General features: G+C 44.8%; 1 protein-coding gene across 5 annotated transcripts; it reads left to right on the top strand.

The window, feature by feature from the left end:
* Positions 1–9388: 9388 nt before the first annotated feature.
* Positions 9389–55971, top strand: KCNC4 (potassium voltage-gated channel subfamily C member 4). Of its 5 annotated transcripts, none has more exons than XM_033152452.1 (4): positions 9389–10142; positions 18410–19349; positions 23317–23502; positions 55843–55971. In XM_033152452.1, the coding sequence occupies exons 1-4, from the start codon at positions 9501–9503 to the stop codon at positions 55872–55874; spliced, it is 1800 nt and encodes a 599-aa protein (XP_033008343.1). In that variant the 5' UTR covers positions 9389–9500; the 3' UTR covers positions 55875–55971. The 5 variants fall into 5 exon arrangements, with proteins under 5 accessions (XP_033008343.1, XP_033008344.1, XP_033008345.1 ...); XM_033152453.1 differs by lacking the exon at positions 55843–55971 and adding an exon at positions 38924–39298; XM_033152454.1 differs by lacking the exon at positions 55843–55971 and adding an exon at positions 38542–39298.
* The last annotated feature ends 9369 nt before the right edge of the window (positions 55972–65340 follow it).

The raw sequence follows: 65340 nt of genomic DNA, 5'->3' as shown, positions 1-65340 counted from the left end.
CAAAATACATAATAAAAACAACAACAACCCAATAGCCTCCCCCCCAAAAAAACACATTTTAAAAGGCCATAGGATGTAAATCAAATAAACCAAAGGCCTGGTTAAAAAGAAATGTTTTTGCCTGGTGCCTCAAGGTGTTTAATGATGACTGCAGGCAAACTTCCCTGGGGAGGGCATTCCACAGATGGGGAGCCACTGCAGAGAAGGCCCGTTCTCGTGTTGCCACCCTCTGGACCTCTTGAGGACGAGGCACGTGAAGGAGGGCCTCTGAGGATGATCTCGGGGTCCAGGTAGGTTCATATGGAAAGAGGCGGTCCTTGAGGTATTGCAGTCCTGAGCCATTTAAAGCTTTATAGGTCAAAACCAGCACTTTGAATTGGGCCTGGAAACTAATTGGTAGCCAGTGCAGTTGGACCAGTATCGGTGTAATATGCTCAAATTTGTATTATTAATTTTCTATCCCTCTCTTCACCCCAAAGGAGCCCAGGGTGGCAAGCATCAAGAGGTAAAAACAGTATAATTTAAAACAGAACACATTTAAAACACTTAAAAACATTTTTTTAAAAAGCACTTTTAAAACATTTAGAACTTCTAAAAACATTTAAAACCAATACACTCGGTTATTAATGTTATAGTTGCCATGGCCAGTATCTATTACCCATCCTGGGTAAACAGGTATGTTTTTAGATTTCTCCTGCAAGTCAATAATAAGGGAGACAGGAAGACCTCTCCAGGGTGGGCATTCCACAAATGGGTCACCACCACCAAAAAGGACCTGTACACACCAACTGGAAAGCAGCCGCTGGACTCACATGCTGCCAATGAACTCATGACAATGGGGACACGGGCCCAGCACACAACCTACATTGCAACACACAGCAGCATAGCACTGACAGGTCTTCTGTCCCAGCAGCATATGCAGGTAAGAGCCCATTTCTGCCTGTCCTACAGGTAAAGGACATCCTCTTGCTCTGGCAAAGACAACTGCTTCAAGAGGATGTATCAAGTGGTGTCAAATGCTAATTGATAAAAATCCACTGTTCGATGCCCAATGTTGGGAAGTAGGGTTGCCACTGATTCCAGAATGTAAAATTTCCTAACTGCCCCACTGCTCCAGGGAAACGTGCCTAGGCTCGTGGTGTGCAGGCGGACTTACAGTGTCAAGCCACAGGAAAATACTTTCCTGCCAATTTGTTTCTAATGTGGAACATATTGTGGTCATGTTATTAGGCTTAAAATGTCGAGAACAGGGATCTATTTCATTTCTGATTGATTCTACAGAAATTGTCGGAAGAGTTCTGCGCTAACAGCAGCCTCGTCCCTGGGAGAACCAGACTGGTGAAAGCCTGGAAGAAGTGACACCACTGTGTAGGTATAAGCACAAGATGTCTCCCTGCTCCATGGGAACTGGGCAAAGCTCCTCTAATCTTGTTGATTTCCTCCCTTTCCAATACATTGGCATTTTGTGTAACTTTGGCACAAAAAGCATAGACACCCTACATTGTGTACCAGAAGAGAGCCAAATGTTTTTTACTGTGACAATCGGATGTGGTTTCTGAAGGATTTCAGGATAATATTAACCCGTTACTTTAGGAACTGATAGCCATAGCCTCAACAGCTGTTAACCAGCATAGCTCAATTGACTTTCACAATTCCAAAATCCAACTTCTTTGAGGGTGGAATACGGTGAGAACTGTTTGCTAGTATTCACTGCCTGCTTACTGGCAAACAGAACATGCCAAGAGGGGTAAGGGAAGGTGCTAAAGTGCTTCACTCCAGGCCCAGGGCTGTCTCTTTAAGGACTTCCACTTCTCAGCCAGTGGAGTGGGGTATGGAACTGGACCTAAAAAGATACAGAAGGCATAAATCAGAGCTAGGACTCCATCACGCAGAGTGATCTGTCCGTTGTCCTGCAAAGCTTTGTGCTACTATTCCTGGGCAAAAGGGTGAGCCCTAAACCATTGCTCTCTCAATTCATCACTCCATCTGCAGGTGATGAATGGGGGGGGGGTGTTTTCATTTGAAGGGGGTTTCAAATTGGGTCCTAAAATAACTCCCAAATAGTTGGGGGGGGGCTTGCAATTGTAGTGGGGGCAGCTCTTATCCTTCCTGCTCTTTTCTTTCCAGTTCCTTCCTGCTTTTCTTTAACTTTGTCTAAAGTTACCTCCTCTGTTGGCTGCTGCCATAGCACATGGGTGGTCATCAGAACATTGCTGCTACACTATCAAAGCTGCTAGCTTTTAAAATCTTACCGAAAAGAAGAAAACAGTTCAAAAGAGGCAGGAGGAACATCCCAATGCAATTGTAAGCTCCTCCCCATAATCATTAACTCCCTTCGTTTTTGTCTATCTTAAGAGTTTTGGTCACAATTACACCCCAAATTTGGATGAACCCCTCAACCTCACCCCACACATATACATACAAAACCAATCCTACTCTGGACCTGTATTGGTTCTTGCTATCAACCTGATGTTGGGGTGGATCCCTCATCCCGCCCCCCACTTCCCTGACTGTCCATAATCTCTGCTGCCTTGGTACAGGGTAATTATCAAGGCATTATCCTTGCTTTATGTTGATAGCGGAGTACAATGCTTTAGCAGCCCAAATAAAGCCGAGCAGCACCACTAATAATTAGTCAGAAATGAGAGATAATTTGATAAAGACTTGCTTTGGAATCTTCCCAATTACACCGGCTCCCTTTTAATGTTTCATGTTTTTTTTGTTGCTGCTTCTTGAGATTAGCCAATTAGTTAACCATGGTATTTGGGTTAGAAAATCTATGCCTAATCCATTCATCATACCAATGATTTCTGCCTTAATTATAACAGTGTTACAGGCTGGCACTTTCTTTAGTTTGGGGGCTGAGCTCTGCACCCTTAACAGCAGACAGCATTGGCTGATGGAGCATCATTCCAAATGTGCAAACAGTGAGCATAACTGCAGTTCTAAATGCAGAGACTGTGCCTGGCTGGATTGCTAGTCCTTGCTCTGCTAATTTAATTCCTTCCATTTACCAGGCTCCTTTGGCTCAGGCAGAACTAAGCGGAACCTTTCCCCCCATAATACAGTTCTGAGCTGCTCTTTATGACTTAATTACAATCTTTTTAAAAAGGGAAAAAAAAAACCTACTTTCTTTTGGTGATGGAAATAAGCCCAAAGTATGAGGCAATCTGGGCTAGGGAATTGCACTTAAGTAGGCAGGTACTCAGTGGGGAGAAGCAAAAAGGGCTCTATTGTTGTTATGAAATATTAGATATTAAAACTAATATTAGATATTGTTGATTGTGGGAAATTAACTGACGCGATGAACAGGATGATGTGAAGGGAAGGCCACCCCGAGGCATTCTCGGGGGCTCCTTTTATTGAAAACTCACAGCTAGGTTAAACATTAACATACAGAGAGAACTCCAAAGACCAAATAAGGAATGGTGTGCTTTCTAATACCAAATATGGAAGTTGCTCCTTTGGCTACACCCATATGACATCTTCATTGTGTACGTGCTCTCCTCTCACTTACTCACCCCCGCCCGCTGAACACCCCATGATCCCCCAGTACTTTTCCAGCTATTCCTTTGTTCCCCTGCTCTGCCTAAACATGTGTTTCCCAACTTGGTGCCCACAGAGCCATATGATGTGCCAATTGAGGTTCTGTAGGTTGATTAATTAAGTGTGGTATGCCAACACTTTATATATTAATTATTCTATCTTGATAAAAGGGCGTGGCATGCCAGCGCCTGGCTAAACTATAATTCCCACACTCTATGGAAAATGCAAATATAATCTTATAGATGATAAACCCCACCTCCCATCATCTTTGACCATTGGCCATGCTTGTTGGAGCTGATGGGAGCTGGAGTTTCACAACATCTGGAGGACCACAGGTCCTCTACAATGGTCAACTTTATACCCGACTGAGCATTAATTCAGTGGGGCAAAGTATTACTGCATAGATGTCACAGAAATAAGCCCATTTGCTTTAAAACAACAAGGTGATAGATCTGTGTTGATAACATTGCTACAATTTTCAGAAACACACACAATTCCCAAGTATACAGTTTTTGGGTGCAGTATAATATTGAATACATCCAACAGCAAGCTACTAGCCATAATGCCTATGCTCTGCTTCCACAATTGGAGGAAGTATACTTCTGAATACCAGTTGCTGAAAACTGCAAGAGGGGAGAGGCCTCTTATGCTCAAATCCTGCTTGTGAGTTTCACACAGGCATCTGGTTGGTCACTGTGAATACAGGATGCTGGACTGGATGAGCCATTGGCCTGCTCTAGCAGGCTCCTCTTATGTTCTTGTGTTTCACTCTAGAAAATTTACCCCGTCTCTGAAACTCGTTATCTCCAAAATATGAAACTTCAAATTTCCAGCAAGACTCCCAAGAGAAGTCTGAGTTGTGTGGGTGGGAGGGATATTTACCTGGCTCAGTTTTATACGTGAAGCAGAATTTTCACTATGCACCATTAGGAGCAAGTAGGCAGAGAGTTTTTCTCCCTCTCTCATAATACTCAGAGGTGTCCATTGAAGCTGAACGTTGGAAGATTCAGGATAGAGAAAAGAAAGTCCTTATTCATGCAGAGCACAGTTAAACAATGGAATTTGCTCCCACAAGGAGGAGTGGTGGCCACCAGCGTAGATGTATTTAACATAGAATCTGAGAAAATCATAGAGGATAAGACTAGCAGTGGCTACTAGCCATGATGGTTATGTTCTGCCTCCACTGTCAGATGCAGTATGCATCAGAATAACAATTGCAGGGGGTGGTAAGTAGGGAGAGTGCTGTTCCATTTGTGCCCTGCTTGCAGGTTTCCTAAAGGCATCTGGTTTGCCAGTGGAACAACAGAATGCTAGACTAGATGGGGCTCTGGTCTGACCCAGCAGAACTTAGGTTCTTATGAGGGCTGTGTGTGCTCAGCATCCTGCCCAGGTAGCTGTGTGGATACTGTGTCATGTGGTCTCTCCCTTCCCTTTTTGTGTGCTGCCCTTCAAACCTATGCCAGGGAGGAGCATAAGGGGATTTGAACCCATTCCTGTATCCCTGTCTGGAGACTGGCAGTTGAGGGTCATTGCTGCCTGCAGAGGCAGAGCTAGGTGCTCTGGCACCGGGAGCAGCGTGCACCCGGGGGGGGGCAGGGCTAGCCACCTGTGGGGGTGGGGTGAGTGTCCCATGGGTGGGGTGAATGTCACAGGGGACGGGGCGAGCATCCTGGGGGGTGTGGGGATATGCGGCCACCCACCACAAGCCTCCCGGGGGGGTGTGCTGCCTGCCACGAGGGCATCAATGTCACCCCCTCAGGGATGGCACCTGGGGCAGGCTGCACCCGCCTTGCTGCACCTCTGGCTGCCTAAGGTGCTGGACTGGTGAATTGGGGGGTGCTCTGGCATCATTGTGCATGTTGTGATGTACCCCATCATTGTGAGTTTATTGGTCCTCTCTTTGTGTGGGTTGTATGCAGGCATCATCACTAGCAAAGTTCCTAATTGGTGGGTTTTGGCAGTATTTGCAGGGATGGGGGGCACCTGTGTTTTCACACCATTTTTAGATGGTGTGTGTGTGTGTTGCATGTTTTCTCCAGCTGAGCTCTGCAGCTGTTCTGCCAATGTAGCAGCAATGCGTCTCTCCCCACCCAGCATAATTGGTGTATAGAATTCTTCCGTTTAAGTGATTTTTCTTTTCTCTATGTCTGCAGTTTGCACATAATTATAAATCTTACATCAACTCAAGTGCCCATTAGATTTAAATAGAGGAAACGCTTTTCTAGTCCACATTAACAACACACACGGTGGTACACAAATCATATGCGAGAAGACACACACTTATTCTTGCCAGCAGGGGAACAGTCGGTGGTAATAACAGCTACAGTTGGATCAGAGTCTAGGCACATTGGCCTAGGGAGCTTCCAGACTGTTACTATTTTTGAGTGGGATTCAAACACATACTGGCAAATTCAGGTTGCATGATCACAGCTAACTAACTGGGAGTTGGTTTGCACAACAAACCCACTTCACTTTCCCAAAGATTGGACTATATGCAAATAATGAAGTGACAGGGAAATATACTGGAAAGTGTATTTAACCTCCCTGAAAACAAATCAGAACAAATGCTCGTTAGATAGCCAACCACTGTCTAACCTTCCTGTCAACAAATCAGAATGAATGCTCAACAAACATGTCACCTTAGAAACAAATGTTGCTGAGTCCAATGGGGCTTCCCTTGAGTAATTTTGCACAATAGGGTTAAGCTGCACAAGGCCTTTTTAGCATCAAAGTTTTGCTTCGCTAGGTAGATAATACATGCCCACTTAAATACTATATCATAGGTGGGCAGATCAGGATCTACTGATAGATTTCTGGGTGGTTTGCAGTAGATTGGCAAGAGGTTCTGACCTTCAAGTGTTTAACAACAGCCAGAACAAAAAATATTCATTCCACCTAAATTTGGCTGCTGAATCAGGTGTGGGGTGGAATGGGGTTGTGTGAAAGCCAGAGAGCTCAGTTCTTTTCTGTTTCTGGAAACTAATTCTTCGGTTCAGAATGTGCTCAGATGCACCCTGTTCTTTTAATGCTAACTGTCTGTCTTTTGCATCTGACTTCTGCCCACCCTTTCCCTATATCCAACTCTCAGGCTTGAAAACAACAGAGACTGGTGAATTGGCCAAGGGTGCTCTGCACACAAAATTGATACTGCCTCCAAACTGTCATTATTGTGGGGGGAGGGATTCAAGTGCACATTGCTACTTTAAGTTTGCACAGTTGAAGTGGATTAAAGGGGTTTCGTGGCCCTAGTGCAACAAATCTTCTTTAAAAACGAATCGGTTATTATTATTTTGTAGTTTATGAAATGCATTGAAAAGCATAGGATGAATGAATGACTGGCAACTAACAGGAAGACGTGGGAACACCCTGCAAGCAAATCGGGGGGGGGGGGGGAGGGGGGTGCTCATTGTCCTATAACTGCTCCACAAACAAATCAGAACAAACTCCCAAGAAAGACCAGAAAGAATCGAACGTCCCTATGATTTTTGTACAAGCAAATGACCGTTCAATAAACAGCTCATCCAGAGGGACCCCGTGTCATAGATACAGAGGAAGCAGCCTTATAACCGAGTCAGACTATTGATCCATCTAGTACAGCCTTGTCTACAGGCTTGGTTAACGGATCTCTAGGATTTCGGGCTGAAGACCTTTCCAACTCCCCACCCAGATAGACCAGGGATTGAAACTGGGACCTCTAGGCATGCAAGCGTGTGTTCTCCTACTTAGACCTTGCTTTCACGTGCCATCCTGGGAGCTGTGGGTGGAAAGCTGGGAATCTGGGATGCCCCATCCTCAGAACCTCCAGCTGGGGGCTGGCAAAGCAGGATGTTCGCCACGTTGAAGGTGCTTCCTCTGAGACGCCGAAAGGTGCCGTTGTGCGACCCACAATCTGTGGATGATGATGGGGAGGGGAGGAGGACGACCCTCCTTCCCCCTCTTTCTCACGACCTCAACTTCCTCCTCTGAATCTGAAAGCCGGAAAATTTACACTGGTGGGGTTTTGGGATGACCTCGCTCGCCCCCACTCTCATGCCTGCTCCTGTATACTCCGACCCCAAAGAGGACTCTCGGCATCAGCTCGCCCTTCCCTTCCGAGGGCAGCTTGTTCCCCGTCTCGAGTTGCCCCCCTCCGGAGGAGGAAACCGCGCCGAAGAGCTCAGGCAGCCCCGCCCCGTCCACACCCCCTCCGGCGCCGGAGCTGCCAAACCGCGCCGGCACCGACGGGGTTAATCTCTCCCCGCGCAGCTCCTGCGAGGCGAGGGAGACGAGCCCAGCCGAGCCGGGAATTGAAGAGCCCAGTATCCGGGCAACAGGCGGCGGGAAGCCACTGGCTGCGGAGCCGCCGGAGCCGTCCTGCTCGCGCTGCCCTCCGCAGAGCGCCCCCTCTGGACAAAAAGGCGAAATGCTCCCGCCTCCGTCGGCTGCCTTGTTCCGAAGGCCAGGAGGAGGCTGTGCGCTGCTCTGGCTCTTCCGTGGAGCCTCGACGCCGCGGGGCATCGCGCAACAGAGCGCCTGGCGTGGGGAGCACAACTCGGGCTGCAGCTGTCCATGGCCCCTCTCCGCCCGCCCCCAACTTCTGGGCGGCCCCCCAGTTGCCCCTGGTGACCAGCCCCCCCTCTCCCTGCAGGCTGCCCCTCCCAGCCCTGTCGGAGGGGAGGGGTTGCAAGAAAGAGGCCAAGTCGCCCAGGCGGTGCGCGGTGCTTCCTCCCTCCCTCCCTCTCGCCCTCCCACCATCCGACCATGAGGCAGCTCGGAGCGGGCTCGGCTTCCTCCAGTTCTTTCGCAGACGCACCTGAAGGCCGGCAAGACCCTTCGCCGTCTCTCTCCGCAGGAGCTGTGAGGAAAGCGCAGTCCCACCTGGACCCAACGACGGCCACCTCCGACGGAAAGCGCGTCTTGCCGGGAGCTTGAAGCTCCTTCTCCTCATCAGGCGGAGGAAAGGCGAGAGGAAAGTCAGCCTTGCTTGGACATCCCCGACGCCGCACCCCTCTCTCTCCTTCCCTGGGGGTTGCTGGAGGGGAACCAGCTCAGCCAAGCAGAAGCAGCGGCGGATGGTGCGCCTGGTTCGCTCGGCTTTTCTTCACGTCTAGGAAATAAGCGGCAGCGGCGGCTCCTTCCTCGAGCGCGGGAGACGTCCATGATTTGCTTGTTTGTTTCTTGATTGCGAGTCTGACCTGCCTGGGAGCCAAGGCGAAGCTCGGCAATCCAAGACGGCAGGAAAGGCGAGACCCCGGGAGAGAGTTGTTTGAGGATCTGTGTCCGAGAGAGAGAGAGAGAGAGAGAGAGAGAGAGAGAGAGAGAGAGAGAGAGAGAGAGAGAGAGATAACCAGCGTGGGAATCCAACACTGGAGCTCTTTCAAAGTTTAAAGTCAAGTCAAGCCCTGTCTCCTCTCCACTTTGGGAAGACTCAGCAACCTGCTGAAGACCAGAAGAGAGAAAAGAGGAGAGGAGATGATTTCCTCCTCCTCCTGTTCCTGCTGCTGCAATATCCGTCTGATTTGTTCCTAACACGGTGTTTTTCTTTACCAGACTCCTGTGCCCTCGATAAACACGCGCGCACCAGTTCCGTTGCCATCTGCTTCCAGTTCTGCCTCAAGGCAGGGGGGCCGAATCCTGTAGCTCTCCGGCTCGCCAGGCAGGCCCCTTTCCTTCCGTGTCTGGTCTTCGGCTCCCCCTCCGTCGAGGCACTTGTTGCTGCTGGGTGGCTGAGGAGCAGAACACTTCCCGTTGGCCTCCTCCACTCGCGCACACAAAGACGCTCTCCCTCTCTCGAGGAGGAGGACTGTGCCTGCTCCAGCTGAATGCCAGTCCCGGCCCACCTCTGAGACCCACCGCTCCTGCCTGCCTGCCTGGGAGAGAGCGAGAGAGCGCGCCCTCGCCCAGCCGCCCAGCGCAGCTCCTTGCCAGACGGAAAGGGTCATCCGAGGGTACCTGCGGGCCACCTAACCTGATCTATGATCAGCTCGGTGTGTGTCTCCTCTTACCGTGGGCGCAAATCCGGAAACAAGCCACCGTCCAAAACATGCCTGAAGGAAGAGATGGCCAAAGGCGAAGAGTCGGACAAGATCACTATCAACGTGGGGGGCACCCGGCATGAGACGTACAAGAGCACCTTGCGCACCCTGCCAGGCACCCGCCTGGCCTGGCTGGCCGACCCGGACGCCCAGAGTAACTTCGACTTCGACGGACAGAGCAAAGAGTTCTTCTTCGACCGCCACCCAGGCATCTTCTCCTACGTGCTGAACTACTACCGGACAGGCAAGCTGCACTGCCCCGCCGACATCTGCGGGCCCCTCTTCGAAGAAGAGCTCACCTACTGGGGCATCGACGAGACCGACGTGGAGCCCTGCTGCTGGATGACCTATCGGCAGCACCGCGATGCCGAGGAAGCCTTGGATATCTTCGAGAGCCCGGAGCCCGGGGCTGGCGGGGCTGGCGAGGAGAACGAGGAGGAAGGAGCCCGGGAAATGTCTCTGCAGCGCCTGGGCATGGACGACAGGCCACCGGGGGCCACGGGAGCAGGAGGCTGTTGCCGCAGCTGGCAGCCCCGGATGTGGGCACTCTTCGAGGATCCCTATTCATCCCGGGCAGCCAGGGTGAGTTGATGGGCAATTGGTGGGGGCACCTATGGGAGCGGTGGGGGGGCTCCCCACACACTGGCCAGATCCACAGAGGCTTGGCTGGGTCCTCATGGGCCCCCACCACTCAGTTACCCTTCCTGTGCCACTCCATTGTTAAGCCTTCTGTTTCTCTCCAGAGACAAGTTGCTTCGCATTTCATTTTTAAAATTTGTTTCAAAATGTTGTTATTAAATGATTTCCATGAGTTACATTCAATTTGAGACATTTTTGTTATGGGCAGTAAGTATGGGATTTCATCCACTCTTGAAGGCTTTTGAGTCGAGTTTCTTTCTTTTCTTTGTGAAGACCCTCTTGTTCATTCGCTGCTATTTTCTCTTCCTCTTTCCCTTCATGTGACCTTCTTCCTTGCTCTCCCTTGCTGACACAAACGTGAGAGGGAAGCGCTTCAGTTCTTATTTTCTCTCTCTGTGTGTGTTTCTTTACTTTTTATACACACACCTAGAGGAGTAAAACAGCACCTCTGAATTTGCATGGAGAGACCTTGGATGTGGCTTGCCCCCACCCCAGACAATGATCATCCCAGCACAACTCTCAGTAGGCAAACACAAGGCCTTCAGATTCCCAAGGCATCTGCCCCAGCATTACGCATGCTGTCCCCCCTTCCACTCATGGAATTCAAGATCTAAAATATTTTTAGGAAATCCCAGTAATAATTACCTATATCAGTGGGGATCACATAACAATAACTACCATAGAGAGATCAGAATTTTCGTAAGTAGTGGGTCCATGACTTTTGAAAAGCAGGGGTCTGTAGTACAGTACTTAGCTAATTAGGAACCACTGATCTATATATTCCCCTCCTATGCTTCTCCAAGGTTCACCACTGGCATACATGTGTTCTTTCACACCTCTCTCTTGAGTCTGTGCTTACATGGGTGTGCACAGAAATTAATGTGTTAAGCAGCCAAAGAAAGAAGCTGGGGGTGGGAGTATGCCCTTGACGAGGAGGGTACATTGCCCCCAGCTTTTCTTTCTATTTATTGCCCTTTTTGATCCGCTGTTCAAAAACAAGCCTTCCTTTTGTTTAAGGAAGCTGTGATGCGACCCCCTTGTTTCACCCATGTTAGCAGTAAATTTACTTTTCATCTCTTAGAATTCTGACTTGCAAGCAGATTAGTGGTACCTGCCATTCCTACCTGTTTGCAAGTTCTGGAACAAGAAATACAGCCTGATGGGAAGCCACCTGCTACTTGCCTGCTTTTTCACTCTGAAAGATACTTTTTCATGCGTACCAATGGAGACACACCCACTTCATTCCCATTCAAACCCACACAAATTAATAGAGGCAATCTCCACATGCTTTTGCTTTTTAATGTACGCATAAATCAAATGCATTATTCACATCCAGCCATACGCTCTTGCTTTTATGCTCAAGAAGTAGTGGTTCATATCTCTGGTTCCTTAGTCACACCTATCACGTAAATGCTGGCACATATACTCTTAGCTCTCTCTGTCTCACATGCAGAAGCATTGCTGGCATTTAGAGGTGTAAAAAATGCAAGGGAACACTCTGAGCTCAGCCTAGATCCTGGCAGAGTTCACATTAAAATGTGTGCGTTGGTGGGGGATTGGAATCTCTATAACCATCATAAGCAGCAAATACTCTTTTGGCACCTTAAAGACTAACAGGTTTGGGTGGGCATAAACATTCATGGATTGGGGTCCACTTCATCAGCTGCATGAAACATTATCCTCCATTGCAGTTATGGTATAGGTGTATGCACATACATCCAACATGTTTTCTTCCAGCCAAACAGCCAAATCCCGAAACAACACATTCCAAAGATGGCATTACAGGTCCCTTCCGTAGTCTCAAAGGTCTTAGATTTCCAAAGCTGCTCTCAATTTATGAGAGGGTCCAAAATAGACTTGCTGAAAACAGCCTCCAGGGATTTTCCCACACTGCATTTGCCTGTCTCTCGTCTTCTCCTGGAAAATGCTTTCCCCAGCCGTTGACCTCGGTGATGCCTGATGATACGATTATCAGAGATAGAAACTAAAAAAATCTGTCCCAATGTAGTGATAAGTACAGTACATCTGTCCCTATTTTCTCCCTGCAAACCATTTAAGAATATGACCAGCACCCCACCAAAAAATCAGTTTCAGTTTCTTGGAGAAAGCAAAGCTAAGGGGCTCTCACTGTCAATGCCATATGGAGAATCTGGCAGGAAATGTGACTGTCCTCTCCCAGGGACCAAGGCACAGGGCCATAGAAGAATGGCTTTGAAAAGCATTTAAATTAAAAGGGAGAGGATATGTATTAAGATTTGGTGGGCCTTAGCTAGATGGCATGACTTGGCGGACTCTTCTGTACTCTGGGGAAGCTGAGAGCAGTTGACCCAGGAAACTTTATTTACCTCCATCTCCAAACTTCCTTATAACTGTGATAAGGATCCTCATATGGTATAAACAGATGCTGTTCAACTCATTTCAAGCTCTCGATACTTCCAGCAAGATTATCTCAATTTGTATCAGCTAAGTATCCAGTACTGCTAATGTTACATACCAGTGTTGAGAAGGGTGTTTTAAATGGTTCATGAAATATGAATGGTTTGTCTTAGAACGTGCCCTTGCGCTTCATTTAGGTGGTGTAGAAATAACTCCCCCTCCCATTAATGGAATCCTGCTTTGAAAGAAACAAGTGTCAATGCATTATTTGTCACAGAAACAATATCTCTGATCTTTGTTGTCCACTAAGGCTTGACTTTCCAAAGACTGCCATAGATTCCATCTTTTTCATCACTGGAATAAATTCTAGCTGGCCTTAACTGGCCTTATTAACCCTTGTTCTTCATTGGGTAAATAATGTTTTGATTTGCTTTCTCAGGCCATAATTTTTTTAAATAATAATAATAATAATTCTGTATTTTTCTTGACTAAGACAACATAGGGAGAAAGGTACAAAAGTGATGTCACTCAGTCTCACTACTTCAGTGTTCCTGCTCAAAAGATGTTGCCCTTTGCATGTAGTTGTATGAAAACGTGGGGAGCAAAGGACAGTCCTTTGTGGCCAAGTTGTTCATTGTAATCAATATTATTCATGCTTCCCTGGCAAGCAAGAATGTCTGAGTTTTTCAAGCAGATGGCATTGGGATCAGCTTGTTGAATCTCAGCCTTTTAGCCCAGACAGGCCCCATTTCTGGCTGGACCCCATTACTCTTAGCCTGCCCCCAATCTCTCCCTCCTGCCACAAACCAACATCATAATACATCTTGGTTTATAAGGTTGTGCTGCGAAGGGGAGGAGCCTGTGGCATCATCACGCAAAGTGACAGTTGTATTGGTGCTTTGGCTGGAGCTAAGAGTCCCTGCTGTGGCATTGACTTCTGAAGGGTGGGTTTTGAGAGCTGTTTTTTCACACACTTATGGAAGATATTTATCAGAACACAAAGTGGGCAATGAGGCACAGGGCAACGACAGAGTTCATCCTTCTTTCGGAATTACACTAACTCTAGTTAGGAAGTCCCTCAGCACAACAGAAATTGATTCCTCCATACAAAATGCAGAGAAAGCGGCTTTGGCTGCAGGAAGCAGCTGACTTTGGAGTAACAGTAGGAATTGGTGCTTTGTGCTAGGAAGGAGCCCTGTGCCCCTGCCGTGATGAACAAAGGCATGGCATGCTAGAGACTCACACAAACAGCTGTAATCATGGACATGAAACATTGCAGCAGTCTGCTCAGCAGGAGTGAGCAGAGTTTAAAAGCCCCAAATGAAAGCAGATTTCCCACCTTAATTTCTGCTGCTCACAGCCAGACATAATTTTGCATCCTGACTCACTTGCGGACTGTGAAGAACAGTAAAGGCAGAACTGTGTAGTGGGCATAGCTCACCAGGAATTGATGCAGAGGTTCTTTGCTCACACTTTGCCTGCCACTAGAAGGCAAATGTTTCAGTAGTAGCAGAGATACTAGGATCTGACAGCGTTGGCCAGTGTGATATTGTGGTGGTAATTGTGTCAGACTAGGCACAGACGATGGGAGATCTAGGGTCAGTTCCCCACTCAGCCATGAAGTTCACTAGGTGGCCTTGGTCTAGTCATGCTCTGTCAGCCTAAACTATATTGCAGGCTTGTTGTGAGGAGAAACATTGGGGTGTGTGGGTGTATGTCCCTTAAATTCCTCAGAGTAACAGAAGGGTGGGAATGAGATAACAAATAAACTGCTGGACTGCTTTTTTTTTTGCATTGCATTGCATACTGCATAGAAACAGAGGAGGAGGAACAATACCTGAAAAGGCCTGGCTCCACCAAAATGACACTTCCAAACCTGGAATATACCCCACGCCAAAGGGAGACAATTGCAACAATGTGGTGGTGGGGTTTTTTTTCTTCCTCTTCCTCTTCTTCTTTTCTCTGCACAGAGAAATGTAACAGAGAGCCCATCACAATGATACTACTTGTGGCAATCATGTTAGCTACTGTTGCTGTTCAAGTAGATGGGGGCAGCCCTAGAAACTACAATGAGAACTCAGCTATACAGTGGTAAATAAAACTTTTAAGTGTGTTGTGAAGTGTAATATAGAAATGTGACACTAGATTGCGATGGTGAGCTATGGAAAATTCAATATGTTTTTCAAAATGTTTTTTTAGAAAGCATTTTCACAGCTTTTTTAAATATGTGTGTAGATTCCACCTGAGCGCATAAAACCACCAAAAGAGGAAATGAGCATGCCAGCAATGCATATACAGGCCACAGGAAGAGGCTTCAATGACTCTATGTGTAATCAAGAAAGCACATGATCTAGAAAACAGGAACAAACACACTATATATGTGAAATTAAGGCGTTTCTCCACTCCTGTAATGTGCATCACTTTACACTTGCCTACATTGAATTGTATTTCCAATTTTACTATTCATTCACCCAGTTTGGAGAGATCCTACTGGAGCTCTTCACAATCTCTGTTTGCTTTGTTTTAACTACCCTAAACAATTTGATATTGTCAGCAGGTTTCCTCACTGCTCATGAACATTAGATCATCTATTGTTGTTGTTGTTGTTGTTCAGTCGTGTCCGACTCTTCGTGACCCCATGGACCAGAGCACGCCAGGCACACCTATCCTTCACTGCCTCCCGCAGTTTGGCCAAACTCACGTTAGTAGCTTCGAGAACACTGTCCAACCATCTCATCCTCTGTCGTCCCCTTCTCCTTGTGCCCTCCATCTTTCCCAACACCAGGGTCTTTTCCAGGGAGTCTTCTCTTCTCATGAGGTGGCCAAAGTACTGGAGCCTCAACTTCAGGATCTGTCCTTCTAGTGCGCACTCAGGGCCAATTTCCTTGAGAATGGATAGGTTTGATCTTCTTGCAGTCCATGGGACTCTCAAGAGTCTCCTCCAGCACCATAATTCAAAAGCATCATGGACAAGTTTAAAAGCACAGGTTCCAGTGGTGGTGTTTGGGAGCCTCTGCTTTCTACATCCCTCCATTCAGAGAACGATCTGTTTATCCATACTCTCTGCTTCATGTTTCTTAACCAGTTACTGACCCTCTCTTATTCCACGACAGCTAAGCTCAGGATTCTGTGGTGAGATGAGGTGCTTTGTCAAAAGCTTTCTGAGAGTCTAAGTACACAGTGTCCGCTGGATCACTTCTATCTATATGCCTGTTGACATTATTGAATAACTATGGTAGGTTATTAAGGCAGGACTTTCTCTTGTGGAAGCCAGGCTGGTTCTGCTTCAGCAAGGGTATATCTTCTGTATGGTTGGTAATTTTGTATAACAATGTTTTCTACCAGTTTCCCCAGATGTTGAGCTAACCACTCTGAACACCTTATGAAAAATGGATGTTACATTGGTCACTTTCCAGTTCACAGGTGTGGAGACTGATCTTAGGGGCAAGTTACTTGTTTTTATTATAAAGTCAGCAGTTTCACATTTGAGTTCTTTAAGAACTCTTAAGTGATGGCTACCTGGATGCAGTGATTTGTCAGCTTTTATTTTGTCAAAAAGGACATCGAACGTCATCTCTTGACATCACTATTTGCCTCGGTTTCTTAGACTCCCTGTGAAAGTTAGGCACAGGGATGTGCCTTATAAGTGAAGACAAATGCAAAGAATTAATTCAGCTTACTCCATAAAGTTCACTTAGGATAGTGGTTGATCCATCATTCAGAACAGATGGGAATCAACTTTACCCCAGGTATCTAAGTGGAGATGGCTAATTTAATGGGGTTGTGCTTAGAGACTGGGACAATTGTTCCACGACCCCATGAAGTATTATGAAATCAATATTTGCCTTCATATCACAGGGCTGATGAGTCTCCTCTTGAGCTAAAATCAATGATCCAATGCAATGACTAGATGTTAACTGAGGCCAAGCAGTAAAAATGAAAAACTCTGTAAGGCTCATCACCAGCTTGGTAAAATTGTTAGGTGCACTGATTTGTTAAATAAAGCATCAAATTATTCTTAGAGAAATGGTGTACACGTGTGCGTGTGCATGTGTGCATGTATATTCAGTAGCAAGTCCCACTGAAACCTCTCAAGTAACTCTGTAATTCTATACATACTTAGCTGAGAGGATGAGGAATATTTGTTGATAGATATACATAGGACCGCTCTATTACATTTCAGTGGAAATTACTCTCAGGTACGTATGGCTGCAGCCTTAATGCCAGCCACACACACACACACACACACACACCCTAGCCTGCTTTAAAATGAAATCTGAGTTTAATGCAAATAAGTACCGGTATGTTAAATATTTACACTAATAATCTCAAAAAATTCAATTGATAACTTTCTGTGAAACACATTGAATTAAAGGTTGAATAAGCAGGACAGGAGCGCAACAGAACTTTCTGATGTGGGATTCTCAGCAACTGGCATTAAGGGGCATATTGTCTCCGACACTGGAGCTAATACTCAGCCCTCATGACTAATAGGCATGATAGCCTTTTCATTGATTTGTCTAATTCCCCTTTAAAGCCAACTGAGTAGATGGCCAACTCATCTGGCATTTATTCCTATTCCATGGAGGAAAACTGATTTGCCCAATAACCGCCAGCTCTTGCTTCTGGAAAGTTATCAATTTCAAAGGCAGTTTACCAAGTGACGGGGAGAGTTGCGTTGTTTGGGGGAAAGAAACTTGAAACTCCTCTGTGGTCTCTGAATGAGTTTTACTCAGGATCCTAGCCTTAGCCTTTAAGCAAATCATCTGGCTTAGTATGCTCTCATGTGGACAGGAAAAGCCAAACGAAAATCTGTGAATTTCACAACAGATCCCCTTGTCTCTAAATGGTAGGTACTGTATATATTCTGTAGTACATGTAGCCTCACAGTTTAGGGTTTTGGATTACAGTATACTCCTAGGTAGTATGAATCATTTATTTAATTGTAAACCAGTGCTTTCATTAATACCACATCAAAATGATATATGAACCATCAAGCTTTCTTCTTCATCATCAAAGCTTCCAGACCTTTGCTCCAAGTCATCATCAACCAAAGCACAGAAATAGCCTTCTTATGTTCATGTGGGTTTTAATCCATGCATTGGTTGGCAAACTAATGTGCAGGGGGGAAACAAACAAGAATGAGGCTGGAGCACAAACAAACACAAGTAGTCCCAACTGGGTAATTGAGCTCTTCCTGTTTATTGTTAGTATCAGTGGCGTGTGAGACAGGGAAACAGGAGAAACCAAAACTGCTGACAAGTTTCATTGCCACCAGATGCATGGAAACTTGCCCAACAATTTGGTCCAAAAAGGACATCATAAAGCAATGAGGAAGTTCAGTATGGCATGCTCAGTCCTCGCCTAATCTTGGCACATACTTATTAGTATTATTCCTTTAAGGTTAGCATAGTGTTGAAGGTAAAAGAAATGAGATAGCCTGCCTGCAAGCTCATAATTTTGAGGTATGAACACTCACTGTTTCCAGTCTCCTACCTCCAACTTCTTTGACTGATCAATCTCACTGAGTTGGGGGTGCGGCTGGAACTGAAAAGATTCATTCATGAAGGAGAGGATCCATTCAAAAAAGTTTCCTCCTCTCCCCAGAGAGCACAGCCACATCAAGTGGTTAGATAAATCTCCAAGCTTGTCATTTGATCATGGCTATGCCTCTTCCTAGGTTCAAATCAAGCATACATCTTCATTCTGTATCTTCTTTGTAGCAATAAGTGCACCGGAGAAAGAGAGAGATGTTGTTTTCTACATATATTGTTTTTCTTCTCCCATGGCCTGTTCATTTTAATCACTGAGCTTATTTTCTCCTCCTGCTGCAGATAATTGCTTTTGCCTCGCTTTTTTTCATTCTGGCGTCCATAACAACCTTTTGCCTGGAGACGCACGAAGCCTTCATCATAGATGTTAACGTGACTGAAACGCTGGTGACGGGGAACACAACCGAGACCTTTGTGATGCGAAAGCTGGAGACGGAACCCATCCTCACCTACGTTGAGGGAGTCTGTGTCTTGTGGTTCACTCTGGAGTTCCTAGTGCGCATCGTTTGCTGCCCAGATAAATTGGTCTTCATCAAGAACCTTCTTAACATCATAGACTTTGTAGCCATCTTGCCCTTCTATTTGGAGGTGGGACTCAGCGGCCTATCATCTAAAGCTGCACGGGATGTGCTGGGCTTCCTGAGGGTAGTACGTTTTGTCCGGATCCTGAGGATCTTCAAATTGACACGCCATTTTGTGGGGCTTCGGGTACTGGGCCATACACTTCGGGCCAGTACCAATGAGTTCCTCCTCCTTATCATCTTCCTGGCTCTGGGGGTTTTGATCTTTGCCACCATGATTTACTACGCTGAAAGGATTGGAGCCAAGCCATCTGATCCGAGTGGAAGTGAGCACACCCACTTTAAGAATATTCCCATTGGATTCTGGTGGGCAGTGGTGACCATGACCACATTGGGCTATGGCGACATGTACCCCAAAACCTGGTCGGGCATGCTGGTGGGGGCTCTTTGTGCACTGGCAGGGGTGCTTACCATTGCCATGCCTGTCCCAGTTATTGTCAACAATTTTGGAATGTATTATTCATTGGCGATGGCCAAGCAGAAGCTGCCAAAGAAGAAAAAGAAGCACATACCTCGCCCAGCGCCGCTTGACTCACCAACGTACTGCAAGTCAGAAGGCAACTCACCCCGCAACAGCATTCAGAGTTATAACAGCCCTCCAGCAGCTGCAACAGCAGGGATGATGGAGAGAAAAAGATCAGGTGAGGTGAAAGATCTTGGGCTGAACCAAAGCCAGAGAGAGAGAGAATTTGGTGGTAGGAGACTAGAAGCAGCTAAACACCTTGCAAGAGACTAAACAGGTAGATTCTGCATCATGTATGTTCCTCCGTTAGGCCACTCATATAATGATGCTGAAATCATAGTTAAAACAGAGGTTGGCTTTGAGCAATTCTCTCGGCACATCCCTCTATTAAATGTTCCCCTTTGTGTTTATGGATCAGGGTAACTGGATATGTTTAGCCAAAGCTTCTGACTTGGTCAACATGTCAGCATGGTCTCATTCTGTCAGCTAGATCTTGAGCCAAATTCTCTACTTTGATGTAAATGAGAAGTAGTTTTATTCAATGAATGACTTTGTTCTCAATATCCAGTGGCTCCATGTAGCGTCAAAATGTCAAAGTGTTTGCTGTGGGGGGGGGGAAGATGCCTTATGATCAATGATTTGATCAATGATCAAAGACATTATGATATGTTTTCACCAATGGCCTGCTTGCACTATTTATTTAATAAATTAATTTTATTTATTTATTACATTTCTATACTGCCCTTCATCTAAGGATCCGAGGGTGGTTTACAATATAAAAAACCAAAAATATGCAACACAGTAACAAACAACAACAATAACACCCCACAGTTTAAAAGGCCATAGATTATTTAATTAGCTGAAGGCCTGAGAGAAGAGAAATGTTTTTGCCTGACACCTAAAGATAGGCAACAAAGGCACCAGGTAAGCCTCCAGGGGGGGGGGGCATTCCACAAACAGGGAGCCACCGCAGAAAAGGCCCATTCTCAATTGGAGGGGGACACACGAAGAAGGGCTAATCTTCCAAGTGCCAAATCACCAACAGAGATCCCTGAACTGCTGAAAAGAGTGAATCCTCAGCATAACTGCTCTCATATCTCAGTTTCCCAAGCCAGTCTGTATCATGTGAAACACAAGGAAAAAGTACCTTACATGGATCACTGCAAGGGGCAGTGTTTGCCTGCCTCTCTCAGGGGAGTTGTGCAAGCTTCTCCTTTGGACATTACACCAAGGGTGTTCTCTTTTTTGAACCTGGGGGGACCCTAATATGGATCGTGCCCTGGTGGCAGGGGCAGGGGCAGAAGGGAGAGCTAAGCTGTTCCCTTTATGCTGTTTTCCAATAGAAATTCACCCCCTCCCAGCTGCTTTCTGTCCCCCAAAGCTGCTATTTGCTGCTGTTAATAGTGCAGAAAGATTCCACAGGGAAACGGTGGGGGGTGGGGGTGGGAGGCATAACAATCCCCTGTTCATGGTACTTCCCACGACTGCTTTAAACCCTGGGATTCAAAGAGGTTAAGCAGTTTGACCATGTAAAAGCAAAAGAAGATGCACGGTCTCTTGCCCATCAACTTCCAATACCGTGAACCATTTGACCTTTTCTTCAGCAAGAAGTATTGATAAAAGGTGGTCTTCAGCACCCCAGAGTCAGCCAAGTAGCCCTTGATATGTGTCATGTGTGCGGAAAGCTTGTGAACATGACAGGCAGGTGATTTGTTTCTGATTCTGTAGTGCTTTCCCCTTTCAGCAGCTGGCACTTGTTGTTAAGCGAGGAATAGTTGCTGCCCAGGGCTGTGGCTCTCTAAGGGATTCCTCTTGCAGGCTCCTGTCTAGCAGTCAGAAGTGCTCTGGGACCTCTGTGATGATCCTAAGTGTACAGCATCACTTAAAGGGGACGAGAGAGAGAGAGAGAGAGAGAGAGAGAGAGAGAGAGCTTGAGAGAGAGAGAGCTTTCTTGTCCTTTGCCAGAACAGAGGCAAGAATTTGCATGCAAGAGCCTTCCAGTAAATGAGTCCTAAAGAAACTGAGGTGGACATGTGCCCATGCACATGTCCACAGGCATGAATGGAACTCAGAGGAGCATTGATAACAGAAGAACTGGAGCATCTTACACCCGCTGAAGATCTGCCTTGAATGGATTCTCTCTAGATTTAGATAATAACAAAGGAGTTTCAGACACAGGTCTCAGGAGGAAGTCCTTGGCTCACCCTCCACATCATTGCTAGCAGGAAGCCAGCCTTTCAGTTTTGTTCTTAAGATTTCCCACCTTGTTAGTGGCTGGATAATGCTTTTAGGCTGGCCTGTCAAAGAGGCTCAATGGCAGGCTGATTGTAGCCATTCTCAAGTGCCAATCTTGCTACCCAGATGAAGGAAGCTGGCCGGATATGCAAGCTCTGTTATTGGCAGGAAGTTGGACCAGGTATGACACAACTAGCATAACTGGCACTAACTGGCCTTCTTGAGGAATCCAAGAATGTCAGAGCATGGTGGTTGAGTAGCTTGCTTGGTTTCTTCAGACTGTGGCATTGGTATGAGGTAACGAGTAGCACACCTGTCTATGAACTGGAACAAGACTTTTAGGGACGGAATGTCATCAGAGGCATCTCATACGAGGCTTATCAAGTACCTGATACAGAAAGCTGTTGGCAGGAGACTCCAGTTTCTGTAGAAACCATAGAGCCATTGCCATAGCAGTAACATTTGCTATACTGGCAGGAAGTTTCTGCAAGTGCTCTCTCTTTCCACAGACTTATGGGGAGGAGTTCAATGTAGCACTCAGCAGATTGCTCCATCAGTGCAAGCATTCATATTTGCCTAATGGAACCACCTGCCCTCTCCTCTCCTTGTGCCCTATTCTGGGGGTTCTAAACCCACAAACCAGTTGGGGATGTGGGGCATGTGAGGGCAGAGGAGAGTGGTGGGGGAGATGCCCCATTGTGCTAGTGGAAGCCATTGCATTATAGAGTCAAATTTTCCATACGCATTACATTTTCTATAGCATACAGTATTTGATACAGTATTGGGGAGTATTTGGTATACAGTAGTATGTTTTGCAATGGCGAGAGAGCTGAATGCAGACCACCACCACTCCCAAATCTGGAAGACAAGAATTTGATCCTAGATTGTATTGTAAGCATCCCAGGATCATGGCCAGACCATCTGATGGTATAAACTTGAAGGGAGGTGGTGGGAAAAGAATGACTGCCTTGTCTCCCACAGCACTGAGGGACTTAAAGTACATGACTGAGTTGCAACTTGGTAGGTCTAACCTGTGTAGTCTCCATACTATGGCTGCTGCTTTAGCATCAAGAGAGCACTACCCTTCCCCACTCCCCTCCATACTGTGCAGCTGCCATGTCTGCCTCATCTTCTCCAAGGATCTTTGCGGTTGTGCTAATGTCCAGTTTGCATCTTCTCAGAGGCATCCTGTCAACCACTGTGAGAACAGGATGCTGAACTAGATGGACCACTGGCCTGATCTAGCAGTCTCACCTTACGTTCTTATGTCTGCCTGCTTGCACAACAAAAACCTGCTTTTGTAATGGGACTTGTGGCTTCTCTTCTTCCCCTCCAACCCCTTGCACATATCCCCAAATCTGCACCAGAGCCCCCCAACTTGAGCAGATTTTGTGGGAACCTGGGAGAGAAGTACAGGGGAGAAAAGGAAGGAGAAGCCCTGCTGCAAGCATGGATGCGCTGATTATGCTATGTTGGCTCTCTCAGTAGCACATGCCTAACATTTTCCAGCAAAGTGAATAATTTCTTCATATTCACTGCCTCTCTTTTTCTCTACAGAACTCCTCAGCTTGCAAGGCAGGCAGTGAAAGAAGAGCTGAAGGACAAAAGCCTCCCCGCCCCAACACTTTTGTTATTTATTTATTTATTGCATTTATATCCCACAGTTTTCTCCAAAGAGCTTGAGGTGGTGTACATAGTTCTCCCTCAGTTAAATCCCACTCGACACTCTAACCACTAGGCAAGCCAGCCCATTGCTTCACACACTGTGGGGATCAAACTCTCACTGAGACTGCCAGAAGGTTTTCCAGAACCTTCTTTTTTGCTTCTTTGCCTAGTTGCCAAGCAGGTACAGATCCAGTCTCCTCCCCCCGAAACACTTACCTCTTTGCCTATTCTTTCTCCTTTCCAAGATACCAAGCAGAACGGCGATGCCAACGTGGTGCTGTCAGACGAGGAGCAGCCTCTTTCGCCGCCTCACGAGGAGAACCAGCCCATGAGGCGCTCCAGCACCAGGGACAAAAACAAGAAAGCAGCTACCTGCTTTCTTCTGAGTGCTGGAGATTTCTCTTCCGCTGCTGATGGTGGCATCCGGAAAGGTATGAAGGAGACCTAGAGGCAAGCGCCGGTGGATGGAGGGGAGGTTGTGGACAGAAGAAACAAGGCACATTCATGAGGCAGGTGTCCCAGCTGGGCTGCTTTGCAGTCTTTCTCACAGCTGAAAAGGGAAGGAAACACTGCTTTTTAAAGCCCACAGCCCTTCACGCTCTTTTCCTGCCTGTGATAGAGTTGCCAGGTTGGGACCTAGAGGACGTTTATATAAGTCTCCCAGCGAAGCAGTAAACAAAGGCCGCATCCACCCCATATATTTAACCACTTTAGCAGTCTCAGCTTCCCTCCAAAAGCACCCTGGGAACTGTAATTTGTTAAGTGTGCTGGGAATTGTAGCTTTGCGAGGGGTCTCCAGTCAGCACCCTTCATGAACTGCAGTTCCCAGGATGCCTTTGGGGGGGGGAGGCACATCTGTTAAAGTATCCTAAGAGTGCTTCAGAAAATGGTATGGATGTGACTAGGGCAGCCGTGACATCTCCCTCCCTCTACCTTCTTGGTCCTGTCAACAACCCTCCTCTGACACCTGGTGTGGCAAGCAAGACTCCAGGTATGGTTGGGAAGAGGATGGAGGGCAAGATCAGGGAGGCAATGCATGAGAGAAGCTGTAGCTGCCTTGCCCCTCACGGCAACAAGAGATTTCAAGGCATATGAACACTTGGGCTGCGGCTCCATTTGCTCATAAGAAGCAATACTCTCCTCTTACATTCAGGTAGCTCATCAGAACTGACTATCTTTAACCAAAGCCATGCCTGGTTTGTGTTTCTGTTCAATCTCCAAATATTTAGGCTATGTAACTCATGCCCTTGGAGCAGATTTGCCAAGATATTCAGGTTGGGTTTCATAAACTCCCACCCCACCTCCTACTTTCTTTCAATTTTCATCAGACTTTGAAAGTGGCTGTATTTGATTTTACTCTTCTTCATTTCTTCACCCATCTGCCCCACCATATGTCCACACCACAGCCCATCTTGAGATGGTCCTTCACAGTTTCTTTCCTCATGGTTTGTTGCCCCTTGTTCTTCCTTGATGTCACTTTAACTACTCTTTGTGCAATGCTTGCCTCTGTGTGCTTCCTCCTCTTTGACCATAGACTGTTATTTTGGTTAATAGCTATTTTACATGCTGAAGATGCCCAAATAAGGCCTATGTACTCTTACATTTGCATTGAAGTGTGAAAAAATATCAGGTCGCACACAGCTCCCATCTCTGAGGGAATATAGAAACTGTTGGGGCTGTATAATGTCATGAAAAACAAACAAATAAAATGAGGTGTCTACTTGTAGGGCAGTGTGTGTGGATGCATAGGTAGAAATGTGCATTGTTCTAAAGTAAAGAAAGAAGAGAAACAGTGAAAATGGAGGAGAAATGAGTCAATAGGGTGAGGACATTGAGAGAGATAGGCGATAGTTCTGGAAAGTGATTAGCTGCTTAACTGTGGTATCAAATTTCACATGGGGGGGGGGAAATCCTTAGAATTGTTACATTAATCAGAACATTTCCAGACCCACCAAGAGTCTCCATTTTCCAGGGACCGTCCAGGATTTACAGAAGCCATCCTGGTTTCTGATTTGATACCAAAATATCAAAGCTTCTCCTTAGAACGTCCCTATTTTCATGGGAGAAATGTTGGAGGGTATGGAATTATCTAACCATCTGCCATCAGAAGGGCAGTTATCTGCCAGAAGGACAGTTTCTTGCATCTGTCCCTTACATCTTTCCTTTTAGATTTGCCTTTGCATGGAGACTCAGGTTAAATGCATTTATCTGATTCCCTTCCACTTTATCTATTAAGCCCATCTACCTGTTTAGTTAACTTCCTTCAGTCTCTGCTCTATTTATGCCTGCCAGCCTTTATTCCAAATGGTTTTTTAATATCCCTTCTCAGCAATAAAGGCATATTTTTCCTCTGATTTACAACTCTTGTCCTTGTTAATATCCTATGAGTTCAGAGCATTTGAGCTCTGATTTAGCAAGCATAGGAGGAGAACAGTGAGTAGATTTTAAAAAAAGAGAAGCTGTTCACAGTAACTAGCCTGGATAAGTTTATTGATTTCAATAACACCAGCAGTCAGCAGCTATTGGCAGACAGACACAGTTGAGAAAACATAATCAAATAAGGCTGAGTCATTAGTATGAGCAGTTCTGCTGGCTCTCTGCCTCTTTGTTGAGAGCTGAAAAGTAAGCCTTAGCTCAGGAACAGGGAGCCTGTGGCCCTGTTCTTGTTGCTAGACTGCAGCTCCCATCTTCCCTGATCATTGGCCAAGTCTAACAACCACTGCCCCCCACAACTTTCCCCTCCCTTCCCCAGCTGCTTAGATTTGAAGCCTTGTCAACATGCAGCAGCAGTCACACACTCTGGGGAATGGCTTCAACCGGCCAGCTAAGCCAGATGTGGGTAGCCAATGGGTCCAGAGCTGTCTCAAGGGGATCTGCCGCCCTGGCGCGGCTATCCCTCCGGCGCCCCCGCCATGCCGCCTCTCCGCCGCCTCCCTCCCACGCTTGCCGCCCCTTGGGAGGGGGGTGGGCGAGCGGGGGATGAGGGGCGTGGCGCTGGAGCGGCGCGGGGCTCTGCGCGCCCTTCCAGCGCTTCCGGGATGGGAGGCGAGGGCGGCCGGCTCGCGCTCCTGCGCGCAGCCGGGCAATTCGCGCTCTGCGCGCAGCCGGACGGCGCGGCGCGGCTGGGCAGCTCGCGCTGCATCGGGCGGGCGGCCGGCTGCGCGCGGGGCGCGAGCTGGCCGGCTGCGCCGCGCCATCCGGCTGCGCGCGGGAGCGCGAGCCGGCTGCCCTCGCCTCCCGTCCCGTAAGCGCTGGAAGGGCGCGCAGAGCTCCTGTGCTCTGCTGGGCAGCCAGAGGGTGTGGCGTGACCGGCCAGCTCCCTTGCCGGGAGTCAGAGGGCGCTGCCGGCAGGCGCTGCCAGCGGGGCTGGAGGGCGGAGGCGCCCTCCAGGCCATTGCGCCCTGGTGCGCCGCGCCACCAGCCCCAATGGATGAGACGGCTCTGAATGGGTCTCAAAACCTTGGTAAGTTAGGGACTTCCTCTGCATGCAAAGAAAGGCTCCAGCAGATGGAGCGGACAAGACTAACAGTGGGTCCAATGGTCAGGGAGGCTGTATTTGCATGTGATGTAGAGGCAAGATGGGACTTGTCCACCTTGGAAAGTTGTTCATCTAGGAGAAGGAAAACTCTGACCTTAAACCTCCACTGCCTTGCAGATCATCTTTAGGAGAAGAAAAGGCTAAGGAGAAAACCCTTCACAAATCTGGAGTGGGATCACCAGGTGCTGTTTCAGTATCTGCTCATCCCTGTCTCCAAATCTGCAGGTCAGCCTGTCCTGTTCCTGTCTGACCTATGAAGTTGACAGGGACCAGCATGGGGTGTGTAGCCTTCAGAGGTAGCATCCCACAGTGAGCACTTGGGCTTGTCCCATGAGGAAAGGATAGGTGTCTGTTTCAGGAATCATCTAGCTGCGTGCTCCAGTGCTCAACTGGGGACATGAGAAGCTGGTATTGGTGCCACCTACCTGCAAAGAAGTAGCAGAGGAGCTTCTGTGCTTTCGTAGGATGGTGAGGTGAGCAGCAACAAGGTTGCAACGATACTTTCATTTGGGACTGGTATCCAGATGGGGACTAAGAAGGGTATTTTGAGAAGGCTATTTAAATCATCACAGGTTTCTATTGCTAGCTTATAACAGTCTAGTTGCCCCTACTCATCATCTGGAAAGGCCCCAACTATGGGATTTGTGGATTTTATATATTAACTATATTTAAAATGCAGATGAGCAAACCACATGTGAGGTATGCGGACAAGGGAATGTGCTTGTTGGCGTAATTTGATGTACAATGTAAATCACACCTTTGTTTCTCTGAGTGTAGTGGGTCTCTGTTGCAAGAAAGGATCATTTAAAAGCATACTGAGGGTCTTGGATTCAGTCCATGATGGGCCCCCTGTGCTTGTAAATAGTTCTGCAGAACTAGGAATTATATTGGGTGCCGCTTCTCACAACAACAGAAGACTGTGGGCTGCTATTGATTCTGGCAGTCCTCAGCTGAGCTTGATGGTGTATGTCTAAGTGCACATACATGGATGTGGAAGTGAGTAATTGATCATGAGGCAGTGCAACTCATTTCATGTCTCTTTCTCCAGCATTAACGTATGCCCATAAATCTGTGTGCTTCTGTGTGATGAGTGCCTGCACGCCGAACCTATGAAGCATTGTGATACCAAAGAATGATCTCAGTTCCCTTCCTGATGGCACAGATCTCTTTGTGAAATGCCTTCACGCAGTTCCCTGGCAACAAACAAAATCCATTTTTAACCACTTAGGGTGACTTCAACCAGCGTCTGTGCACGTTGCTGAGAACGCTGCCTGTCTAGTTAAGCTGCACTCATAGCAATTAGCAGAGCAAACAAAGCAACAACAAAAACACCTTCTCACAACCATCTATTGCTTGGCAAATTTTCTTATAGTTGTTTCAGAAGTAGCTCTGAATCATGTGCTTTTTTGATATCAGTTGTCTATGTCTGGACAGGAGTTTCATTTGCTCCTTCTTGACACCGATAACAAGAAGAAAATGCAAATAAGTGCAATCTGGTACAGTACAATTGTATTCCAACACCATACTTGTGGTTATTGCTTTTTTGGTTCTGGCATTTCCAGGTCGATGCAGGTTGGTTGTGCATTAGAGTCATGGAATCATAGAATTGGAAAGGACCTCGAGGGTCATCTAGTCCAACCCCCTGCAATGCAGGAATCTCAGCTAAAGCATCCATGTCAGAAGGCCAACTAACCTCTGCTTAAAAACCTCCAAGGAAGGAGAGTCCACCACCTCTTGTGGAAGTCTCTTCCACTGTGGAACAGCTCTTACTATCAGAAAATTCTTCTTATTGTTTAGTTGGAATCTCCTGTCTTGTAGCTTGAATCCATGGGTCCCTCACCCATTCCTCATAAAGCTTGGTTTCCAGACCCATAATCAACTTGGTTGCCCTCCTCTACACACGTTCCAGCTTGTCAATATCCTCCTTAAAGGGTGGTGCCCAGAACTGGACACAGTATTCCAGGTGTGGTCTATTACTTCCTTTGACCGGGACACTATACTTCTATTGATACACCCTAGAATAGCATTTGCTTCTTTTTCTTTTTCTTTTTTGCTGCTGCTGCTGCTACTACATCACATTGTTGATTCGTGTTAAGTTTGTGGTCTTCCAAGACCCCTGGATCCCTTTCCCATGTACTACTGGCAAGGTGTCCCTCATCTTATATTTGTGCAGCTGGTTCTTCCTGCCTAAGTGCCGAACCTGACATTTGTCCCTATCGAAATTCATTTTGTTAGTTTGATGGCATCCATTTCAAAACTAGGTCACACCATGGAAACAGCACGACTGCAAGCACAGTCTGAAGCAGGACTGGGAAACCTGTGGCCCTCCAGATGATGTTGAACTACAATTCCCATCACCCCTGATTGTTGGCCACACTGGCTGAGGCTGATGGGAGTTGGAGTCCACAGCATCTGGAGGACCACAGATCCCCCACCCCTGTGTCCAAAGGCTTGTGGAGATGTAACAATGACAGTTGCTGGTGTATGCCAGCATAAGCTATACAATTTGAAGTGAGCCTATTTTTTATTTTTTAAAAAAAGGATAGCTGTCTTTTCAAAACACCTGCTCCATTTGCTTCCCACGCTAACAGTTTAGCTTATGAAAGCTGAACTTACGCCATGGAGAGCTATTGTTTGGACACAGCTTTAGGCACAAAAATTGAGCTGCCAACCTTTTATTCTGATTATTACTTCCCATCTATGCTGTGTAAAATGGAAATGCCTAAGAGGCTGGGCTCTTGTCATGCTACATTCCCTCCTTCTACACCCTCTCTCTTCCCCCACTGGTCTCTTTGCCCATCCTCCTCTCCTGCCTACTCTCAAACAAACACACAAATACTGTACTGCTGATACTTATTACCATTGCAAAGTACAGTATAGACACAAACAACCAGCAGAACACTTAAGGCTGCCCCAGGGCAGACAGGTGAGAAGGTGGCACAAGGGATGCCTCTGCTTTTGCTGCCTTGCAATGGTAGTCAAACCTGCTGCCCTCGTGATGTCTCATTGCTATCTCATACAATCCTAGAGCTGGAAGGGAGCCTAGGCTCATCTACTCCAAGCCCTTGCAATGCAGCAATATGCAGCAGTCAGGGATTGAACCTGCAACCTTGGCATTGTCAGCAACATGCTCTAACCAACTGAGCTATCCTGTTATCTTGGACTGCAACTCCCCCCAACCTTAGTTATCATGGACATGTTGGCTGCGGCTTATGGGAGCTTTAGTCCAAAGCATTTGGAGGGGACCACATTGGTGCAGACTGATCAAGGATTTCTAGACAGCCTGAGCTGGAGGATTCCTCAGCTTCTGCTTTCTAGCTGCGCACATCCCTTTAACATCAAATGGAAATCATTCTCGGATGTGTCTGAGCTTCCTGTTTCTGAAACTTGAGGAAGGTGAAAGATAAAATTCAGAGACTTCCATCAGCTTGTAATTCCTGTGCTTTGGTAGCTCTGAATGAACTCTGCACTACACCAGTGAATAATCCGCTGCTTACATCCGGCAGGTTTGTCAGGCATTTGTTCTATAGGGGCATACTTGGCACTTGTGCAATTTTTAAAAATTAAGTGTATTCATTTACCTATTAAGCTTGCCATTCTCAGCACTTTGTGAGTCATGCAGTAAATATGCTTAATACCGCACACTCCGTTCATTGGAGAGAAGTAAAATAGGATTCAGCTGATCAGAGAAATGATACATGCTTCTTGTCATCACTCTGGTGTATCTGAGAAGAATATCATTATTTGTAATCGGCTCAGCTGTATAGCACCCCGATGTGGAATAAGGCCAATTTTGCAAGTCAGAAGTCACACAAGCATGCATTTGAGGGATTGGGTGTGCTACAGGTGATCAAATCCAGAGGAGGGTGTGGCATTTGAAACCTTAACAGTTAAGTAGAAGAGGGAATTTTAGCAGACACAACTATTCTCAGCCCTGCAGGTCAAGTTGCACTTGCAGAAATGCTATCAAGGTACACTCAGGGCTTTCTCACCCATTGGGCAAAAATGGTCCACCACAGGTGTGCACAAGAGTCCAATTTGATCAGATGTGGGAGCTGAAATGGCATCCTTGATTAATTTAATTTTAAAATAATTGTAGGAAGTGTAGTTACAGGTAGGTAGCCGTGTTGGTCTACCATAGACAAAACAAAATAAAAAAAATTCCTTCCAGTAGCACCTTAGAGTTTGTTCTTGGTATGAGCTTTCTTGTGCACGCACACTTCTTCAGATACACTGAAACAGAAGTCACCAGACCCTTATATATAGTGAGAGAGTGGGGAGGGGTATTACTCAGAAGGGTGGTGGGAATGGGTGATTGGCTGATAGGTGTGGAAAACCTATTGACGACTGTTAACGACTGCAATTGGTCTTACAGGAAAAAGCAGGAGGTGTAGTTTGCCCAATCATATTTAAATAATCAACTGTCAGCTTTGTTAATTCCTTCTGTTTTGTTATGACACCATCATTTGGGATGTTTTTAATAGATTTTTTTAAAGCACCACTGAGTTGAATCAGCAATTTATTTATTTTTACCCTTGCTGAAATTTGTTTTCTTTTTTATTGTTTCTACATTCCCATCTTTTGCTCATCCAAAAGGAATGGCTTAACATTGAGGGCTGCATAAAACCCAAATAATCTATATACAGGAGCCTTATTCTCCTTCACATCTCATCACCCTCATTGCTCTTGTACACTGCGGGTCTCCTCTGTGACCAGTGGGGGCAGTACAGACTTCCATCTGTTGGTATGTAGATGCTTCTGTAGATGCCCAGTTGAGACAAGGCATTTAGATCATGCTGCTTGCACTTTCATCTGGGTGCAGTAGCACAGAACTGATGCCCAAATGCAACCCTGTGGATTGATACGTTTCGTAGCTGGTTAGCCAGAACTTTTCACCATTTGGACATAACTCAGAAACATGGAAAGAAAAGGGCACCGCTCAGTGAAAATCCCCTTGACCTTGGAACTAAAACAAAAATCAGTGCAACTTGAAGCTCCTGTCCAGTGCCCTGGGTTTTTAAATGCTGAACATGCATAAATAAACTCATGTGCACTTTCACACACCCTCATTTCTATTAGCTGCCTTCTTACCTGCCATACCTGTGAGTTGAAAAATAGCTTTTGAGCAAGTTGAGGGGCTGGGAAGTATCCAACTTTCAGTGGTATTCAACTAAGGTGTTCCATCAGTACAAAGATTTTCCCTTGTGCAATGGAACTTTTCTCCTCTTCCCCTTGCCCCCTCCATAGATCTGCTCCGGAAGGTTTGGGGAACCTCAAAACAGATTTAGGAGACCTGTGGAGGCAGTAGATAGGGGAAAGTTCTGTCGCACAAGCAGAAATCCTTGTGCTGATGGGAGTCTTTCTTAGTGCTACTTTGGACATAGTCCTTAGTATCATTATGTCTTGTTTTTATATGGGGCAGTCTATTAACATAGCAAAAATGAAAATTCCCTGCTCCCCCAGAAGCTTACATTTCAACAGTTAGGGAGGACAACAAAGGAAGCAGCCAGTTGTGTTTTGTTAGAGCACCTCTGCACAACTCACAATTCCCACCCCAAAGTCTACCACAGTCCACTCCAGCTTTATATTGTGGCCTATTGGGGGCATAAAACACCTCTGCTTTTGCAGTCCCAGACAGGCAATGAAAGCAGGGAGGAAGGGGGAAACTAGGAAGTTTATCTAGGCCTTGGTACACAGTGGTGGTTTTGTGATCTGACATTTTGTGGAGTTGGGCTGCTGCATATATTCCTTGATAGGTTTTTGCCAACTTGTAGAAAATTGCTGCTTGGTGTCATTTAAATGCAGGCTTCTAGCTCCCCATAGATGAGTTCAATTATCTGTTAATATAGCAGTCAAGAGTAAAATAAGGTGTGTGTGTGTGTGCCCTGAGGACCAGGGGTTTAGCACAGTCACAGGCAGCTTATTCGTTACTGATGAGACAGCTGTGGCCTTTGTCAGGCAGGAAGTCCAATTAAATTACCCCAATGAGCCTTCTCCTTCACCATTCCACTTCTATGCTTGTATGAGGTGCTTGCAGGAAACCTGGAAAGGACACTGGGGTTGAAACGGATGTGGAAAATATTTTCATAGTTGTTTTCACAGGGTCTTTGGCACTGAACGAAAGATTGGGAGCACCCAAGTGGGTTTAGGAGCCATAATTGGGCGATACATAGCCAGATGGCTTCTGTTATTGGCTTTCTGGTGTTAGATAGCCGGGGGTCTGAATCTGATTTCTGTTTGAATCAAGGACAAGCCTGTTGCTATTTGACATGGAAAATCCTCTGTGGACCAAGCATTCCTAATCAGCAAGGATAATATTGTTTCAGGCAGTGCTTATTAGAAATGACATGCAGCTCTGCTATGCAATTTTTAGACTTGGCATTATGCAACTTGGTATATAAAGCATGACTAATAGCCCTGCTGCTGTAAGAACAAAAACCAGAATTAGGGAGTGAGATACCAGGAGGCTTATTGGAAGCCTCCTCGCTGTTGATAAATCAATAGGTCTTACTGCCTACCCTGCCCTGCTCTCCTTCCCAAGCACATAACATGTGGGGTCTGTCTGTAATATCCACACAATGGCAGTGCAAAATGTTCCCTAGATTGAGCCTCCCCAAAGAGACACAGTGAAAGGAAAATTTCAAGTTAAGAAGAAACTTCCATGGAATAAAATGGAAGGCCAGAGGCACACAGTTAAAGCCACAAAAGAGGGATTACACAACCCCCACTCCCTCATCATTGTCTTCTGGTGAAGGCTGCAATTTAAAGTTTATTTATCTGAAATGTTTTCCCCTGACACCAACACACTGAGGATCCAAGGGTGAAGAAAGTCTCAAGTGATCAAGATGTGGTCTCGAGGGGTTGCCAGAAGGCAACCCAGATAACGAGCAATTACCATTAAATCTACAGATCAAGTGAAAGACAGTGGTTGATCTTACGCTCCCCCCCCCTTGTCACCTTTCATTCTTCCTCCACCCCACTTACAGCACCAACCAGGGCTACATGGATACCCCATAGGAGGCTGTGGAGTGGGGAGGGCCAACAAAACTCAGCAGCATCTGCAGCTACCTCACCTTCTATTTGATTGATCAATTTAAAGAGAAATGTTTATTTTTCAGCTATCTGGCTACCATAGTCTTTGCTTGCTTTGGCATCACTGCGTGCCGCAGTCTTCACAGGACTGGGCAGTGCACAAAAATCCATCACGTCTTAGACATGTGACTCAGTTTTACTGGGACCATCCGCCTTGGGTTTGCTCCTGTTTATTTTGGCAGGGACTCCTGTGCCTTTACTGGCTTTCAACCTCAAAAGCCTTTCCTGGCATAAGAAAACTTAGTTGCCTGAATTGAGCTGAGAGCCCTGAATACTCTGCTGACGTACAAGGTAAAAATGGCAAAAGTGGCGCCTGCAGGTAGAGCACTTCACCGCTGTCTTGCTAGTCCGAAAGCTCTAAATTGATCTTCAGGCTCACCTACTTTTATTGAGACTGATCAGGAAGGGGACCAAGAGAGATGCTTGTTAGGCATGCTATGGTAAACCTGCTAATTTCAAGATTTGTGCAGGCCACTGAACCCGAAAGGTATTTCCTTCCCTGCTAATTTAGATGGATTAGATCTCATCCCTTGGGAAAGGCCACGCTCACCCGTGCAACTGCTGATCTCCTGACCCATCCCTGGGAACAGGATGCAGCTGCCTGCAACCAATCAGCTACAAATGTGTCAAGTGACTGAGGTTTGAATGCAGAGCAGTCCCAGAGGAGGTGACCTGGGAAAGCATCTTAAGCCCATAAAACAAGAAAGACGTGCTAGTTGCGAAGGTTAATACACTTCTATACCAAGAAGGAAGTGCCTGTCCTTTGTGATGGAGTTATTCTTACACTACATAGAAAACTCTCCCAGATCAGTTCAAAGCAGGAAGTGGGCTCAGATTTGGTGCATACGCATACATGCATTCAGGGAAAACCTTGTGCGTAAGTGGTCTAACCGAATGACAGTGACTGTCTCCGGTTGGCTATAAAAGGAGACCAGACAAATTAATGGAAGATGAGGCTATTAGTCAAATGGTTGTATACTACCAACAGGATCAGAGGCCAGTTGCTGGGGATCATGAGCAGGAGAGTCTTGTTTGTGGGCTTCCCATAAGCACCTGGTCATCCACTGTGGAAAGAGGATGCTGGACAAGGTAGGCCTTTGATCTGATCTAGCTGGACTCTTCTTAAGTGCAGTCTGCCCTCCCAATAACTACAACTATTCTTCTTTTGAAGTTACATTGCTAGTGCCATTGCGACTGCCATTGCAAGCAAGGGGATAATGTTGGAATTCTCCTTACTTGCACTTTGATTGGGTCTGCTTGCTTTGCTTTTGCAAATCAGATTTCAGTTCACATTTAAAGGCAAGCCTACCTGATTTTACACTTTACAAACAAAATGCAAACCAAAGCGCAGCCATCCTTTGAAATGTGCACTTCTCTGAATTTTGCAATGCAGTTCTCTGGCCAAGGAATATGTACAAAAATGCATACTGTTGCATGCTACCCCAATCTCTGAGCAATGCAAGATTCCAGGGGTTCCAGGAGCTTAAACGGGGTTTGTGTTTCCTTCAAATTGTTTGGGGGAGGGTTTTATTACATTTTTTTATAAACAGACTAGAGGAGGGGGATACCTACAATATTGTGTGTGGAAATTGCACGTGTCTCTTTTGCTACATGTACATTTGCTTGAAATTTGCATCTTGCAACAGCTTCCAAGCATGTGGCTAAAACTACATGTGTGCATTTTTCACACATGAAAACCTGTGGCCCTCCAGTTGTTACTGGATTACAACTTCCAGCATCCCTCACCATTGCCCACACTGGCTGGGGATGATGGGAGTTGGAGTCCAACACCATATGGAGGGTCACAGTTTCCCCATCTCTGGGTCACACTTTCCCCACTCTACCCTTGTAGGCAAAACATTGGGTGTGAAGCAGCCCTAGTATTTGGGAGTCTCGATATGTCAAATACTGAGTCTTCACATCAGTGCTGTCATGGCTACTAAGACCTATGAATCCAGATAGCCAGCTGAGGTACCAAAAGAGCCTCTCTGTCCTGCTGAGTGAGAAGAGGTTCCTCTTCATTTTTATAAGCAACAGCAGAATTGCATGGGAAGTCTCTTTCCTGGTAGAGGCCCCAATAAGCTTACAGCAACCCACACATTCATCACTTGATGGCTACACACCACATGGTGCATTTTATGTGTCAAACAGCCATTGCAAACGAAACACTGTGGCAGAGACATCACATCACAAAACCAGAATTTTTGATCCACGAAGCTCACACAGCCAGCTGCAAATGAGAGTGTTTAGTCTTCAAGAGATGTGACATTAATGATGCATGGCTCAGTTACCGGTAGTTAGAGAGTGCTAATAACACCAAGGTTGCAGGTTCGATCCTCATGTGGAACAGGTGCATATTCTTGCCTTGCAGGAAGTTGGACTAGATGATCCTCAGGGCCCCTTCCAACTCTACAGTTCTATGATTCTTTTTTGTGAATCTACCCGTAGCTACTTCTGACTATGGCCAGATTAAAAGCCCATGATAACTTGAAGCAGAAGATACTTCATTAATGTTCATGTTCACGCACACTATTGCCGCTTTCACCCTGGTTTTGCTTAATGCCTCCCAAAAGAAGTACAACAGGCAAAATTCAACAGAAGAAGCATTACCCAGCAAAAAACTGCAATAATGGGGAGAGCAGCGCTTGCTGGATAGCTCTTATAAAGCTGTTAATGGCACACACTTACATCTGTAAAAAGGGTTATGAACACACTGAAAGCTATTCTTCTCATAATTGACTGTGCTGTGATATCAGTAACAGAAGGATAACCATTAGTGGATTCCAAGCAAAGACCAGGCTGGCAATTAAGGCTGTGGATGAAAAATCCAGATATTGGCATTTAATTATTGACTGAATGTCATAAAAGCTTGGGCAAGCCACTCCATTTCTCTACACCTAAGTATCTGGCTTGTAAATTGAGGGGAATCCAGGCAATAATTTCTTCTCATCCAAACAGATTCTCTGCAAGAGGCATATTCTATCTATTACTGTCTGGTTCACAGTCATTCAGAAAAGGGAGGGTAGGAGCTGTTCGTTCCAAGCGTTTTCACTTTCAATTCTCGCACCTGAAACATGATGATAAATAGTTGCCTCAAATGGGCCTTTTTTCCAAAAATGTGCAAAATATTTCCATTTTGTTTGTTTACAGCATTGTCAAATATCAGAATTGTTTCAACATTTACTCTAAATATAAAAAAGCTATGAGAATGTTTTCAAAATTCCTACCAAAACACTACTCTGAAAGAACATGACAACTCTGTTCTACTGGTGTCCCTTTGCTTTATATATGCCCAGGTTCTGCTAAAATCTAATATAAGATGCTTCAAAACAATTATAATTAAAATAAATTCTCCCTCCCTCCCTCCCTCCCTCCCTTCCTTCCTTCCTTCCTTCCTAGAACTCCTGAATCAATGGTATAGAAACTAGACCAACAGTGATTATTGATTGATATGGGCATTGTAACTGACAAGTGTCTTTCCAATTGACTTCCCAAGCAGCCTCTGCTGCAATTTACAGGAGCTCTTAAGCCCCAGTTTCATTTCATTCAACGTGTGTGTGTGTGTGTGTGTGTGTGTGTGTGTGTGTGAGAGAGAGAGAGAGAGAGAGAGAGAGAGAGAGATATTCTGTTCATACATGACCTTTCTGTATAGTTAACAAGGGAAAAAAGATTTGAAATATTGTATAATGAAATAGTCAGATGGCTCGAGCTGAAATATTCTGCTACTCAAAGTAAGGGCAATCTGACCCCTCAGTTGGGATAATTGGGATACCTGCCTAGGGTATAATCTCAGGCTGTTTGTCCTGCACATTTTTAGTGGGCTCAGTCCCAGGGGCAAATCACAGCCTAACCAGAGTGTAAAGTGAGTGCTCAAGCCACAGAGGAATCAGGTAGAGAAATTACATGAGTCCTCAGCGAAAGGCAGTGTGTTATAAGAGCATTTATTGATGTTACTTTTTTTTAATACCCAATATCTACAGCAGAGTTATCAAGCTCAGACAACGCCACCACCCTACCAGCCCCATGCACACCTTTTAGGCATCAAAGGGTATGTGCTTTTGGCATGCATGCCTAGGACCTAGGCTGATTCAACACTCTCCTGAAGTTCCATCAAGAATAAGGCTTAAGAAATTAGTCACTCCGTGCAAAACTAGTGGCTTGTACAGAAATATACCTGCTCCAAAATCCTTACATGAGGTCTGAAGCATGGAGTCTGTCCTGGCTTTAGACAGATGCTACTATGAAAACAATTTTTATTCATTGGAAGGTCCTACCTCTTGTCTAAGAAATGATAATATGGTGTTAGTAGGCATTTGTCCAGGGTCAGGGGCATACAGGTAGGGTAACAATGCTTTAACCCTCTCTGTGGTTGCTTCGGCATGGTGCGGTCATTCTCCACTGAGCTTTTGTCTTCTCCCTCTGACTCAGCCAAGCTACCATATGTGCTGTCTGGGCAGTTCCTCCAGCCTTTAGAAGGCCGAATGACTCACCACCGCTCTTCCCTTTGAAGCACCTCTGGATTCTCCAGCGCACAGCTCTGATTTTCTCCCTTACTATGGTTTGTTTTGTTTTTTTAATAAGCCATTCATGTCTAGGAATCAATGGGAGGAAAAAAAAAAGTATCTAACAGTGTTTTCAGTGCCAGGTCTCTGAAATCAAAAGATTTCTGAAAAGATGCCTTCCTGTCTAAATCAGCTCCGAGGAAAGCTTTTGTCATGGGACACAGAGACAAGCATAAACGAAGCATTGATTGGAAAACTATTTTTCCCTTTTTCTTTTCTTCTTCCCCTTTTTTGGAATCTTTTACTGGCACGGAATCTGAAAGTGCTTGTTTTTGCAGGACTGTTGAATCCTCAGTGACTGTCACTAGAAGCTGGGATTGGCTCGAGCAATTATCCTGTTAGAAATGTAAACTGGGAGGATGTAAGCTGGGAGGACCTTCCTATTTGCTGTAATCCTGCTTGCTATGTATTCAATGTGTGAAAACATGTCAGAGGCACCCCAGGGTTTCTCCACACTGCCAGTGTCATCATGGGCTCTCGTCCTGTACCAGCACCTGAACAATCTTCCATCAGCAGCAGCATCCTCTCTCTCTCTTTATTTTTTATTGTGTTAACTGACTTGTTGGCTGGCATAGCTACTGAGCTCCACTGTAGTAACTTAAATGGTTCCTGGACCTTGTCATAGATGGACGTTGCTAATCTTAGATAACTTTCTTGCAGGCTCCTGCAGATGCTTCAGTATGTAAGTGCCAAGCATTGTCTGCAACTCTTGTTTTTTTAGACTCTGCCGTATGTGCGCCAGACTTCTTCAATGGAAATGTTCCCTTTCTAAAAATGATATTCGTGGAATTGTTTGGGATCTGGAACCCACGAGATGTTGAGAGGAGAAGTCCTGACAAAGTAGCTTTGTGGACTATTATAACAGGAAAAAGGCAGAACCGTTAAACTGGAGAGGCGGTTATGTTGTTTGCCCCCAGTGCTACTACTGCATCCCAGACAGTATTTAGTACTATTATCTCCTGTGCTGTACACATGCCTCTTCCTGTCAAACTGTACCTAAAATCTTAATAAAAAGATGTGGGAGCTGAATTCTAACTTTTGGGTATTCCTGCTGTTGCCTTATTCTTGGTTACTGCGAAGGTTCAAGCAACCTAGCCGTTAGAGTGAAGTTCTACTGAGCTGCTGTGCCAGTGATATGGACTGTAATTATCTAGCCAAGAAGACTCTGGTGCCCACTGCATGGTCATCTTCTGCATCCTGCAGTGCTCTTGCGGCAAAAGCGAAGGCAAACACCAACTCCCTTTTGCACAGCTCACTTCATGTGTTAACCCGACTTCATAGCCTCGCTTAATTGAAAGGGCTTGCACAAGGATGTCACTGCATGCTATTGGTTTATCAGCAGCAGTGGAATTGGCTAAGTCACCTGGCAGCATCCCTATGGAGGCCTGAGAAGCTCCAGGCAGGGTGGTGACGATGGGGCTGAGGTTGTTGCGATTCAGCCAAGAGGCAAAGCACAGAATGCCCCTTTTCTGTTCCATCCCCCAATAATTACGTGTTTCAACATCACATGATAACTTTAGCAGTTCATCCTTCCCAATATTATTATGCTAGATTGTTTGCATAGCTGGGGAGTCCTTATACACAGCAACCTGGATCCAGCTCCTGCAGATTGCAATGCATGAAAGCTTACTCTGTTTGTGTTAAATGCAGGGTATCTCAGCCGGGTAGCTTTACTCTCACAAAGCCTGAGGCTGTTCAAGGAAATGGGACTGGAAGTGAGGAATGTTGCTTTAAACCCAAACCCTACCTAGCCCTGCTGCTTTCCATGAACTGAGGTGAAATTGTAGCTTCAGTAACACTATTTTCTTGCCTGCGCCTTTAATCTTACAGACACACATGGGGGCATTCTGCCTCCCCTCCCCTCCCTGCCCCACACTTTTTCTCCAGCTGCAAAAGTTCTAAGGCTACAATTGCTGCTTCTCAGCGTCAGTTGCACCCTTGATGAGTCAGATCAAGAGGACCCTATGAGGAAGTATCAGGAGGACCAAGGTGGGGACCCTAGCAAAGTGTGAGTGGGTGCTGTAGTTCTAGGAATGCAGCTGGTAGCCAGAGAGATTGCCAGATCCATGAGTTCCAGACTGTGCTGCTGTTTTTCACCTCGAGTGCCAGACCTTGACTGAGAGAAATGTCATTCCAGCTTTCCTGCAGTAGCATCCTTCTCATCCTCTGCTGCAGGCAGGAAGGCAACAAGCTGGAGACAAGAGCCAGAACTGAGCTGTCCCTCACCTCTGATCTGAGGTCCATCTTTGGCAACAACAGTAGCAGACTGGGTTCAGCCCTTATTGTATCTCCCTGCCCTGCCCTAGAGACCAAGGACCTTGGAGAGCTGCCAAGGTTTTCTGGCTGCTGGCACTAGCCCTGTTCATCTGAAGCCAAGGCCCTCAATTAAACTGGAAAGAAAAACAGCATCAAATCCTGAGCAATCCAACCTTTGTGGCTGACGGCCAAGCGTCAATTACAGATAAAAACTCGCTCTGACGCACAGAGAGAAACTGTATAGTGCCCGCTGAGATGGGGGAAAGCCATTTGTAAATCAGGATGGCCTGAAAGCTGCACTGCTGGGTCCATAATGACATTGAAGGCATTGCTGGGGTGCTAATGATATTATACAGCAGGGCTTGTTTCCAAAATTGCTGCTGATCAATATAAGCAGATGCAACTTTCGATGCCTGAGAAAAATATGGGAGATGCTCTGTACATGGTACCAGCTTCCTCAGTGACCAAGGCACTGGTATAAGTACAGGTAAGTTGGAGGGCTTGTCCAGATTTGAGCATTATTTAGCAATTTATCCACTTGTCACCCGTGCAAATTAGACCAATGTAGTCCATTCCCACATGTATTTGAATGAGTACTGAAGAGCAACTTCAGTCATTCCTGTTCATACCAGTAAGCATTCCCCTTTGTGCTTGTATCCGCCTTCTGATTTGTTGATTCCATTATGACAATTAAGTACTGACAGGGCATGCATGTGCACCTTGTTTTGTTTTTCTAGTCTACCCAAGACATGTGCAAAAGTGCACAGGAAATTGTAGATTTGCTTGTGCAGTTTTCTAGTTTTGTGCAAATCTGAGAAATCCAAAGAAACACATACACAAGCTTGTGATGTCCCCCTGCTAGCATGTTAGAAAAGAAATGAAAGCAACTGTAAATTCTCAGCACACAATTTTTCAGACTGCTGCCCAATATATGATTCTGGCATAGAAGTTTTTTATGTCGTTTGCTTGTGCAGTGTTCTGGTTTTGTGCAAATCTGAAGGATCAAAAGAGGGGAAAAAGAAACTCCACTGGAAATCATTCCAAGCACAGCCAGAAAAGTAATGGAAGCAATGAGGAAATAGCAGACATGGAAAGGGGCAATAAAGTGAAAATTAACCCACCCACACCAAAGGAATGAAAGAAATAGTCTGCAACCCTGAGTGAAGTGGTTGGAAGCTTGAGTCTCCACAATTTATCAGATTACCTCTATCAGGTAAACCCAAATTTACAAGGGAAGAATTATGTTGTTGCAGGGTAATGTTATGTGGACTATACAAATTAAATGGGAATGCAAACTCCAGTGTGGACAAGTCATAAGAGCTACTTAAGTACAGAATGCTCCTTAAATGAATCTGTCACAAAACTCACACTCCAGCATCCAAATCCAACTTGACACCAGTGAAAGAAAAGGAACATTAGAATGGTGGAGGAATCAAACCATTAACCAAGGTTAGTGACTGAAAGGATACAGTTAAAAATGCAACTCTGTGCATGCTTACTTAATGTATATGCTTCCATTAGGCAGAATGAGGCACCTGCCTCGAGATGCTGATTTTGGCTGTCAAGGGGTTACTTAATTTATTATGATTGTATGTTTTTTATTGCCAGGGGGTGGTGAAAGGGCTTGGGGGAGTTTGTGCTTCATGTGCCAAAATAACTTGATTCTGGGTACCATGTATGATCCCTGTAAGACAGTCACCATTTGCTGCTGTTCCTCAAACAATACTGAATTGATCAAAGCTCCCTGCTTTGTATAAGCAGTGCTTTTGCACCAAAACTCAGCAGACTGTGCTTTTGTCTTACTGTTTCAGATTCCCTGTACCTTTCCCTCCTGTGTATGCCACCTGCTCCCTGAACTTCCCTGTGGCTTCCTCCTTCCACTTCTTACTCACCCCACCCTCAAATTTCTGTTTTACCTTTCACCTGTCCAAACCTTCTTTAAGTTGTCAATTGTAATTGCTCATGCAAAGACTAGAAGTCCCTGGATTCGACTAGAACATGAACATTCAGATCTCTGTTGTGACCCATAACACACTTGGCTATGCCACCAAGAGTTGCTCTGCAGTGGCTATGTTCCACCAGCTCCCTACATAACATTTTACTATGCTCGACAGATACAACTGCAAAGGAAACACATTTTTGCAATTTCATCACCAAAGGGTAAGATACCGGGAAACACTTTCAACTCTCTGTAAAGATCTCATAGCCCAGCAAGATTGTATGTGTATTAATGACATCTCCATATAGACTTAGGAGCTGTCATTTGAATCTTCTCCAAACCTCTCTGCCTGCTAAATTTGATTGGCAGTGGAAGGAAACTCTTTTTACTTTCTTTATACAATTACACTTACTGCCTTCTACCAGCACTTAGGAATGCTTCCGTCAAACACAGTGAAAGCTTGTGCTGAGTGGAATTCAAATGGTTTGCCTTAAATTCCTCCTTACATAGATGAGCCAAAGGTGCTAGCAGAGTAGGGTGTTAACAAAAAGCTAGGTTTCAACATGAACCGTGGGACTAGGCAAACACATACATATCTGGGGTAATGATATTTCGTGTGTGTGTGTGTTTGGTTGGATTTGGGATGGACCTAAGCATTTGTTTGGAGAACCTGTGTGTGTGTGTTGAAAATATTTTTATAGAGTGTGTGCTCATTACAAGTTGAAACATGGTGATGATACTAAAAGGTTCTAATGTACCATGCTTAATGGTTCACTTGTGGTGGCCACACTGAGACAAAGAATTCCAGAGAATGCCCCATTCACTGCATACTGTCTCTATATACTCAAATAAATATTTCAGCTCAGTTTATTTGCAGGTCTTACTTCCTGGAACAAGAGCCTCAACCTCGGGTTCGAAGTACCCAAACTATATACATTTGGTGTCTAAAATATCAAGCATTCCAGTCAGGCTTTAAGGGTCAGAAGGCACCCACAATGTTCTTCAGCAGCAGCTGGTAACTACTGGGCCTGGTGGAGCAGCTAGCAGGGTCCCTCGAGGCCAAGGGGTCACCAGAGGGGCCCCCAACTTCTTATGGTTTTCTCCCCGTCCTTCTCCTTTGCAAATATACTGTTACACACCACCCCAATCTCCTAGCAGTGTGAGATTCCAGGGGTTCCAGGCGCTTACCCAGGGTCCATGTTTCCTTTTGGAAATGAGGCACAGCGGAGACTGGGGTGTTGTCTCTTTACACATATATACAACCTGAGCCTATGGTGGAAAAGTTCACAGTATTGACATCCCAAGAGGGTCTTGCTTCTCCCATAGCTGCATTATTGGAATTATTCTATGATTCTATGACATCCCAAGAGGGTCTTGCTTCTCCCATAGCTGCATTATTGGACTCAAACTGACCTCAGCCATGGTTCAGACTGCCTCTCCAGCTTGCTTCATTTTACAGAATGTCACGTGTACCAGACATCATGAAAAAATGCCAAATCCTAAACTCAAATCCAAAACTCTACTTACTTCAAAACTCTGTTTTGTCTTCTAAACTAACTCTGAGATGAAGCAGGGCCCCCCTCCCATTTGGCTTTCTTAATGGCTCATCTCCCAGGCGATTTCCCAGGCTGATCTGTCTGTTCTAGCAATTGAATATGTGCTAGATCCAGGAATTACAAAGGGGTCCAGGCATTCAGCCTATCCACACAACTCATAACAATACTGTGGATACTTAAGCAGTAAAGTGCAAAATGTGGATAGGGCTCTGCCCCTGTTGACCAGGCCTCCATGATTCTTTTTTATGTTCATTTAAGTGTGTGTATGCATAAGTAGGTATTTTATTTATGAAGATTGGGGACAGTTTTCCTTAAAAGTTCCCTCAATGCCACAAAGCCCTGGAAGACAAATGGCAGGAATTAGCTCATTGTCTTTGGGAATAAATTTGCCCCTAGACAATAACAAAGGGGAGTGTGTAAAGATTTGTTAAGCAGACAAAAGTACCAATTCAATTCCCAGGGAAAGAAAGAGGACAAGCAAACTAGGCAGAAGAGGGATTAGCAGCCTTTTGAGAGTGTTCGAATTTTACAGAGAATGTTAGGAGGAGAAGGAAGGGAGGAAATAGGTGAAACCTAAAAGGTAATGGGAGCTAGCTAGCATAGGAGAGGAGATAAAAGGCCACAAGACAGACACAGAGGAAGAGAAAAGAAGAAAGCACAGAAAGCAATGGGATGAATTCACAAACCCCAAAATAGAATCTTCACTCAGCATGCCTGGGTTTTTTGAACTTGTGAGTAGTTGCTGAATATAATGAGAACATTTTGGTAAAGAAAAGTACTTTGAAAGGGGGCTCAAAAGAGCTGATGAGACAAAGACTTTTGATCTAGGAAAACAGCCCAAACCGTCATCTAACAGGATTGAATCCAAACAGATGTCAACTTTCTTTTTTATTTCTAGTCCACAGTTCAGACATATTTTCCCCCAATCAGAACTGAAAGACAGTATTTGTGTAGCCTAATCGCAAACTTGTGGCAAAGAATCAGAGAAACTGAAACCCGGGCCTAGGTACTTGTTGCTGCCTTATGGGGGAAACATCATGCCATCAGTTTCAGTTTGGCATGGAGAGGAGAAAACTTGCGGGTCGTATTCTTCACATGCACAGTCCAACCTCTGCTGCAAGACTTCCTATGGGGAAGAGGCTACCCAGCCTCTGGGCAATTACTTCCATTGCTGAACTGCTGTTGCTGTGAGGGTGCTTCTACTAATGTTCAACCAAAATCTGCCCTTCAGCATCATGTTCTAATCAGCGGCCACATGCCAGTGGTGGGCAGAGCAACACATGTAATTTTTACTTTTGTACACTAGGCTCATTGCTACACACATTTGCACAGTAGTGGCAGGTGGGGGGTGGGGCTGCACTGCCCTCCCAGCTTCCCAACACCATGGGTTGCTGCTGCTTGCCAAGAGGGATGCAGGTGGCAATTTGGTCTAAACCACGAGCCTCTTGGGCTTGCTAAGTTCGGCAGTTTGAATCCGCACTACAGGGTGAGCTCCCAGTACTTTGTCCCAGCTCCTGCCAACCTAGCAGTTCGAAAGCATACCAGCACGAGTAGATAAATAGGTACCGCTGTGGCGGGAAGGTAAAGGGTGTTTCCGTGTGCTCTGGCACTTGTCATGGTGTTCCGTGTGCCAGAAGTGGTTTAGTTATGCTGGCCGCATGTCCCAGAAAAGCTGTCTGCGCACAAACGCCAGCTCCCTTGGCCTGAAAGCAGAGATGAGTGCTGCACCCTGTAGTTGAATTTGACTTGACTTAACCATCCAGGGGTCCTTTACCTTTACCTTTTACCAAGAGGGTGCACGGCAGGGCAGCAGGGAGCTTGGCACAGTGTGAATTTGGCAGCAGAGCCAATCTGACCCTCCAGCCACTGCGCCTGCACTGCGCCAAGCATCCTGCTGCCTTGCCTCTCTCCCTCTTGGGAAGCAGCAGCAAGAGGTCGTGTTGGGAAGCCAGGAGAGCAACATAGATCCACGTGACCTACTGCCCTCTTCTGCAAAATCACACTCTCCTCTGCATCCTCCATCTAGACAAGCAGAGGCATTATCAGAGTTCAAAGAAAGACACATCCCAGCCAAACAGAAATATCTGGGGTGCAAAGCAGAGACTTGAGCAACTGAACACAATTAAAGCAAGACATAACAGTGGTGGCAGTCAGTGAAGAAAAGAGCACTGAAAACTGCCAAAGAGAATTTGTTCAGGTTGTCATGCTTAACCATACTACCTCTTCCAAAGGTTGCTGGTTCTCCCTTCTTTCAAGTGCCCTTAAAAGGAGAAGCAGAAAGCCACAGCTTTGTTACATACATCTTCGCTGTGCCTTGGCACAGTGAGATGGAAACTAGAAACAAGGCCAGTGCCTGAACTTACTGCAACGCGAAATCATGTGACATTGTCACTGGAGGTGATGAATGGTCATGATCCAGCTAAACTTAGTTGGGGCTAAGTCTTGCTTTCAGTAGGACAAAGTAAAGTCATAGGTGAGGATTCAATGCTGATCTTACTCTGAGGAGACCCACTGAAATTAATGAATATGACTTTCCTTTCTGCCAGACCTTTGGATTCGAATTATCTGTGGTCTCCTTCAGTGGGTGTTTTAACCCTGCTTTTTAATTTATATATATATGAATATGTTTTAGATTCTTCTTTTTCTTTTATACTGGTTTAAATGTATGTGTTGTTTGTTTATTGTTGTGTAATAACAACGTAGTTCTATTTATTTCAATGGGTCTACTCTAAGTAACCTTTAGTTGTTTAAATATGGCTTAGTTGGTAGAACATGAGACTTTTTAATCTCAGGGTTGTGGGTTCGAGCCCCACATTAGGCAAAAGATTTCTGCGTTGCAGGGGGTTGGACTAGATGGCCCTCCCTGTCCTTTCCAGGTCTACAATTCTATGATTCTATGGATGTAACCCAGTGGCTTTAGTCATACCAACACTAAAAGTTAAGTTCTGTTTAATTACCTTCTAGGCTGGAAGAGCACTCTCATGAGATACCCACACCACACAGTAAAAACGGATAACAATAACAATAACAATTGCAGCGTACAGTCAGAAATGCTCTGGAAATATATTTATCTCAGAAACAAGAAGTAAACAGTGTTCCTAGCCTAGATAGATTTAACTACAATGCACCTCACTTGTTACTGGTGTAAAAGCCCATTTCATTTCCCCATGAACAATGGCAAATTCTTAATCTAGTCTGCAGTTCTTTGGTTGGACACTTCTTCACGTGTTCCAGTCTGGCTGAATTGTAGCTGATTCATAGAAGTTCTGAATCTCAGCAGAAGCTACAGCAAAAGCAGAGTCAGTTTAAGATGCTTACTGAAGTTCAGGAAGAGAATGAATGGTGTGTATTTTTAGCCCATGGGGTAGCTGAGTGGTATTAAAATTCAGCCTGTGTTACAGACACTTGGGTTGAATCAGTATTCCAGCGTGAGTCTCGCTCTCTTCATACTAGCATTTTCAACCGAGTGTCTGAAAAGCAAGTGTTACCATGGAGACTCAGCTCCAGGGCAACAGCATTTCCTGTCAGAAAGCGGCTACACAGGTAGAAATATGGCCCAACAGAAACCTAAGCAGCTTAGAGAATGTCATACAGTCCATCTCCACAAAGCAAATGTCTTTAATAAACTCCATCTGGGAGACAGGCCAAACAAGAATTAGGATTCTTGGTCTGAAGATCCCCTGCAGGAAAACAGGCTTCAAAAGGCATCCATTGAAGCACTGTACATTTCCCCAAATTTTATTTCTCTGTTTTTTTCATAGTTCCAAAAAACCAAAGACCTTCTTGAGAGAGAGTCAAAGACATTCTTGGAAGGAATCAGAAATGTGTAGATGAAATGAGAATAGACAAGTGGCAAGATTAGAATAAGGACAACAATTTCAATATTGGAGCAGCAGAAAGCTGAATAGGATGACAACAGTAATGTCCTGCCCTGAGGCTGAACATACTTTTTCATGCACCCCAGTTCTCAAAATGATGCAGTGTTTCAGGGGTGCAGTACTTGTCCGGGTTTGCTTTGCTTTGGTAGGAGGTCATTGGAGGCTTACTGGCATTGTGTAATATTTGTGTATTTATAAACGTGCAAGTTAAGCATTAGCACTGTGAATCTGCAACAGATGCCCCCAAACCCGCTGCTTCCATGTCAGATTTCATGGAGAGCAACCAGCATCCTAAGATTTCCTTTCCTCAGCAAGGTCAACCCATTCCTTCGTTGCACTGAGGTCTTCACATCAGGCAGCTAGTTAGGAAGGGCATAGAATGTGAACACCCACCCCCACCATTTAGCTCTCTAGGAGTGCTGCTGCCCCCTTGTCCTTGCAGCATAGTGGTCAGCTGTGTTCCAACAGGGCTATTCAGTAGCAGCAGATCACCCATATTTTGCTCTGAGGAAGGGTTCAGAGATTGCCTGCCCCTCTGATGCTAAATCTAAAAAGGATTCGCTGAGATAGTGCTGGCAAAACAGCACTCTTTGAGGCTGCCTGGCCCACCTTGCTTTGCTCTGCAAGGACCCCACATTCCCTAGGGTCATTCATCAGAATGAGGCTTTGTCAGCTGGGAAACCTGGATAGCCACAGAACATCTGCACTGCCACTGCTGCTGTAGCTGCAAAATCAAGAGAAGGAGGAGGAGGAGAAGGGATGAGGTCAGCACTGGGAGGGAGCAGCATGTGGGGTGGCAGCGGCTTTGCTTCAAGTGGTAGAATGTCTTGCGCTGTCCCTGTTTCCCATTCTCCCTTTCTCCAGACTGAGATTTCTTCACACACATAGCTTGATGACATTACCTTCAAAGAAAGGCATGTTCCTTTCTCCAAAATGACTCTCCTCCTTTTACAACTGTCTCTGGTCAATAACTTACACATCAGCTAATCCCCCCCCCCCAACAAAGGGAAGGTACTGGCAGCTTTGCCAGAACTATTAACAAGTCTAAACCACTGAGCCTCTTGGGCTTGCTGATCAGAAGGTTGGCGGTTCGAATCCACACAATGGGGTAAGCTCCCATTGCTCTGTCCCAGCTCCTGCCTACCTAGCAGTTCAAAAGAACGCCAGTGCAAGTAGATAAATAAGTACCGCTGTGGCGGGAAGGTAAACGGAGTTTCCGTGCGCTCTGGTTTCCATCATGGTGTTCCATTGCACCAGAAGCAGTTTAGTCATGCTGTCCACATGACCTGGAAAACTGTCTGTGGACAAACACCGGCTCCCTCAGCCTGAAAGTGAGATGAGCGCCATAACCCCATAGTCGCCTTTGATTGGACTTAACCATTCAGGGGTCCTTTACCTTACTTTTACTGGCACCTTTGCCAGAACTATTAAAAAGACCAATGCTCTGCTCAGGTATGCCTCAGGCAACCTACACTTCACAACCTTCACAGAAATCTTAAGAATCACAAATCTGTCAGTTGGAAGGGATGCCAAGGGATCTAGCCCAAGCCCAAACCCAGCATTACAATCAAGACATGTTGACTGTCACAGTAAGTCAAACTATGGCATATCCAAACCATGCAAACCTGCAGCTTCTCAAAGAAGGCCTCACAGCTGAGCTACTTTGTTCCTCCAGCGTCTTTCCCCCCTCCCACATCATACTGAACTTGTCATCTGAATAGCCTAGCCTAGAAAAAAAAACCTTGGCTACAGTGCATGGTTATTGAGGAGGAAGCTTAACCGTGAACCTGGCTTCAGATAACACACTAAGCCAAACATTGGCTTGGCTCAGCATGCTGTGAAAGCAAAAAAAGACCAAACCGGGCCACTCTGACAACAAATGGCCTCCATCAAAAGCATTTTCCTTTGCTTGTGAGTCACCATTGGACCTGGAAGTCCTCCTTGCCATACATTTATAATTCCTGCTGCATTCTAAATGGTATTAGCCACATTTACAGGAGTGTGAAATTGAGCTGGTTGTCCTCCATTGCATGTTTAGTTATTCTTTCACATGAGTTTCTTGCATTTCATTCTATTGATTTTTCAAAGCTTACCATACCTAAGTTGGTGCAATCCTTCCATTTTTATGCCATCCAAAGAAACATTCCACTTCAATGTATAAGTACCGCTAAATCCATTTTGGCTGTTCCTAATGGCACACTACTGCTATGTGCACAAAGGGCAGCTGTTTCATATTCTAGCATATGGTTAAATACTGAAATTAAAGTGATTGGTCTATAATTTCCTATATAATAATTTCCCCCATTTCAAAACATAGGAATTATCCTTACGGTTCCCCAGACTCCCAGCACCATGTCTATCTTCAATGAAGGCTCAAAATAACTGCCAGCATTTCTGAGTCAGTTCGTTGTTTCAGCTTTTTGACTCCTAAGGTGTGATTTAAATCCATTCAAATGTGGCAAATATTCTTTGTTACCAGGAAGTGCCCTTCTTCCTCCCCTCCCCTCTTTATGTTAATGTTGTTGATTTGAGGCTTTACCTTTTCCCTTTTTGTGACAACAGAAGTGCAATCAGCATTGAGCTTTTTCTTTCTTTCTTTAAACTGGTTAGCAGTTCATGTTCTCATTATATAACCGACCCCCTTATGTTTAAGGTATATATTTTAAAACCTGCTTCTTTTTGCTTGCACCCTCCCATTTTGTTTCCCCCCTTTTTCATTTTATTCAAGGGTACGTACAGATGTATATAGAAAATAAATAAATAAAGAAAGTAAGTAGTCATTGCACTATGGCACACAATTATCACATTGTTGGCTATGTACAGAGGAAGATTTAGGGCAGTGTGAGTGGTGCGGTCACACTGCACTGCTGAGAAAGACACCTTCTCAAAGCCCATTTAGCACTGGATCAGCTTCAGGGAGGAGGCATAGGGCTCTGACAGGGTTCTAGAGTCCTCTTTTCTCCTTCCCAAACCGGAGCAAGTGCTTACTGGGCTTTGGAAAGGACATAGGTGGGGCTCTAGGACCCTGCCAGAGCCTCATGTCTCCTTCCCAAAGCTCAGCTTAAGCTGGCGCTGACAGGGTGCCATAATACCAAGGCAGTCTATACTCTACATAAAATAAAATAAAATAAAATAAAATAAAATAAAATAAAATAAAATGTTTAGCTATATTCTGCACCAATTCTGCAAACTGTATAAATTATGAAAATTTCACACAATTTTGCTTATTTGGAACAAGTTATTCTCTTTCCGGTAAGTAACCATGGAGAGAAATGAGCAGCTATTATATATTATATATCCTGACCCCACTTACTTGGGACTAACATGCATTGAATTGAATAGGAGTTACATCTGAATAGACATGGTTCAGATAGTGCTGTAAGTCACTGAAGCCATAACTGCTGAGCACTGAGAAGTTTACTGGGTTCCTCTGTAGTTTCAGAGATTTCACTGGAGGTTGCCACAAGCCAGTTTTTCAACCATGTGGCCTAGAAACTTGTTCTTAAAAATTAAATTCTGGATTCAGTACCCAGAACCAAATTCTGTAGTTTTTTTTGGCACTTGCCGTGGAATTCACATGCCCCCTAAATTGAGGTTACCAGACATCCCCGTTTCCCGGGGACAGTCCCCGGATTTACAAATCAGCCCCAATACAAAATCCATTGAAGTTGAAAAGTGTCCCTGGATTCATTGAAAAAAATCTGGTAACCTTACCCTAAATGTAGCCTGAAAGATATGGACTAATATGTAATAAGTATTTGAGTGGCATGTGCCATAGCGAGGGGTAATATAGAACAAGTGATACTATAGCATGAGTGGTCAGACTTTTCAACAGTCAGAACTTTTAAAGCACAACTGTTCTTTCATTCTATAATTGATGGATCCAGATAATCCAGCCAAAGTCAGAAGAGCCAAGCCCATTCTTCCAGAATAAGAAAGAAGCAGAAAAACATCATTGAAAAAGATTGGACTTCAAAGATATAACCATGCTTATTATATGGAAATGAATAAATAAGTACACTGGAAACAAAAGGGTTTGGACGGTTTGGAGTTATTCTGTATTTTGTGCATGAACAATTTCTCTGTAGTTGCTCTCTGTTTCCTAGTTCCCTAGTTCATATGTCTTCCTTGCACTAAATGTAGCCTCTCTATGTTGGAAGAGAAGGGAATACTCACCTTAGATACCCACAGTGCAAGAAAATAGAACCCAGACATTAAAGGCCTTCATTCCAATCAGAGGTGACAAGGAACACATCATTAAAAATGTCTGAGCAACAAAATAGCTTTGAAACATTTCACATTACAAAGAACACATTTCAAGATCAGGACTGGGGTGGGGTGGGGACTTCTGCACATTTTGAATCATAGCTGCCAGCTCTTGTCAGGTCTAACATTTGTTTCCAAAGGAAAAAAGCACAATCTCAAACAACATGTGGGTATGACTTTATAAGTTAAAAGAAAGAGAAATTGGGGCAGTGGAGGGGGAGGGAGAGAACACAATTCTCTAAAAGATTGTTTTCATTTAATTAAAGATACCATTTTCTGTGGTGGATGTGATACCATCGTACCAGGCATTGAAGTCCAAAGAGTGTTTGTTGCTAGAAGTGAAAGGGTTTATACTAGCCTCAAAGAGATTATCCTTAGCTTTTGTTGTACAATAAATGCTTGTCCGTTTATAACCCAGGTTACTGGGTAGACGGAACAATGTGGAAGCAGCTGTCTCGAGGACACTGCGTATCGTATCTGGATCGAGGATCCTAATTGTGTTTTTTGTATTAGGCACAGTTCAATCTGCAGCAGCCAACATCATCTTGGCTCTGTGACCTTGTCAAAGCTCACCAACGAGGCAAGGTCAAGGCTCCTTCATATGGCAGGCATAAGACAGCGGCTGCAAATCATTTCTGTAACTTGACGCACTTTGGATGACTAGCATATGCATGGAAATTGCTTCTTGCTAAAACCTTGAGCTAGATCCTCATGAGAGCTGTCCCATTTCTGGAAACCATGTCAACCTGAGCTTCCTGGATTGTGTGCAGGTACAGAAGCAGGTACTAGAAGTGCACTTCTAATAGTTCTGAGGAGATCACAACATTGGGGATGGCGCAACTCAGGGCTGTCCCACACACGAGGCAAGGTGAGGTGACTGCCTCAGGCGTCAGGCTTTACTGGGGCAGCAGATCCCAGTGTCAATCTTTCTTCCCCTTGTTCCTGATGTAGATCTTCCCTCACCCCTTCTTCCCTGGTAGGGAGGGGGGTTCCATTTTGGGCTCCACCTCAAGTGCCAAAATGTATTGGGCTGGCCTTGGCACAACTTAGCCCCTTTGTGTTAATATGTTTGCTGCTGTTTAATAGAGGGTGCCCCACTGAAGGAAGCTAAATGGGTGGCCTTGGGTTTGATTGAAGGTATGTTTTGTATCCCCCCCCCCGGCTGTTCTTAGCATCTGAACTTGTTTCCTGTTGCTTGAAATTCCTGTACACGTCTTAATGTGTTTTCTGAACAAATGTGTTTCTTCCTTTTGAATCAGCGGGTGGCTTCTGGCCAGAATTATTATATTATTTTTATAAATGCTAAATGTGCATAGAAAACAGCTGAATGCCCCTATAAATATCAAAAATGTTTTTTTTTTCTGGAGTGTGCACCCTCCCCCCTGCAAAAAATTGAGGAGTATGCTTGTTTGTCCACACAAGATCGAAAGCCGAGGAAATGGAACAGAATATATGTCTAGAGGTAGAGAGTTTGATGCAGAGATTGGTTTGCACAAAAGGAGCTTTGATTAAGATGGAGCTTGAGGGTTAGGACAAGAGCTGAAGTGAGAGGCATTATGGTGTGTTTGCCCAAACAATCATAAGAGACTTCTCAGTGAGGTTAGCACACATTTTATGAGGTATTGACTTTTGTGCTAAGAAACGAGATGGGAGTGGAATGCTAATTAGATGCAAAGTGCCCAGATGACTAAAGGTTTTTACTGGCACAAAGCATCCAAAACCCAGCTGCTTCAGACACATTGCCAGAGAGAATACTATGGTCTCATCATCACTTCCTGCCTGAAATATCTGTGAATAACATGCATGTGTGAAATAGCCAGAACACAGGTCATACAGTACGTTTCTGAGCACAATTCAAAGTCTTGGTGCTGACCTTTAAAGCCCTAAACGGCCTTGGCCCTGTATACCAGATGAAGCGTCTCCACCCCCATGGTCCAGCCCAGACACTGACGTCCTCCTCAAAGGCCTTCTGGCTGTTCTCTCACTGCGAGAAGTGCGGTTACAGGGAACCAGGCAGAGGGCCTTCTCAGTGGTGGCGCCCACCCTGTGGAACGCCCTCCCATCAGATGTCAAGGAAATAAACAACTATCTGACTTTTAAGAGACATCTGAAGGCAGCCCTGTTTAGGGAAGTTTTTAATGTTTGATGTTTTATTGTATTTTTAATATTCCGTTGGGAGCCGCCCAGAGTGGCTGGGGAAACCCAGCCAGATGGTCAGGGTATAAATAATTTATTATTATTATTATTATTATTATTATTATTATTATTATTATTATTTACATTGTGGGCAGAGCTTTTCCATGCCAGCAGTTCATCCATTCAACTGCAAGCTATAGAGACCAGCGATCAAGTGAATTGACCCACTGCCCTTTATCTATTACAATACCACCCGATCTTAGCCCAAAGGCTGAGAAGTGATGATGGGCACAGCATGAATGAGGTGAGAAGAAGAAAAACCAGACTGGTGAGGTGGCCTGAGTCCCGTTCCTGATTCCATAATGAGAATCCTTTACATCCCTGCTGTTTTTCCACACAGCTACCAGCTTTTCTGCCCTCCCACCTGCTTAGAGCATACAGTATTGCCCTGCTTCTCATCAGCACCCCATAGTGAGTAGTCAGCAGGGGTTGTTTCCGCAGCTCTGGCATCTTAAAACACCACTGGATCAGAATGTATATGAAATGCAAAGTTCTGTTTTCAGATTTGGATTGCTTCCCACTGCAGTCGCGGTGGACCTGCATTTCGGTTCAATTGCTGTCATTTGCAGTTCCGACAAATCGCTCTCCATACCTGCTGTTTGTACCTGTTGCCGCCTGAGACTGGGGACAGTGGGGTGTTTCAGCTTTGTCCGTCTTTATATGCTGATAAGATTTTTTGGCTGTGTTTTCTGAGCAAAGGGCTAAAATACCAAAGTGGGAGACAGCATATGCCCGCGCTGCCCAGGGCGGGCGCGCTCCTGAGGGGGGTGGGGTGCTGAGGTGCCCTCCCAGGCGTGGGATAGCCACTTGGGTCCACGGAACAGCACGCATGGCAGACATTCGGTGCGCCACCCACCCGTGACTGCCAAATGTCACCCCCCCCTAAGTAAATACATCTGGGGTGGTCATTAACCTAAAATGACCCATTAACCTAAAATACTGGTGTCTAGTGTCTTTATTTCAACTACGGGAGTCTGCTACATTTCCATTTACAGGTGGGTAGCCGTGTTGGTCTGCCATAGTTGAAAAAAAATAGAAAATTCTTTTCAGTAGCACCTTAGAGACCAACTTTGTTTGTTCTTGGTATGAGCTTTCGTGTGCATGCACACTTCTTCAGATACACTGAAACAGAAGTCTGACATTTCCATGTCAGTCTGCAAGTTGTTGTTGTTGCTGCTGCTGCTGCTTCTGTTTTTAAAAAGTCCTCATGATGAAATTTCATGAGTATTTATTCTAATATATGCATTTATGCAAAGCAAATTCCTCCAATATCATACATCATTCTATATTGTTTTCACTAACAGAAACATTTCCCTTAGTGTATGGATTGTTGTGCACAGTACTCAGCTGGAGAACTGCACTGCAAAATTTGGAAATGTGCAGGTTTGGAAGGATGGCTGTGTTTTAGTTCCCGTTCTCTTTTGGAAAGTTTTAATTAGGCAACTTTACCTTTAAATGTGAACTGAATCAAATTTCTCCCCCATCCAGGAAATAAAGAAGATGGATCAAATGTTTCCTAATATTGGAGGCAACGTTGTGATGTTGGACTGGAGGATAACTATTGTAGACTTTTATAACTTTATTTGGAGAATATTCCTTGGACTGCTTGAACTGAAAGAATTGCGGTAATGAACTGGAGAGGTAGCTAAGTTCCTCTATTTGATCTTTTGCTGCCGAAGTAAATTACAGGACCCTGCCCTTGTTGGAGACCCACAGAGGTGAAATAGATTGCTGGCCCCTTTTTCCCTTTGGCAAGTGACAGTACTGATGATATGGTGACGAGATCATACTGGCCTATTTATTTTGAATGTTTGTAAGTGATGCCAATAAAGGTTTTGATACTGATACTGAACTGGAGGGTCCCTGATCGAAGACTGGAAAATCACCAAGCAGAGGGGGAGCTTCTGAATATGAATTTGGACTGAACATTTGACTATTTTGCAGAACTATTGAATTTATATCTGACAGGCGGATAGTTAGAAGTCCTTTCTACCTTTTTCTTTGCTTTCTGTTCTTTTTTTATTTTATTTTAATCTTTATTTATTTTAGACATTAAATCCCTCCACCACAAAACACACAAAAAAGAAAATAAATCACCTCACATACAAATAATCTTTTACATATATTGTATATTGTATATGATTCTTTCATATATTGCTCCATATATTGTGATTTCCGTCATCCTCAATATAGGTCCATCATTATCTTGTTGACTGCATATTTGCATATTTTTAAACTTAACGTTAATTGCCCATATTCTTGGTAGAGTATTTCGTTGCAGAAGTTATTCAAAACTTGTCAAAGTTTTTATCAGAGATCAATGTTCTCTTTCTGTTCTTTCTTCCTTTCTTCTCCTGTTTCTTTCTTTAATATTTTCTGTCGTTCTTGCTTTATTCTTTCCTTCTCTTTAGATTAGTTTGACTTTATTGTATTTCATGTTGAAAACTTTAAAAAAAAACCTCCGTCCCTAACCCCAGATCAGAAATTCTAAAGCACCCCTGTGAATAAGACGGGGGTGGGGGTAGCCTCTGTCACAATGGGAAGAAAACTTGAGAAACTGGAAGAGAGGCTTTAGCACAGCACTAGTTTCAACTGTTATTCTCTGACACCAACATGGGCACACATTAATTTTGGTGGGGCTGTATACCCAACTACAGTCTTGTCCCCAATCAGTTGTCAATCAAAGACAGGAGCTGACACAGGTAAGCAGGTAAGCTATTTCAAGGAAATAGTGCCAGCGAGTTTCCAAAGCCCTTCTCCTATTAAGATCAGGAGCATGTTTGCAATGATAGCAGCTTTTCAAACAGAAATTACAGAGCTAGTAATGGATCTGCACCATGGTTTCCAGGCAACATAGACAAATGTTGTGCATATGGCATTAGCCTTGGCGATGAAGGCTTTTGTGCATGTGGCAAAGGGGCTGATACTGCAGGAGAGCAAGAAGGGAAAATGTGATGGCACTGTTGTGTTCTTGGAATCCAAGGGCCATTTCCTGCATGCTATATCACTAAATGGGACGTGGGTGGCACTGTGGTCTAAACCACAGAGCCTAGGGCTTGCCGATCAGAAGGTTGGTGGTTCAAATCCCCACGACGAGGTAAGCTCCCGTTGCTCGGTCCCTGCTCCTGCCAACCTAGCAGTTCGAAAGCACGTCAAAGTGCAAGTAGATAAATAGGTACCGCTCCGGTGGGAAGGTAAACGGCATTTCCAGGCGCTGCTCTGGTTCACCAGAAGCGGCTTAGTCATGCTGGCCACATGACCTGGAAGCTGTCTGCAGACAAACGCCAGCTCCCTTGGCCAGTAAAGCGAGAAGAGCGTGCAACCCCAGAGTTGCCCCCTGCTGAAAATGTTCGCTGACCCCTGGGTTAGAGTGTCGGACTAGGACCTGGGAGGCCTAGGTTCAAATCCCTAAATTGGCCCTGAAGTTCACTGGGTAACCTTGGGCCAGCTAATACCTCTCAGCCTAACATATTGCACAGGGTAGTTGTGGGGATCAAATGAGGACAGGGGAGAACAGCGTGCACCGCCTCAAGCTCCTTGGAGAAACAAGGTGGGATATCAATGCAATAAATAAATATAGCACTTCCACATTACCAGTGATGGTTTGGTGTGGAACTACAGCAGTTGCTTGTCGCAGACTTCTTGAACAAGACAGGAGTAGAGAGTGGTTCTAGACCAGTGTGAAGTTCCTTCTGTACTCTTAGACAAAAATGGTTGCGGGAAGCATCCTCTCCCTATGAAAAGCAGCAGCAGCCACGGTCCCTTTTACTCAATGCAAAAGAACTTGGGGTAGCAGCTACTTTCTCTTTGTCCTCTGGAGAAAGCAAAAAGAAACAGCTGTAATTTATTCCTCACTGAAGTGGGGAATAAGGGAAATACCCCCTTTCCAAATTTTCCAGAATGATAGATACAAAAAATAATTTTTTTTAAAAAAAAGAATACCTTATAAACAAATAGGATAGTTTTAAGTAGAATAAGCCATGTTGCTAGCCACTTTGAGCGTGGTTTTAACTTTGGAAAGGCAGCAAACAAATAAAAGGATCAACTGATACCAGCAAATTCAGGTTGCACCATTAGAGTGGATTTAGTGCTCTTGCACAACAAACCCATTTCAAAAAAGAAAAGTCTTTCCAGGGTAAGGGAAGTGACAGGCAAATGTACTGCAAAGTGTGAGGTAACAATTGCTTGACACAACTTTATACAGTACAATCTTCTCACAATCAAATCAGAATTAATGCTCAACAAACAGGTTGCCTCGAAGCAATCATAGAAATATTTTGAGTAGTTTTGAATTTTTAGAATCAAATCTACTTAGTTTAATGACAGCATTTTGAGATGAGTGTCGGTGAATCAGCCTTGTACATGAGGTTTCAGGCAGATCCACACACACACACACACCCCAAATCAGGTGTATTGCAGGATGTTGGCTTCTATATTATGGTCCCCACATGAAAGCCACTTTATGTCCCAAGGCAGTTATCACATAAGGGACTGTTTGTGTCTTTCCCCCATCTCCTTCTCAACTGCCAAGAATGAGCCTATCACCACTCCCATGATCGTTAATCACGGGATCCTCCTAAGGTAGCTGTTATCTCTTATGGGTGGGTATTTAGGCTGGGATCCTTCCAAGGTGGTACAGTCAAACCTCGGTCCCCGAATGCCTCTATTACCATACGTTTCAGCTCCCTAACTCTGAAAATCCGGAAGTAAATGCTCCGGTTTTTGAACGTTTTTCGGAACCCGAACGTCCACCACGGCTTCTGCTCAAGTGCAAGAAGTTCTTGCAACCAATCGGAAGCCACACCTTGACTGCAAAACATTTCAGAAGTCGAACGGTCTTCTGGAACGGATTACATTCGACAACCGAGGTTTGATTGTATACTCGTACACTATCTCTTGTTGATGTTTAGGCTGGCAAGCAGACAAGTTACATGATTTAGCAGAATAAGGCTGCTTAGCAAGATAAGGCAAACTGCTGCCTAGGAGAGTGGTAAAGGCCTCATATCAGTGAAGGAGCAATTGTGACAGACCACTATGCCTCAATGCACAATATACATTCTGCTGTGTTTCCCATACACCCTTTCCTTGCAGTACAAATTTTGTCTGCATCTTAACAAAGTACTGAATTGCCATCACCACAAGTGGTAGCGTGTGCAGTCATGGGCATTCAACTCCCCCTTCCCTGCTTAAATGGCTTTAGGATGTCTCATGCATCAGGCAGTTTACCTGAGCAGGTAAGGCACTGTGACAGTGTTTCGGAAGCGCTGTTAACAAAGCTGAATCTAGCACAGCTACACATTTTAAGCAGGAATCATGCTTAGTGCTGTCCTGCTGGTGTTCCCCACAAAAGATGTGCATACATAAAGTGTTAGTGACAGATACTCTTCCTTAATGTGTCATAGGACTGTACCTAACCAGGGCTCCCAGACCAGTGTATATGGGTATAGGAGCAAATATGCCTGTTTTCAAACACTGTGCATTTTCTGCAGGAAACCACAGCCTATCTGCAGCAAACACAATTGCTGATAAAGTACAAATCCACTGTCATTTGGTGGGTGACTTGTAGAACCCACCAGCCATAAGCCACTAGTGTATCCTGTCCATCTCACTATCATGCTTGTACAGGCACACCCATTTCCTCTCTTTTCCTTTCCCCATCTCTTGCTCAACCAACTCTTACACAAAGCAATCCCAAAGCAGAAGCTGTTGCTTTGGCTGGGGGCTGGGTGGAAACCCTCCACAGTGGGTGGCTGCCTGCCAGGAATGCTTCCACACTGCTGTACGTCTCTGTCAGGAAACCCCCTGGAGCAAAATGTTGCCCTTATTCCTTAGAAATGCCTCTCCTGTGGTAAGGATACACCAAAAGCAAGTTGGAGGCAAATTAATGGCAGTCAAAAGGCCATTTCTGATTTAAATGCCCAATGTGCTCAGGGACAGACGTTTTCTAGTGATCACATGGGCACCTCTATATAAAAACATTACATGTATAATATCATAAATAGGATCTGTTTGGTTCTGTTCCTGGATTTAGCTCTGGGAAAACTTTAACGGGTGATTAAGCACACTATAATGGCACTCCTTGCAGGCACTGACAATATCATTTTCAAAAATGTATCAGTAAGCACACATTTGAATTTTACCTGGATTGCTTTTGCCACTATGCCCCATTTGAGGCAATAAGAAAACAACATTGTTTCCTACTCAGTCCCCCACTTTCTCTAATATTATCAAATGTCTTTTTTAAAAAAAGTTTGTATTTATACTTTTCAAGTTTATACATTTCATCAGTTTTACAATCAATTTAACATCTCAGAATTTGACTTCCTCTTTCTGTGGTTCCCTAAATTTATTTTTCAAATATCTTCTGCATATCCAAATTCATTTAACTTGCTCATTTAATTATCTACTGTAAATATATACTCTTATGAAACTGCAGGTTATTACAATAATCCAGCTAATGTTTTTATCTGTTTACAATTTATCTGTAAATATTAAATAAACCATTTCCATTCTTTTATAAAAAGTTTGTTATCTTGATTTCTTATTCTTCTGGTAAGTTTCACCATTTCTGCATATTCCATAAGTTTTTGTATCCATTCTTCCTTTACTGGGACTTCTGCTTCTTTCCACTTTGGGACACGTTTCCTACTCAGTCTCAGCTATGCAGAGCATGCCATCAACAGCCTCAGAAACAATCCTGGCATCATAATTAAAGAAACAAAAAAGGGGAGGGGCTGTCATCATAAACAAGTTGAACTACATATGAGTATCTGAGAAGTAACTCTCCAACAGCACATCTTATAGTCCCCTTGTCCTCATACCCAGATGAGGAGTACTAGGAGGACCTACTTAACTTGACGGAGGAATTTCCTGCAGATGTGCAGGCCTAAGTATGCATAGATAAGATACATCCCTGGAAACTCAGTGACTGGTCTTCTACCTGTTACTGAAAGTACACAAGGCAATCCCAGATGCCCTACAGTTTGCATAGCTGTCAACTTTTCCCTTTTCTTGCGAGGAATCCTATTCGGAATAAGGGAATTTTCCTTTAAAAAAGGGAAAAGTTGACAGCTATGCAGTTTGAGGCATCAGTACTATCACAGTTGGGGTATCTTGGTATGTAGACTTTATTCTCTGATCAGATGTCATCAATACTCCTAGAGTGAGATCCTGGCCCTACTTGTGAGCTTTACATAGAGAAATGTTTGAACACTGTGAGAACAAGATGCTGGACGAGATGTGACTTTGATCTGATCCAGCTGAGCTCTTCATAGGTTCTTAGGAAAGTGTAATTGCTGGACGTGCCTCCAGCTACAATCTTATATACAGTGGTACCATGGTAGTCAAACGGCTTGACTCCCAAACAAATCGGCTCCCAAACGCTGCAAACCTGGCAGTTAGTGTTCCAATTTGCGAATGTTTTTCAGAAGCCAAATGTCTGATACGGCTTCCGTTGCTTCCAACTGAGTGCAGGAGGCTCCTGCAGCCAATCAGAAGCTGCGTCTTGGTTTTCGAACCATTTCGAGAGTCATACGGACTCCCGGAACGGATTAAATTTGAGAACCAAGGTATCACTGTACTCTTAAGTCACATTGTGATGAGTGGGACTTAATGTTGTGTAACCATGCATATGATTGCACCCGATTCTCTGTTTCCAATATAGAACTTTTACCTCAACACAAGGTATGTGTTATGTATTGAAGTTCTCACCCTAGGCCACTAGGGGTGTGTTTATATAGTTCATTCTGCTGCAGTTTTCACTCAGGTCCGCATATGCAAATGAAGGATTGTAAACTGACGTTCAGGGATTGGGTAACAACAGAAAGTTGTTACTGTTGCTTTGTAGCTGAGTTCTATATAAGCAGGTTGCGGAGCCCTTCAGCTCACTTCTGTTCCAGCCTGAGAATAAACAAGAGCTGTTTGGAAATCACTGTGTCGTCTGCTGTGTCCACCCACAACCTAACAGTATGTATCTACATGACTTGCCCACTCTATCAGCACTATAATTTTCCATCATTTCAATAAGAAGACATTCTGAGCACAATAGCCAGAACACAATAAAACATAAAATTAATAGTGAATACAAGAAAATCAGGAAGCAATTAATGCCAAAAGGTTACCTTCAGAGTGCCCTATGATAGAAATATTCTTCACTGTAGACAAAAGCTTAGCAGGGATCAATATAAAATTGATGTATGAATGGGGGTGGGGAGTAATAAACTTATCTACCTCTCTAGAAAAATGCCCATTTAAGGCAATATGATTAAATTGGGTCATTAGTAGTACTGGTGCCATTCCAGAAAACTGATAGGGTATCTTTCATGCAATCTTTCAGGATTTTTTTAAACCCTTTTAATTCTGAAAAATAAACCAGTGCTTTTGGTCAAGGCTTAATTGTCACTGTTAAAGCAATTCTAGCATGAGTATTCACAACATTTTCTAATATCAGCCCAAGTAGTTCCTAATTTACTATAACAATGAAGAGAAAAGTCAGATATATATATATATATATATATATATATATATATATATATATATATATATATATATATATATATATACATACATACACACACACACACACACACACACAAAAGAAAGGAAGGGCAATTAATGATCCAAGTTTAAAGCATTGACACAAAGACAGCATTACTATAAAGGTTTTTAGTAGGAGAAATCTGGAAAGAGTGAAATTTGAGCAAGAGATCAGTTCATCAAATTCAAATTCAAATTTATTGCGGCTATAAGCCCATAAAAACATAAAATATATGACATAAAATTACAGCAAACCATAGACCCTGGAGTCATAAGGAAACAAACCACAGCACAAATACAAGTTTTAAAATTGCAACCAGGGAGCAGAAAACAAAGGTATTAGTGGTCGTGTAGTTGGCCACAGCGCCTTTTTTGAGATATGACAGAGTTTAGAAACCTTGCCACCTGCAGGGTTGTATAGGAGTCATTGTCTTGCAGGAGTAAGGCAAGGTGTGACTCAGCTGGTGCACCTGTAAGTTTCTGAGTTATTGGTCTTAGTAATTTTGCCCGAGCCTCACTATGCAGGGAACAGATAAAGATTATATGATGGAGAGATTCCGCCGACTTTTTATCACAATCACAAAAGGCGGAAACTAGGCCCTTGGAAAATCTATGTCTCAGGACATTAGAAGGAAAAACATTAAACCTCGCTTTGGTGAAAGCGAATCGGTGCCCAGCAGTGGAGAGGGAGGATAGGTATAGAGGGACATGATGTATTGGAGTAACTCCAAAATTCCGAGGTGAGCAGACACCCCCACCCAGCATATGATCATTGTTGCTTAAATTGAATTTCTATTGGACCTTGTGCATGGCCTATATCTGTCTGCATTGCAAATGAGATTTGAAGTGGCTTGGCAATGCAACGAAGACCCTTGTCATTGCTGAATCCCCCCATGCCACATGTAGAGGCAGGTCCACTAAGGAGAATGGAGCACTGTCGCATCAGCCTCAGTCTGCCTTCAGTAAGGAAGAGGGGGAATTAGTTGCCCCTGCCTGCATTTGACTTCTGGCTTCACCTACTGTTTTTGGCCCAAGCAGTCCCAATAGCCAACAGCCACAACTGCATACTGGTGGTGAAGGCTGGCCCATCAAGGCAAATGGGACAGTGCTCCACTAACCAACCTCAGTCTGCCCTTAGCCAGACCCTACCTGCCTGACTTTTTACTTGCATCCTGTCCGGGGGCACTACCTGTCCATTTCTTCCTTCTTAGCATCATTGTTGGCATTATAGAACTCAGTAGGGGCAAAACTAGAATTGGCACTACCCGTCATTGGCTCTGGCTCAAAATTACTGTTGGGCTAACCTGTGTTCTGCCCTACTAGCCTCAATGGGCACCAGGTACCACTGCATACCTCCTTGTTTCTCTCAATATGAAGAGATATTGGGTCATACTACTGCTTCTGTTGTTAACAACTGTAACAGAGCTAATAGTACAGACTTCAATAAAGAGTCATTGGGGTTTTTTGGGCTAAGAAAGTGTTTAAAGAGAGGAAATGAATTTTAGCACTTCATTCACAACACCATACCAATATATTTTAGACTGCCATGCAATCTTTTGACAAATTGTGGTATGGGTTTTTTAAAATTAAAAAATATAATTATCAACAGCTTCTAGGAAAGGAAGGAACTTCTGCCATCTTTCCGGTTCAATGAGTACTCAATTGCCTAGGGCTGCCTGTTCTGCCACTTTCCTCAACTTTTGTCCATTACTCTCAGAACACTAGAAGAAAGTGGCCAATGATTGCGTTAATGGGTCTCTCATTATTTATTAAAACTCGGCACCACCAGTCGTCATTTGACTGAGTTGGGATTGGTACAATTAGGCAGAATTACTCTGGTGAGATGACACATTTCAATAGATTTTACAGTTCTGTTTCTGGAGGCTCTTATTACTATTATCTAAGGTCAGGTCATCAACCGCAGATGGAAAAGCACATTTGGAAAAGCAACAGGGAAATTCCTACACGGTTTCTGCCCTCTGCTGGTCAGTGCCAAAGAAAAAGCCTAGTTGTTCCAATACTGTACATGTATTAGACATATCATGGTGTATTTGTCTACCCCAGTCATAGATTCCTGAAGGACAAGGGTTGCAGGAGGGACACCAGCCAGGTGGAGCAGCTTGTGACGTATGCTCAGGATGACTCGGGATTGAATCTAGGTTATTATCTCAAATTAGGAAAAGTGGTTAGGTCCTTTCAACAATCAAGCATACCTGACCCAATCAGGAGTGCTGCATGGATCAAAAGCCTGGCTCCTGCATGGGCCAATCAATCTTTTTGGCCCACTGCTGGCAACCCATGTCACCACCCCTTCATATTTTACCTGATGGGCTGAACAGATCTCATTGTCCTCTCCCCTCATCATCCCAGCCTCTCTTCTTCACCAACTGACTGCATCCTACATTCTGCAAGGCTTGCCCCATCACACACCACCAGGGAACCCCACACATT

Source organism: Lacerta agilis, chromosome 6 (assembly GCF_009819535.1).
Source record: "Lacerta agilis isolate rLacAgi1 chromosome 6, rLacAgi1.pri, whole genome shotgun sequence".
Lineage (NCBI taxonomy): Eukaryota > Metazoa > Chordata > Lepidosauria > Squamata > Lacertidae > Lacerta > Lacerta agilis.
The sequence above is the reverse complement of the archived record's forward strand: the minus strand, read 5'-3'. Positions and strand labels throughout refer to the sequence as shown.

Excerpts from the sequence above, each read along its gene's own strand:
- KCNC4 (XM_033152451.1), top strand. The coding sequence starts at position 9,501 with ATGATCAGCTCGGTGTGTGTCTCCTCTTACCGTGGGCGCAAATCCGGA. Across the intron at positions 10,143-18,409 it reads ATTCATCCCGGGCAGCCAGG|ATAATTGCTTTTGCCTCGCT; the intron begins GTGAGTTGATGG and ends CTCCTGCTGCAG. Across the intron at positions 19,350-23,316 it reads GATGGAGAGAAAAAGATCAG|ATACCAAGCAGAACGGCGAT; the intron begins GTGAGGTGAAAG and ends CTCCTTTCCAAG.